Source organism: Camelina sativa, chromosome 2 (assembly GCF_030686135.1).
Source record: "Camelina sativa cultivar CO46 ecotype springtype chromosome 2, ASM3068613v1".
NCBI classification, from domain to species: Eukaryota; Viridiplantae; Streptophyta; class Magnoliopsida; order Brassicales; family Brassicaceae; genus Camelina; species Camelina sativa.
Genome location: NC_141881.1, coordinates 10,265,714 through 10,326,661, shown reverse-complemented (window position 1 = coordinate 10,326,661; position 60,948 = coordinate 10,265,714). Strand labels below are relative to the sequence as shown.

The following is a 60,948-nucleotide window of genomic DNA, read 5'->3' as shown; positions in this document are numbered from 1 at the left end:
GGATTGCCATCGGGGTAGAGTGGAGTTTGAGCGTGCAGGAGGGAAGTTGGTTTTTCAGGGTATTGACCGACTTCAGGGAGTCTCGTGATCTCAGCCATTCAGGCTGGGAAGATGATCGAGAAGGGCCGTGAGGCTTATTTGGTTACTATATCTATGCCAGAGTCAGTGGGGAAGTCTACGGTGAGCGGTATCCCGGTAGTGGAGGAGTTTGAGGATGTGTTTCAGTCTTTGCAGGGATTACCACCATCTCGGTCGGATCCTTTCACCATTGAACTGGAACCAGGGACGATGCTGTTATCTAAGGCTCCTTACAGGATGGCTCCAGCAGAGATGGCAGAGCTGAAGAAGCAGCTAGAGGATTTATTGAGTAAGGGATTCATCCGTCCTAGCGTATCACCATGGGGAGCGCCGGTGTTGTTTGTTAAGAAGAAGGATGGGAGTTTCCGGTTGTGTATTGATTATCGAGGTTTGAACCGGGTTACTGTGAAGAACAAGTACCCCCTCCCGAGGATTGATGAGTTGTTGGATCAGTGGAGGGGTGCTACTTGGTTCTCTAAGGTAGCTCTGGTGTCGGGTTATCATCAAATACCGATTGATGAGGCAGATGTGAGGAAGACTGCTTTCAGGACGAGGTATGGGCATTATGAGTTTGTGGTTATGCCTTTCGGGTTGACTAACGCACCAGCAGCGTTTATGAGATTGATGAACAGTGTGTTTCAGGAGTTTCTGGATGTATCTATCATCATTTTCATAGTCGATATTCTGGTTTATTCTAAGAGTCCTGAAGAGCATGCAGTGCATTTGAGGGCAGTTATGGAGAAGCTGCGGGAGCAGAAGTTGTTTGCTAAGTTGAGCAAGTGCAGTTTTTGGCAGCGTGAGATGGGCTTTCTGGGTCATATTGTTTCTGCTGAGGGGGTTTCAGTAGATCCAGAGAAGATTCAGGCTATCAGGGATTGGCCTAGACCGCAGAATGCCACAGAGATCAGTAGTTTTCTTGGATTGGCAGGCTATTACAGGAGATTTGTGCAGGGGTTTGCAAGCAGAGCACGTCCTATGACTAAGTTGACAGGGAAGGATGTTCCTTTTGTCTGGTCAGAAGAGTGTGAGGAAGGCTTTGCAAGCCTGAAGGAGATGTTGACTACTGCGCCAGTGTTGGCTTTGCCTGAGCAAGGAGAACCCTATGTGGTTTATACAGATGCATCTAGAGTTGGTTTGGGGTGTGTTCTGATGCAGCATGGGAAGGTGATTGCCTATGCATCGCGGCAGTTGCGGGTGCATGAAGGCAACTATCCTACTCATGACTTGGAGATGGGTGCTGTGGTTTTTGCCCTGAAGATTTGGAGATCTTATCTTTATGGTGCAAAGGTACAGGTGTTTACAGATCATAAGAGCCTGAAGTATATATTCACTCAGCCTGAGCTGAATTTGAGACAGAGGCGGTGGATGGAGCTGGTGGCGGATTATGATTTGGAGATAGCCTATCATCCTGGTAAGGCTAACACGGTTGCAGATGCTCTGAGTCGGAAGAGGGTAGCTTCGGCTCAGGAGCATGAGATGGAGTCTCTGGTAGGGGAGATCAGTGCTTTGAGCCTATGTGCTGTTTCATAGGAACCGTTGGGTTTGGAAGCAGTAGATAGAGCAGATCTTCTGAGTAGGGTGCGGTTGGCTCAGGAGAAGGATTTGGGGCTGGTGAATGCCTCTAAGGATGTGGATTCAGAGTATCAGGTCTCAGATAATGGTACTATCTTGGTGCACGGTCGGGTTTGTGTGCCCAAGGATGAGGAGTTGAGACAGGAGATTCTGAGAGAAGCTCATGCAAGCAAGTTATCCATTCATCCAGGAGCGACTAAGATGTACTGTGACCTCAAGAGGTACTATCATTGGGTCGGGATGAAGAAGGATGTGGCTAGTTGGGTTTCGGGGTGTGATGTGTGTCAGCTAGTGAAGGCTGAGCATCAGGTTCCTGGCGGGTTACTGAAGAGTTTACCCATTCCTGAGTGGAAGTGGGATATGATCACCATGGATTTCATGGTAGGATTGCCCGTGTCACGGACCTTTGATGCTATTTGGGTCATTGTGGACCGGTTGACTAAGTCTGCACATTTTCTGGCCATTAAGAAGACTGATGGAGCAGCGGTTTTGGCTAAGAAGTATGTGAGAGAGATAGTCAGATTGCATGGGGTGCCAACGAGCATTGTGTCTGATAGAGATTCTAAGTTCACTTCGGTGTTCTGGAAGGCATTTCAGGCGGAGATGGGCACTAAGGTGCATATGAGTACAGCTTATCATCCCCAGACAGATGGACAGTCTGAGAGGACGATCCAGACGCTGGAGGATTTGCTGAGGATGTGTGTGTTGGATTGGGGTGGCCATTGGGCAGATCACCTGAACCTGGTAGAGTTTGCTTACAACAACAGTTATCAGGCGAGTATTAAGATGGCTCCTTATGAGGCTTTGTATGGGAGGCCATGTCGTACACCATTATGCTGGACTCAGGTGGGGGAGAGGAGCATGTTTGGTGCTAGTTTTGTTCAGGAGACCTCAGAGAAGATTCGGGTTCTCAAGCTGAACATGAAGGAGGCTCAGGATAGACAGAGGAGTTATGCTGATAGGAGGAGGAGAGATCTTGAGTTTTAGGTAGGAGACAGACTGTACCTCAAGATGGCCATGTTGCGGGGTCCGAACAGGTCATTGTCAGAGACTAAGTTGAGTTCGAGGTATATGGGTCCATTCAGAGTGATTGAGCAGGCTGGACCAGTGGCGTATAGACTGGAGTTACCTGAGGTGATGCGTGCATTCCATAAGGTTTTCCATGTGTCTATGTTGCGGAAGTGTCTCCGTGAGGGTGAGCAGGTGTTGGCTAAGATTCCTGAGGATCTTCAGCCTAACATGACAGTGGAGGCGAGACTAGTGAGGGTTCTCGAGAGGAGGATCAAGGAACTTCAGAAGAAGAAGATTCCTTTGATGAGAGTCCTGTGGGACTGTGATGGTGTTGAGGAGCAGACTTGGGAGCCTGAGGCAAAGATGAAGACAAGGTTCAAGAAGTGGTATGAGAAGCAAGCCGCGACTTGAGCTTGTTTAGCCTGGTCCCATCTGTAATCCGTGGCTTGAGCGGGAATGGAGTATTCCAGCCCATCTCTCTTGTTACTCGGTCGCTTGGGGTGGTTGATTGTGCGACTCAGTAACAAGATGAGGTGGTGTTGGGGTACAAAGTTTCCGTGAGGCGGGGTTGTGAAGGAAAGTTTCCTGAAGGAGAAGTTTCCAAAAGTGGAAAGTTTCCAAAAATGGAAAGTGCTAAATATGGAAAGTTTTATGGGAGTTAGAATTTGTCCATTTTAGCGGTGGAGAGCCTTAAAGGGGGGCTTGTGTGTGGCCTTAGTGGCGGACTTTTGAGTCAGTGTGCCCGTGTGTGGCGGTCGTTTTGGACAATGTGTGGTCTTTGTGACGGGCTTTTTAGCCATAGTGTCTTTGTGACGGTCCTCTTTAGGACATTTGTGTGGCCTTGGTGGCGGTCCTTTTTAGGACATTTGTTTGGCTTTTGTGGCGGGCTGTTTAGCCAGAGTGTCTTTGTGACGGTCCTTCGGGACAGATGGCCTTTGTGGCGGGCTGTTTAGCCAGAGTGTCTTTGTGACGGTCCTTCGGGACATATGGTCTTTGTGACGGTACTTCGTGACAGATGGCCTTTGTGGCGGGCTGTTTAGCCAGAGTGCCTTGGTGGTGGTCCTCTTTAGGACATTTGTTTGGCCTTGGTGGCGGTCCTCTTTAGGACATTTGTTTGGCCTTGGTGGCGGTCCTCTTTAGGATATTTTGTTTGGCGTTTGTGGCGGCCCTTGTGGCGTGTATATGATCCTTGTGTGGTCATGAGGTATTCCAGTGAGGGAATATGTGGTTGGTAGGACATTGAGATGTTTTTTCGCGAGCCACGCGAAGGAAACCTGGATAGGGATAGGACTCGGACGTGTTCAGAATTGTTTGCTCGCGACTCTTGGGGGACTTAGGTTCTCCTAGTACTGCCATATTCAGAGACTTTGTGGCTCGGGAGTATGGTTGGTATATCGACTTCGGATGACGATCCGGGGGCGCGCTGTAGGGTGGCAACCCGAGAGACGAGCTTGGACTTTTCCTTATATATTATGGCATGCGGGCTTCGGCCTGATGAGGAGCCAACATTTGGCATGCAGACTTAGGTCTGATGAGGAGCCAATAAAAACTCAAGGTTTAGGCCTACGAGTAAAGGAAAGTCCAAAAAGTCAAGAGCAAATGACGCCTGGAGCGTGAGTCTATCGCCTAGAGGTGACCTTCTGTATCGGTCGGAGGAGTGCGGGCCGTGGAGACGGTTGCACGGGAGTCCTTGGCTGATGGTTGTTCGAGATTCGAGGACGAATCTAGATTGGTGGGGAAGAATTGTAACACCCGCAAACCAATTTTTGGTATTTTGGTAAGGGTGTCGATCGACACCTTCTCGTGAGGCATCGATCGACACCAGTTGTGGCTAGTTTGGTCGGTTCAGTTTTAATTGTCCGGTTTGTGTGGTTGGTTTAGGGAATCCCTAAAATCAAGTTTTTAGAGGAAGAAAACGACCTAGGGTCGTGTTGTTTTGTATTTTCTGCCGTTTTCAGAGAAAAAGAAAAGAGAGAGTAGTTCTTGAGCTTCTGAAAGAGATTGGTGAGATTCCTTGCTGTTCCTGAGAGATCTAAGGCTGGAGAGGTGCTAGAAGCTTGCTAGGAGTGAGGGATTCGTTCTATTTGGTCAGAAACTTTCTGCAGAGAGGTGAGTGCATGACCATGGCTAATCTAAGCCTTTGATTCCCTTGTTGTTGCTTGTTGTTGCTTGTTTGTGTGTTTTTCTTGCTGGGGATTGGTTGTTACAGGTTCCTACGGAGGTATAAGGCTTGGGTTTTGAGTATTGGACGATTTGGAGGATATTGGGAGCGAGATTCGACTCTCGACTTCGCGCGGATCGCAGTTGCAGAGGGAGTGTCGATCGACACCACTTGGTGTCGGTCGACACCAGCAAGTCAGGCATCGATCGACACTGTGGGGTAGTGTCGGTCGACACCATTTAGCCAGTGTTGGTCGACACTGGGCTGGTGTCGGTCGACACCTCCCTTCCAGCGAGATGATGTTTGATTTCCTGGTTTGTGTGTTTGTTTGTTGCTTGTTTTGGAACTTTGGAATCACTGTTGCTTGTGTGTATAGCCCAGTAGATGGGAGGATTGCCTCACTGAGTGTTTATCAAATACTCATGCATCTCAATTTGTGTTTGTGGTGCAGGTAAAGGCAAAGTGTGATCGTGGAATCAAGGCAATGAAGAGGAGGGTGTTCTAGGGACTCGATTGGATGTTGTCTGGCATTGCTAGGTTGCTAGGGTTGAGTCATTAGAAACATTGCTAGGTTGCTAGTTCCATGTTTCTTGTTGTTTGGTATTTGGATATTGCCTTTGCTATAATATTGGATTATTATTGGATATTGTTATTGGTATTGTTATTGCGCTGTTGATTGTGATTGTGGTTAGGTGGCTAGTGGGTATGGGACCACTAGTTGTAGTTCATTATTATTATTATTATTATTATTATTATTATTATTATTATTATTATTATTATTATTATTATTATTATTATTATTATTATTATTATTATTATTATTATTATTATTATTATTATTATTATTATTATTATTATTATTATTATTATTATTATTATTATTATTATTATTATTATTATTATTATTATTATTATTATTATTATTATTATTATTTATTAAAAAAAGAAAAAGGGGTCGGTCGTTTTAACTAAACACTTGGACACTATCTTATAAAGAACATTGCACATGGCTATAGGTCGATAATCAGAAAGTGTGGTGGGATTATCAATCTTTGGAATCATACAAATATTTGTATGGTTGATACTTGGTTTCATAATTGATGTTCTGAAAAAAGATTTGACTTCCTCAATTACGTGCTTTCCCACGGTGTCGCAACATTGTTTGTAAAAACGAGCTGTAAGTCCATCTGGTCCTGGTGACCTGTCATCCCCAATTAGGCATACTGCTTCATAAATTTCTTTATCGCTGAACTCCCTTGTTAAGCTGGTATTAATGTCCTTTGTTACTGTCGCTTTAAAGTCCGAGAATTCAGTTGGAGAGACAAAATGACCATTGTTGCGTAAACACTGGTGAAAAAATCCTGCGCATGCTCACCAATTTCCTTATCCCCTCTATAAAGTTTACCTTGACTATCTAGTATAGAAATGATTATGTTTTGTGCATATCTCGTCTTAGCAGAAGCATGGAAAAAAGTAGTGTTGCGGTCTCCCACTACCATCCACTGATTACGACTTTTTGTTGTCAATGTTTTTCCTCATCAGAATAAGCTTTCGCAAGTGCATCATGTAGCTGAGGGATTCATTGTCTTACAACTCTAAGAGGACTCTCCATGGCCATGTTTAACTGTTGTTGGATTGACTTTATTCTGTGTTCAGCATTTAGTTTTGATTGACGCTTGAGTTTTGCCATGGCCTGTCTGCAGCTTGATATTCTTTGGTTGATAGGGATATCAATGTTATCATTTCCTATAGACCAGCCTTGCTCAACTACGGTCTTGAAGGTGGGGATGTCGCACATTCTCTTATCAAACTGGAATGTTCGTTTTCGATAAAATTGTCTATCACGAAAATGGAGAAGCAAAAGCTTATGATCTGAACCAGCATACTCCAAGAACTCCAGTTCTGCATTGGGAAAGTTTGCTCGACTTGACGAATTGACCATTGCACGGTCTACGCAACAATGAACTGTATGTGAATAACGCTCTCCCACCCAAGAAAATCTATTTCCCCTGGAACAAACATCTAATTGATCACATGTGGAAATCATATCTCTAAACTCTCTGAAATTTCATTCATCCCGTATCGGTCCTCCTATTTTTTCTTGGTTTGAACTTATCTCGTTGAAATCACCAATAAGGATCCAAGAATTTAGTCTAGATGGTGATAGAGCTTTGAGTCTTTCCCAGAGATAATGTCTTTCACTTTGAACCGAATGGCCATACACACAAGACAAGTAGAAAGAGATATTATTAAGGGTTACAGTGGTGTCAATTATTCTCTCATCCTTTGAAATTAAGGAGAGAGACACATGATCTTTCCACAACAAGGCTAAACCACCACTCCTCCCTTGAGGGGGTACGATAATTAAGTTTGAGAATCCTACATCACACTTAAGTTTACATAATACATCATACTGGTTTAAAGTTTCAGAAAGAAATAGTACATCACACTTGGTAGTTATACATAGGCTACCCAGTCGAGATTTAGTCAGCGGTGGTCCAATACCCTGACAGTTCCAGGAGAGGATTCTCATATTGGATCTGGGAGTATCGAGCCCCCCGCGCCTATGTCGAATCCATTTGTAGCTGAACAGGATCCCACTGAAACTGATGATTTGCCTTTTTTATGGATTTGGCTCAGGACCGCCATCTCCTCAGCAGCTTCAGCTTTGTTAAACTCACCCTCAAACGTCACTCTCTTGCGCTTCATGAAAACAAATTCTGGTTGTGCATTGTCACTGTATACTTGTTCCCTGAACTGCTTTCCCCTTGTACTTAGCATAGAGATAACATATTCGTTCAGCAGTTAAGTCAGGATCTTCAAACAGACTTGGTAAAGTGAAAGATGAAACATAGTGGACTCCCGTGGATGGTGGAGATATCGTGGAAGGGGGAGGCATTTTGAATTCCAGGGATGAGAGTCGCCGGATCAACCGTTTGCAAAGTTGGAGTTGCAGACATATCATTTCCTCCATCAAAATGATCATTTCCTCCATGATCATCATCCGAGTCCTCAGGATCAGAGTCTTCAGCTGCATCAAAGAACAAAGGACACTCCTTTGCATCATGTTTCAAGGATCCACATTTCTTACAGAATTTTCTTAATTTTTCATAACGAAACTTAACAATCGTGTTTTCTCCCACAATAAATTGGATATTCTTTTGAAACCTAAGAGGATTATCCAAATTCCAATCTACCCTAACACGGACTGCCCCTATTTGATTGACATTTTCATCATAGTCTACTTCTGTCACAAATGCTAACCGGTTACCTATCCACCTAGCCATAGCATTTGTCAGATAGAGGATAGGAATACCTTGGATTTGAACCCAAAATGGGATGATCCGCATTGTCTCTTCACTGATATTAGGGTACCATCTCTGGGTGGATAACATCCCATCGTTGAATGACCAGGGGCCTCGACAAACTACCAAGTTCATTGATTCTTCTGATTGAAATCAAAATTGGACACACCCTCCATCAATTAAACGACCCACACATTCGTCCGTGAAACCCCACACTCGAGGCATTTGACGAATGAGAGCGCGGAGGTTCTGTTTTCATAGATTCACTGGCGTGACGACGATGGAAAATTGGTTGATAACAGCCGCTCGGGAAGTGAATTCCGGAGGAAGAACCACATGGATGTCGTCAGTATCCAGATCAAGGTCTTGGATTGATTTTCTCAAGTAATCACTCATTGTCGGTAATATCGGAGAGAAAAGGAGGGAAATTGGATGAGAATGTGGAGAATAGCGAGGGAAGAAGAAGGATTTATAGTGGTTCCATGACGGTTTCGGTTGACAAAATCTACAAAAAACTTTTTTATTACTAGGGTTTCGGTTTCGGTGAATTACTCAACTGTTACTCATTTTAAGTCATATTACCAGAATCTACAAAAAAACTTTTTTATTACTAGAATATTTCGGGTATTTTCAAAATACCCAGCGTGCCCCTGTTTTATGTTACCAGAAAAAACGTTATTACAAAAATGCCATTACCACGTCAGACGCCACGTCAGAAACCGCTAACATGTAACCATAACTCAGCCGTAACACGTTACAGAGTATGTTGCGGCTGAGTTATAGGTATGTTGTGGCTGAGTTATTGGAAAAATATTTGAGTAAGAGCGGACGGCTGACTTATGAAAATCTGGCTGAGTTATGCTCATAAGTCAGCCAAGCGTTACGGCTGACTTATTAAAATCTGAGTTTTCACCCGATGGTTGAGTTGTCAAAATTTTGGCTGAGTTATCACAAAGACACGGCTGAGTTGTCAAAATTTTGGCTGAGATATCACTACGACACGGCTGAGTTACCATTTTCTGCCTGGCTGAGTTATGAAAAACGGCTGACTTATGAGATGTTGTTACAGCTGAGTTATGGTAAGAAAGCTATAACTCAGCCGTCACAGGCTGACTTAGCATACAACTCAGCCATTTGACGGCTGACTTATTAACAAAAGATTAATTACTAGAACAAACTTTTTTTCTTTTTAATTACTGTAATGTTTTTCATGTTGTGACTGAGTTATAATTTGTTTGATGGCTGAGTTTTATTTAGGCTGAGTTATTAATTGTTTGATGGCTGACTTGCCACGTCGGACGCAGCATCCATGTCAGCATTCTATGTCATCATCTTTTTTCTCCGGAAATACGAAACGTCGTTTGACTCTTGTTCTTCAACTGGTTAATAAGTGAACTATTTATCTTCTTATTCTACTTGTTCTTCCACTTCTTCTTCACTTTCTTCTTCACCTTGTTCTTCTACTTCTTCTTCACCTTGTTCTTCACCTTGTTCTTCACCTTGTTCTTCTACTTCTTCTTCACCTTGTTCTTCACCTTGTTCTTCTACTTCTTCTTCACCTTGTTCTTCTACTTCTTCTTCAACTTGTTCTTCACCTTGTTCTTCTACTTCTTCTTCAACTTGTTCTTCATTTTCTTTCATGGATCCAGTTCCAGTACTAGTTGTTTCCGGTAATTGGGTAAAGACACAGAGATATGTATTTAACACCGACGATAGAGGGTGTATAGTTGTGCATATAGATGGAGGCACAACACACGACAAGTTTGTGGAGCTTGTTCTTGGAGACTACGGATTGGACGCGTTTAGCCATGAGCTAAAGCTGAGCTACATGTTCTCGAAAAAGGCATTGAAACATATGGCGCACACTCCACCAGTTTTTGTCTCCAATGATCGACAATTGCAATGTTTTTGGGGGCTATGGAAAACCGATCAGCTACGTCTCTGTGTAGAGTTTTTGGCGTCATATGACCTTTCGTTTTCCCATAAATATTATAACTCAGCCGTAAAGTCATATATATCATCTATCTACTTTCAGATTTTTCTTGTGATAACTCATCCATAACTCACTATAACTCAGCCGTCACATGACTTTTCGTTTTCCCGTAAATATTATAACTCAGCCGTAAAGTCATATATATCATCTATTTACTTTCAGATTTTTCTTGTGATAACTCAGCCATAACTCACTATAACTCAGCCGTCACATGACCTTTCGTTTTCCCGTAAATATTATAACTCAGCCGTAAAGTCATATATATCATCCATTTACTTTCAGATTGTTTCTTGTGATAACTCAGCCATAACTCACTATAACTCAGCCGTCACATGACCTTTTGTTTTTCCGTTTTCCATAACTCAGCCGTAAAACGATATTTTGGCGGGAAACCATCAGTTAACCTAATAATAGACATATTTCCATTCTAAATTTAAATTTTGAGTTATAATAATTTTAATATTCAATTGTTGGAGAAATACTTTTAGAAAAATAAAATTCTAAATTCGAATAATAATTATTTAATTATTTGCAATAATATCTTGTGATAAAAAGCTCACTTTATGAATTTATTATGCGTGTGGATTTGAGCAGGCACAGAATTAGTGATTTTTCGCGTTTCCCTAACAACACTTTTTTGTAATATCGAGAGACGTTTTAATACTTTTAGAAAAATAAAATTCTAAATTCGAATAATAATTATTTAATTATTTGCAATAATATCTTGTGATAAAAAGCTCACTTTATGAATTGATTATGCGTGGATTTGAGCAGACACAGAATTAGTGATTTTTTGCGCTTCCCTAACAACACTTTTTATAATATCGAGAGACGTTTTAATACTTATTAGGAATCTGACAGAACAAAAGACCCATGAAAGAAGAATACGTTTTCATATTATTGAGAAGATCCTAAACGATAACTCAGCCATAACTTTACCATAACTCAGCCAACCCTCAAATTAGAATGACTAAATAACCGACCAAACCGAACCAAACCAGAAACTATTTTTTCCATTATTTTCGGTTAATTACGGTTATATTCGGCTTGCTATCGGTTATATTAAGTTAATCGACCTAATTTGGGTAACATTTGGATTATTTATGGTTATATATTCATCTAACCGACCCATAACCGGAAATAACCGAAAAATAATTTCAAAATTTTTTAAATTTTCAAATGGTTATCATATTAGTATATCCAAATTACCACCTTAAACCAAACACAATATAACCAAAACCAAATTGTTATATTAAAACTCATAATGTTGGAAATATGAACCCTACACCTCAAACCCTAACCCTAACCTAACCCTAACCCCTAAATGTCATGTTTTGAATGTTTTACACATTTTGATCAGACAGTGTAAAAATCAATTTTTGTCTATAATTATTACTTTTTATTGCTTATAATGATTGTAATATTCATTTTTTCATTCTATATTTTAGTTTTGAGTTATAATAATTCTAATTTACAAATATTTCATAAGTCAGTCGTTTATGTCGATAACTCAGCCATATCAGTCAATTGTTTGAGAAATACTTTTATTAAAAAAAATTAAAAAATTCAAATTCAAATTTTGAATTCCTTTTAAATAAAAATTCGCTAAAATCTCATTTATTACGTGTGTGGTTCTTAACAATAAACATAATTATTGTTTGTGTCTCCCCAACAACACTTTTTGTATTTTCGAGAAGGTATATAATAAATTAATATATATGTTGCATAACTCAGCCATAACTTTACCATCACTCAGCCAACCCTCAAATTAGAATGACTAAATAACCGACCAAACCAAACCGAACCAAAAAAAATAATTTTTCCAATTTGGTATTTTTGAATTGGTATGTTTGGTTAATTTCGGTTATATTCGGCTTACTTTTGGTTATATTAAGCTAATCTACTTAATTACAATATATTTTGAGTTATTTATGGTTATATTTTAATCTAACCGACCCATTACCGGAAATAACCAAAATTTTTTTTGATTTTTTAAAAATATATTCAAATGGTAATAATATTAGTATATCCATTTACCACCTTAAACCAAACACATTAAAACACATTAGAACCAAAACCAAAAAAAAAATAATGTTACTCATCTAAACCCTACATCTAAAACCCTAAACCCCAACCCTAACCCTAACCCCTAAACGTCATGTGTTGTATGTTTAACAGATTCTGGTGAGAATGTGTAAAAATTAATCTTTTTCTATGATTATTACTTTTTATTGATTATAATAATTGTAATATTCATATTTCAAGTGTACATTTAAATATTGAGTTATAATAATATAAATTTACAAATATTTCATAAGTCAATAACTCAGCTATCACTTAGTCACTTCGTCGGAATTTTTTATTATTTTTTATTTGAATTTTGAGTTCAATATTTTAATTATTTTGTATAATATATTGTGAAAAAACTAACTTTATAAATTTATTGTTTCTCCAACAACACTTTTTGTAATATCGAGGCACGACACGAAAGACCAAACAAAACCATACCAAGTACATAACTCAGTCGTACAAAGTATATAACTCAGCCGTACGAAGTACATAACTCAGCCATAACATGTATGTTTATTTAATATTTATCAATATTAAATACACAGAGATATGTATCATATGGCCTCAATTCAATGTGTATCATATGGCCTGAATTCACATAAATATGTATCATATGGCCTCAATTCAATGTTATATAGAAAGATGGCAATTTGTATAAGGGAAAAATGTCATTAAAATCCCCAAGTCTACATTTTCGTTGATTTAAAGCCCGAACTCTGCTTTTGGTGGAAAAAACATCAATTATTTGTCGACTTCCAAATAAATCGCAAACTCTCGTTGACCTAGTCTTTTAGGGCACAACATTAAGTGATCAAACGGAGAAATTAAATGGGGTTAATTAATTGATAATATTATCCGTTAACGAGATCCATTAATAGCAAAACGACGATGTTTATAACACTCTGAAACCCCCCAAATTAAGAAATCGATTCTCAGTTTCCCCATTCACAAACCCTAATCGATCTCAATTTATCTTTTTTTCTTCAATTTCTCTTTTCTTCTTTGATTTCTCTCTTCTTCTTCGAGTTGACAAGATGAGTTCTAGCTCAGAGACATCGGTGGTAGCTTCGTTCGACCGTGGAGTACCATTGAAGTGTGTTTGTGGAACCGGTATAACGATCTTTACATCGAGAACTGAAGAAAATCCTGGTCGACCGTTCTTCTTGTATATAACAAAAAGAGATATGGAATCTTCTCGTCATCGAAGATATCATGTTTGATTAAGGTTAGATCAATTAGGATTTGTGAATTGGGGAAATTGAGAATCGATTTCAATATGTGCTCTAGCACGGGTTGTCAATTAGGTTAGATATATTTGTTGTCAATTAGGTTAAATATATCAATTAGGTTAGATATATTTGTTGTAAAAATATATATATATATATATATATATATATATATATATAAATATATATAGTTTTTAGGAGTAGGGTTTAGTGTTTTTTTTTTTTGATATATAGTTCAAAAAAATATATATCATTAATTTATATCAAAAAAATATATATATAGAAAGATATATAGTTTTATGATTTAGTATTTAGTTTTGAAAGTTTAAAAAGTAAGTTTTAATTTTATGGTATTTTTGGAAAAAATTATATTTTAATAGTATTTTTGGAAATTAAAACTAATAATGATATTTCAGAGTAAAAACCCCAAATTAGTGGTATTTATGGGAATTTCACCCAAAAACACTACCAAACATAATATCCCCTATATAATAAAACAGAAGTACATAACCTTTTTTTTGTAGACTATACAATATGGGTTATAAGATTAATTATTTGATAGGTTATAGGTTATATGGGTTATAACCATTAGTTAAATCTCGATTTCAGATCTTCTGAAAAAGGATATTCCAAAAAAATAAAATAAAATATTCACAGAATATTTAATTAACCATATATAGGCAACAAAATCTCAAAAATTAATCACTCTTCCGCGGATTAAGAGTGATTTTCTATTATACTAGCTACAAAATCTCAAAAGAATTTCAAGTTCTCATATGTAGCATATGATTTTATTGCATAATATTATATTCACAACAACTTTTAAAAGAACAATACTTGGGTTCACCCCTAGGGGTGAACCTCTCCATTCACCCCCTTATAAAATAAGGAAATAAAATCTGTATATATTATTATAAAATTAAAAAAATTTAAACCCTTCTTTAATAAACCCAAACCGACATATATAAAATCTAAATCCTAACCATCTCATTTGTGAACCCAAACCGATATATAATTTCGTTCTACTTGTAAAATCTAAACCCTAACCATCTCATTTGTGAACCCAAACCGACATATAATTTTGTTCTAATCGTGAAATCTAAACCCTAACATCTCATTTGTGAACCCAAACCGACGTATAATTTTGTTCTACTTGTAAAATCTAAACTCTAACCATCTCATTTGTACCCAAACCGACATATAATTTCATTCTAATTGTAAAATCTAAACCCTAACCACCTCATTTGTAAACCCAAACCGACATATAATTTCGTTTTAGTTGTAAAATCTAAACCCTAACCACTTCATTTGTAAACCCAAACCGACATATAATTTTATTCTAATTTTAAAAATCTAAACCAAGCCAATATTTAAATTTCCTTAATTAAAAGTATACAGAATTTGTTTCCTTAATTTGAATTGCTTTTTAATTTAATTTTAATTTATTTTTTAAATGAAATATTAGATGGAAGATTCTGATTGGCTGAGAGAAAAGGGGGTGAATGGAGAGGTTCACCCCTAGGGAAGTGAACCTAAGTATTTTTCCTTTTAAAAACAATCACATAAATTATATTTTATATAAAAATTATAATATAAATAAAAGGAATTTCAATATGTGCTCTAGCACGGCTTAGTTGCACTTTATTACTTGAGTGAACAAACAATTCATAAACTCATTTTTGTGTTGGGCTTTTTAATTTACAATTTTTTTCTTAAATTCATTTAAAATTATCAAAATCATAGATAAAATTTAAAATTATTTGGTTAACAAACCAAGTAAATGTATGAAACCCGAGTATTAGGCCTTGAAGTAATTAATGGGCCTGTAACATTATTTCTAAACGACACCGAACTAAGGATTGGGATCTTATAAACAAACATTAAGCTCTCGCCGTCAGGTCACATTTATCGCCACCGCTGAGACCGCCGCTTAGGGCCGTCTCCTCCGTTATCTCCATAACCACAGCAACCCTCATCGCCTGGTAAGCTCCATTTTCTAACCTATTCGATCTCTTACGATGTCGGATCTGTTTCTATTGAAGTTAAATCTCTTGCGATTCCGATCTTTGCTCTGAGATTTATCTGAATTAGGGTTCCCGATTTGAGTTATTGGGTTTTCTCGCTTTATCATTTCTACTGTTCTTTGGCCTTAATGGTTCTGCTTTTGTCTCTTCTCTGATTGCAAATTTATATATTAAAAAAAAAATCAAATCTTGGTAACAGTTTACTCTCTTTCGTGCTTGTGTTTATGTTTGAAAAATGCTTCGACTTTGTTGTTTTCACCACTCTTGATTAAGAATACATAAGATCGAAAGTTGAAAATGTTATCAATCTTGACTATAATTTTGGTTTTGGTCCAAGGAGAGAAGTTAGGTTCGTATGTGGTGGGCTCTATGTTGTGTGGTCTAATTGATGTGTTGGGTTTTGTTTTTCCTTGAAAAGTTGGAATTTGATTCTTGATTCGTGGAACATTGGATCGATTTTACTTCAAAATATATAAATGAATGAGCATTTAGATGTATCAAAGGAAATTTTAGCACAAATTGGAGTTTGGATTTAGCACTTTGTTGTGTTGGAGTGTGATTTATATTCGTGATGTTTGGATTTGGATAGCACCTTGGTGCATTGGAACTATGTATCATTTTGATGCTTTGAATTTTGTACATGGCAATTGCTCATACTTATTCTTCTTTGTGATTTGTTCTAGACATCTTAATTCTGGTCTATGAGTGACTTGGACTATTTTTATTAGCATATCGTGGGTCAATTTTTTGTCTTGGTTATGGCTATAGTTCTTCCTCTGTGTAGTGTTTATGTTGATTTCATGTTGAGGTCATAGTCTAGAGACCTCACTGAGCACTTCCCCTTGTAGTTGCAAAGGAGGAGTAACGAGTCTAGTTTTGGGTATTCTTATAGAGAGAGACATACGAGGCCTTCCTTAGTTGAGTTGGTTCTATTTCGGTTTTGGTTTCCAGACTTCAAATGTTTGTTCTTCTTTCGCTGAGATTACCTTGTTAATTATTCTCATACTTAATTGAAATTTGTTTATAATATTGGTTTTAATTTATGCTTCCTTTAATTGGAAACACATATCGAATTAGGGCGTTTCGTAGCTAGTGGATATCTTTCCTTCACTTGCCTATAGTTATGTTCAGTATTATTGAAAACTTATTTTGTTTGAAGTTCCTCGGCAGGAAAATCCTGTAGAGTCTGAGCCAATGTTGTCGGCGAGAACCTCAAAAGTTGTGGGTGTTTTTCCCGCCGATAAAGCTGCTGGCAAGATGTGTTGGGGTTGGGGTTGGGTAGGATGGTGTGTAGGGCAAGGTAAGGATGCTTTATTTACAAAAAAAAAAATCATTTAGAACTGTGTTCCTTCTTTGGCTTCCAAATTTGTTTTTTGGGGCTTTTCCCATGGAAAAAAGTTCTCTATTTCGTTTTTTTTGGACTAAGGAGGATTCAGGATTCTTGCGTTTCTTTAAACATGGGACACTTTAAGATATGATCTTGGATTAGTTTCTGCTTCTTGTGGTATTATCATTACAGTGTGAGGTTTTATCATTTCCGAAAGTTAGTTCTTGGATCACAATAAAAAATGTGAAACACCTTAGACTATGTTCTTCCCTGTTAGTACCGTCTTTGTGAGAATATGCTGGTTCTGCTCGATACCCTTTCAGTTCACCAGTTTACCGGAATCTATTAGAAACAAAAAAACTCTTAGGTTACAACAATATTGTCATGGATCAGTTGATGCGCGTCCTCTGTTTGTCAGTTGTTAATTTGCATAAAATTGTTGATTGCTGAGAAGCGTCTTGTGAAGTGAATTCAATTTTTTTTTTAATATATCTGATAATCATTTTTGCTGTGGATTCAATTAGCAGATGGGGAGAACTAAGGAACAGGCATCATTAACTCGGTTTCCACCCGCCCCTCTGAAAGATATTAAATTTAAAAAAGATTTAAACAAAGGAAACCAGGAAAAGGGATATGTGAAGGCTCTGAAAAGAAAACCTTGGAAAGGTGTGACATGCCCTGTCTGTCTTGAGGTTCCTCACAACTCGGTCGTCCTCCTTTGCTCATCTTACCACAAAGGATGCCGTCCTTGCATGTGTGCCACGGGAAGTCGTTTCTCAAATTGTTTAGAGCAGTACAAAAAGGCCTATGCGAAGGATGAGAAAAGTGACAAACCGCCGGAGCTATTGTGCCCGCTCTGTAGGGGTCAGGTGAAAGGTTGGACTGTTGTGGAAAAGGATCGGAAGTATCTGAATTCTAAGAAAAGGTCATGCATGAAAGATAACTGCTCGTTTTATGGAAGCTATAGACAGCTCAAAAAGCATGTCAAGGCAGTACATCCGAGATCCAACCCAAGAGCCATAGACCCTGTGCTTGAGGAGAAATGGAAGAAGCTTGAAGTTGAGAGGGAGAGGAGTGATGTAATCAGCACAGTCATGTCGTCGACACCTGGGGCTGTGGTATTTGGAGACTATGTGCTGGAGCCGTACAATGATGAGTATGATGATGACGACGAAGACAGTGAGTCAGATGATGGTATTGAAGGTGGATTCTTCGAGCTGGGATCACTTGCAGGATTTGACATGAGTCGTATACAACCACGTTTTGCTCCAGCCATCTCAAGCCGGGGACTTCGCACTATTCTCACAAGGAACCGGTGGGTTCGAAGCAGAGGTGTGAGCAGAAGGCGGCAAACACAAGATTGATGATTGATGATTGATGATTGGAAAGCGGATGATTCTACTCCGTCTGACCAAGTTAAGCTCCGAGCTCTATAAAAGCCACGGAGGGAAAGGCGAGTGGGAACAAAACAAATGGTTGTTGATTGAAGTTTTCTAGTTAGCGGTTTAGAGTTTCTTCAGGTTTGGAAGTTTCAGTTGGGTTGGGTGTTACCTCGACCTTTGATTTAAAAGAGTTCAAACGTTTTATATGCTTTTGGTACTTTTTACTTGATTTGAAAATATCTTCGGTGGTTTCTTTTTGTCTCTTTTGATTTTTAGATTTTTATTATATATATATAGTGGGAAAAACAAAGTATTAACGAGTTTTCAAGATCGAGATCAACACTCTGCTACTGAGGAGTGTAAGATATCGATCATTAATATTAAATCATCGAGTTCATACATACATTTATAAAAGGGAACAAATACAAAGTTATATGTTTCCTCACAAAAACAGTTTTTATCATCTGGTTTATATAACTCAACGAGAACTCAATTCCGTAAAGACTTGGCTCACTGATGACGTTGTACCATTTTCAGATTGGGGTTGATTTCTAGTGAAAGCAGCAGCAGCAGCCCTTAGGTAAAGGAATGGTGACTGTCTCGCTGCCAAGCCAAACTATGACAGAGCTCATGGTTGGTCTCTTTGCTGCATTCTCTTGAACGCACAACAAACCAATCTGGATCAATTTGGTGATCTCGTTTCTTGGACTCTCTGTCAAGAAATGATCGATTATAATCCCCGGCTTTCCTTCAACCCATCTCTTCCATGTCTGACCAACACAAAAAGACATCTCTTTAGAGCTTTGGAAGATAAAAGAATTGGAGCAAAAAGATTGATTTATATATGAAGAAGCTTACAAAAGCTGCAATCACCTTCTCCTTGGAAGCTATTGTTTCTTTCACCACTTATCATCTCTAGAAGCATAACACCAAAGCTATAGACGTCAGATTTAACTGATCATTTGCCCGTGATTTAGGTATTCGGGAGCCATGTATCCGCTGCGTATATTTCAACAAATAACATTAGTTGATGATATATAATTTGTTCAATAACGTAATGAAAAAAAGTTAAAAGAATAGAGCATCTAAATATGTTATCTTTTTGAGTGTCGTCCAAGTCACAATCTATTGGCAACGAGTGAACTGAACCATACACTTTTTCCTGCTCTCATCTCATTGTAGATATGAGATTCTAAAGACTGCCTCGTCCAAGTTATTATTCTTTTTTTTGGTCATTTATACATGTGTTAGGCTTACGTACTAAGTTTCATAAGTTCTTTTACCGGGTTCCAGCTATCCGTCTTGTTTCAGCTTGGGTCTCATCAGTGTTGAACAACCTTTGCGGTCCCAAAGTCTGCAACTTTAGGGTTCATCTCAGCATCTAAAAGGATGTTGCTGGCCTTCAAGTCTCTGAGAATTACCTTTAGTTGAGAATCTTCATGGAAATAAAGAAGTCCTCGAGCAATTCCTTCTATAATCTTGCACCTCATCTCCCATCTAAGAATTGAACGCTTGTTTTTCATCTGGGGATTTCAAGAACAAAATAATTATTCTCTACAAGTGTTTTAGAAATATAGAAAATGCACCTTTCTTTTAAAGGCTCACCAAAGATATAGTGATCAAGACTTGCTTTAGTTGGGGACAAACTCGTAAACACGGAGTAAAATTGTCTAATCTATGAACTATTGACTCGTCATGTGGTTTGTTAGGAATAAAAGACACAAGATTTATAGTGGTTCACCTTTAATGTGAGAACTACCTCAACTTTCTGCCACTGCAAATTTCACTTATAGATCAAAGAAATTTGGATATTACAAGTTCTCTCAATACTTCGCTCTATCACTCTCCATTTTCGATAATCATAAAAATCAATTATAAAGAATACGTATAAAGGAAATCTCCAAGGGAAAAGAAGCATGGACCGGAAATACCCTAAATCTAAATAAAACGTCCTTCATATTTTGTGTGTTATTATGGCCAATTGACCTCTCCCTCTATCCACATCAATTTTTTCCTTTCATTTTCTGACTTTAAACCGAGTGACCACTCCTAACAGATTCAGAATTTTCTTCTTATGATTTTTTTTTTTTTTGACTCCAAAGCCGACCCATGACCACTTTTATGGTACTTAGGAAAGACACTACTGAGATTTGTCTCCACGACTCAAACATGGTTGAGCTAATTGACAATCCTTGAAGCTTTCCTCTGTTTCGCCACATAATCTTGGAGTTGTAATCATGCGACATTTGAAATTGCTAAGTGCATCCATAACAACCATACATCTCTCAAGGCAGCTCAGCTTGGACATATGAACGCTCCTTCTCCGACCTCCTTTGCAGTGTCCTGGCCTCTCAGCCTCTGTTTTGTCTCCTTTCTTACCATTGACTCTTCTCTCTATTTTCTGTTGTTGCTCTAGTCTATATACATTCTAGTCCGATTACAGAGGAACCAAAAATTGTCAAAATTTGTTCACAAGTCCGATTACTTTTGGCGCACCATTACAAGGTTTAACGAGATTAATGGAACGCATACAACAACAATAACAAAAAGACTATTTCGCTACTCAATTAATATAATGTCGTGTATGGGAGGTTGAGATGTTGTGCACGATAACAAATCCCAAATCCCTTGAATCGAGATTTTTTTTTTTTTTTTTTTTTTGAGTTCTGTTGTCGAGAGACTGAGTGGTGGAACACAAGAAATCCAATTAGTTGCAGATTAGGATTTTGAGGATTACCCACTAGAAGAATTGTTCTGTATAGTTACGATTTAATTTGTAGGTATTACATATTATTCGTAGCAAAAAAATATTTGTTACTATTTTGTTACAAATTTAATTAGTAATCATTTCGTCATAGCAAATTTCATCTTCGTCACTAATTGTGGTAATTTGCTACAAATTAGATACTAGTTAATTTGTAGCAAATAGCTACTATTTATGACTTATGTCTGTCGCAATTTACTACAAAAAATAACGAACAAAAATGTAACAAATAGATACAACCTGCTATTAGCTCTCTATGTAACAAATTTATGATTATGGTTGAATTGTATTTATACAAATTATTTCTATTTTTGTAATTATATTTAAAGTATGAATAATGTTTTACTTTTGGAATGAAATAATTTTAAAACAAAATTACTATATTTATTATTATGAAACCATCATTTAAAAAAAAACTGTATTACAAAATAAAATAAAAAACATAATTAAAAATAAGTAGATGAACACACTATCCTTCCTCTTTGATAATTGATACTCACTATCACACCAACCCCCAAAGCTGCCTGTCCATGAAGCTCAATTAGCAAAACTAACTCGCAACTAGATAAGGACACAGCTACTGCAAAGAATATAAGAAGATCTTCTAAGATAAAAAATAAAATTATCGTTAGGCTAAGCCACCGTATATGAGACCTTCTCCCAGCACAACCTCTTCCTCTGAAAACCAATCCAGTATTTGACACCTAGTTCCTTCTTTGCTTACTATGAAATCTGCAAACACAAACCAGTTAATACAACATGAAACTTGACATAAACATGGCACAAAGTTAAATCACCTGGAAAAAAAATTACAGAAGAGAAACTTATAAGAAAACAAACTTAAGCAATCTGAGTTTCTCATCTAATACCTCACCAATGCATCGTCTTTGGCTTGTCCTTTGCTCCTTACACACCACAACAAGAAAGAACAATACACAATGTTGTTTAGAAGCAAGATTGATATCCTAGCAAAAGGACAGTCACAGTTTCAACGTGGTTCCAACAAACTATCAACAAGGATGTTGGACCCAACAGCATCAGATCTTTTCATCTCATTGAAATGACCTCTGTCTGATACAAAAGCCATAGACTGATCCTAAAGACCTCCCATAACCCGAATAATCATACCTTAACCATATAACAAAGTTAAATAAAACAAATCAATATTCATATAGTGGATATCACTTATGTCTAATCTCACAACTAAACAAAGCCTCAAGATGCTATCATATCATGTCTAAAATTACAAACTTAAGTAAACCGAGCTCTCTTCATGTGCTATTAATGTAGATTTTTTTTGTAGTGTGTTATTGGCCCGTACGGAACTGAGAATCAGAAAACAAAAAGGTGAAAATTAGAAGTTATGAATTAAAAAAAATTAGACTGTCACACACAAGCAAAAGTTGTTCCCTTTCAATGATAATACAACCAAAAAAAATGATTCATGTGATCGAGAACTGAATCAAAGAAGAAGCTTTTTTTTTCCAATTGCTTATTTCATATCTTTTACAAAGGATTTAGAAGACGATGCAAGCTCTTTTCTTAAATCAACATCCATGCTATTTTCATAGATAAATTTTTAACAAACCAACCATTTTTAATCAAACTTCAGGAAAATAAAGTTCAGGTTTTTAAGAGTTTAAAGGAGAGAACCTGTCAACAATCAGAACTCTGCTAAAGCTCAGAAACCCAGAAGACTCTTCCTGTTGCATATCACAAAATTAAGTCTCTGATTCACACTGTAAGTAATCACAAAACCCTAAATTGGGGATTAAAAAAAAGATTGAACCTTTGAGGGAGATGGGTCGAGAGAAGAATCATCAAGGTTATTGAACAGTTTCTTCATCTGATCCATAAAACCCAGTCGGAAAAAATAACAAAATCGATAACTACGATGGCGAATTGAAGCTGAACGCCTTTGTACTTAAGTGAACCCTTCCCAATGTTCCTAGATCTGGTCGGTGAAGCCCACAAATCTTAGGAGAGAGAGCAAGAGGCAATGCAACGAGATCGAAGAGGTGAGGAGATGAAAGGTTTACAAAGAGAGAAGAGGAGAATAAAGAAAGCTATGAATGAGAAGGGGACACCGAGAGACCAAATATTTTGGCTAAAGTGTGGCAGTCTTTGTTATTTACATTATTTTATAAATTATTTACTACAATTTGTGACGATTTCTCCTGTGTGTACTAGAGTTACAACATATTTTGTCCCTAATTTTATAGCAAATTTGCTACAAATTTATCCTGGTATGTATTTGTCATTATTTAGCTACGAAAAGTAACTAATTTGCAACAAAATCTATTATCAAATAATTTCTAGCTAATTCGTAACTTTTTGTAATTAATATTTGTAATTAATTTTTTCGTAGCAAAAAACAATAACTATATAATTGTTATGAATATAGAGTTTAGAGATAAAACTCTTGTTATTCTTATTGATTATTCCCAAGGTTACATGCATATATATAGTAGAGTACAAGTCTTAGTTTAAACCGACATAAGGAAGTAATGGCCGAGTAAGGCTTCGGCCAATGGGCCGAAGGTGTGCGGACTGAGTATAGCCGATGGACCGAGACTCCATGGATAATAGGTGGGCCGGTCTAGTGAGTCCACTAAGTGTTTCACAACACTCCCCCTTGGACGAAACGACCGTGCCTATGTTGGATGGGATCGCTGCAATGTGCTTAGGGGATGCTGCCTCATTAAAACCTTACCAGGAAAACCCATTGGGACAAAACCTTGGTGAAGGAAAAAGAGTACAGCACACATTGCTCCCCCTGTTCCAAACATCACTCTAAGTCCCTAAGGGGGGTGTATTCAACTTGATATTTTAAGTGATTTGTGTAAAAGTTACAAATCCTATGTTATTCAATCATGGATTTTAAAAACTCTCCTGAAATCCACTGTTATTGAACTGATGATTTAAAAATCTACTTTAAAATCCACTGTTATTCAAAACAGTTTGTGGATTAGGATTTTAATAAGTTTTAAGGATTCTAGAGGATTTGAGAGGATTTGTTTAGTTAAAAATACAGAAATCCAAATCTCATGGTTTTAGGTGGGATTTGAAAGAATTTTCCTATAAATCGTATCAACTTCCCTAAAATCTACAGAAATTCCAAATTTACTAAATCCCATCAAATCCTCCAAAATCATTGTAATACACCCCCCTAAGTCTCCGCATCCCAATCTGGTGCGCAAGCTTCTTGAACGTTGTTGTCGGTAGCGATTTGGTGAAGAGATCGGCTGAGTTGTCACTTGACTGAACTTGCACTATAAGAACTTCTCCGGCCTTTTGTAGTTCATGTGTATGGAAGAACTTTGGTAATATGTGCTTCGTCCGATCTCCCTTGATGTAACCTTCCTTGAGCTGTGCGATGCATGCTGTGTTATCTTCATAAATTACGATTGCTTCTTTGATGTCTTCCAATCCACTGTCTGTCCGAATATGCTGAGTCATGGACCGCAACCAAACACATTCACGGCTGGCTTCATGCATTGCTAGTATCTCTGCGTGATTTGATGATGTGGCTCATAGAACGCCAAGAGATTGTTGTACCACCATGTGTAAACACATAGCCTGTTTGTGATTTCCCATTGTGTGGATCAGATAGATAACCTGCACCAACTAAACCATCTTTGTTATAGTTAGTGTAATATAGACCAAAGTCTGTCGTACCCTGTAGGTATCGCAGAACATGTTTTATACCATTCCAGTGCCTTATGGTCGGACAAGAACTATATCTTGCTAGGAGGTTCACGGCAAAACTTATGTCTGGTCTAGTGTGGCTAGCCAAGAACAATAACGCTCCTATAGCACTGAGGTAAGGCACTTCAGGTCCGAGAACTTCTTCATCGGCCTTCTTAGGAGCAAATGGATCTTTATCAACATCTGTGCTTCTCACAACCATGGGGCTAGTCAATGGGTGAGCTTGCTCCATATTAAACCTCTTGAGTACCTTTTCTATATATGCCTTTTGATGCACAAGGATACCATTGTTTCTGTACTCAAGCTGCAATCCCAAACAGAATTTTGTCTTGCCTAGGTCTTTCATCTCAAATTCTTTCTTGAGGTATTCTACAGTTTGGGCGATTTCCCCAGAGGTTCCAAGGATGTTTAAATCATCCACATAGACTGCTATTATCACAAATCCTTTGTTTGCAAACTTCTTAATAAATATACATGGACTGATGGGGTCATTCCTATAGCCTTTCTTTGCCAAAAATTCTCTAAGTCTATTATACCACATTCGACCACTCGGTTTCAGTCCATAAAGCGATTTGTCTAGCCTTATGCAGTACTGTTCTCGAGAACCACTCTTATCTTTGAGTTCTATTCCCTCTGGTAATCTCATATAGATTTCATTATCCAGTGGACCATATAAGTAAGCAGTTACAACATCCATTAACCGCAAATCCAGTTTTTCTCTTACAGCCAGACTTATTAGATATCTAAAAGTCGTTGCATCCATCACAGGGGAGTATGTCTCCTCATAATCTATTCCTGGTCTTTGAGAGAATCCTTGTGCTACAAGCCGTGCTTTGTATCTCACGATTTCATTCTTCTCATTTCTCTTTCTTACAAAGACCCACTTATGTCCAACTGGTTTAATTTCAGGTGTTATCCTTAAGATCGGACCAAACACACTTTTCTTCTTCAAAGAGTTTAACTCCACATCAATAGCTTCTTTCCATCTAAGCCAATATTTGCTTTGAGTGCACTCTAATATGGATGTGGGTTCTAGATCCTCATTTATCTCAAGTGCTACCTTGTATGCGAATATATCATCAATGTCGACATCTTTTCTGTTCCATTTAATTCCAGACATGATATAATTTATTGAAATCTCATTATTATCAATATTCTCAGGACCTAGAGGTTCAGCTCCTTATCATTTGCTGCGGCCATGTCTGTACTCTTGGTAATTCCCTGAACCTCGGTCTGTTTTGCACCCTTAGACTTTCGAGGATTTTTATCTTTGGAACCTAATGGTCTACCTCGTTTCAACTTGAATATTGTAGCAACTTGAATATTGTGTTCCTTCTGAACATCAATTCGTACTGGTGCATTGCAAGCTGGTATGTACGATTTTGTTACTCTCTTTGGGTCAGCAAAGGAATCTGGCAATTGATTAGCTAGCTGCTGTAAATGTATAATCTTTTGAACCTCTACATCACATGCTAGAGTTCGAGGATCTTGCCAATTTAAGGATGTTTGATTCTATGTTAATTCCTTGACCAGCTTGCTAGTCTCACCACCCAATACAGGGAATTCGGACTCAATAAATTGACAGTCCGCGTATCTGGCCTTAAATAAATCTCCTGTGAGTGGCTCGAGATACTTTATGATGGTGGGAGACTCATATCCAACATATATTCCCATCTTCCTCTGAGGTCCCATCTTAGTTCTCTGTGGTGGAGCAATCTGTACATAAACAGCACAACCGAATGTTTTGAGATGGGATATGTCTAGCTCATGACTCGTTAATAGTTGGGATGGTGAATATTTGTGTTCACTAGATGGCCTGATGCGTATGAGCTCTGCTGCATGCAATACTGCGTGTCCCCAAGCCGACACAGGGAGCTTCGATCTCATTAACAATGGTCGAGCTGTCATTTGTATTCGTTTAATGAAGGACTCAGCCAGTCCGTTTTGTGTATGGACATGTGCCACAGGATGTTCCACACTCACCCCCATGGACATACAATAATCATTAAACGCTTGGGATGTGAATTCACCAGCATTATCTAGACGTATAGTCTTAAGTGGAAAGTCTGGAAAGTGTGCTCTTAGCCTTATAATTTGAGCCAATATCTTTGCAAAGGCGAGATTTCTTGTAGATAACAAGCAAACATGCGACCATCTGGTTGATGCATCTATCATCACCATAAAATATCTAAACGTCCCACTAAATGGGTGTATTGGTCCGCATATATCACCTTGTATCCTTTCCAGAAAGTTTAAAGTCTCTCTTGTGACTTTTACTGGTGAAGGCCTTATAACAAGTTTCCCTTGTGCGCATGCTACACACGTGAGATGTTTAGGGATAACTTTCCTTTCACTTAGGTTGTGCCCATTCGAACTCTTAATCAGTTTACGCATCATGTTCGAACCCGGGTGGCCTAGCCGGTCATGCCATAAAGTGAACTGTTCATTGAACATTTTATGCTTAGCCAAGTTAGCCTCTATCATATTAATCTTAGCATGGTATAAACCAGTGGCTAGTGCAGGTATAGTCTCTAGGACCTTCTTTTGTCCTTTTACAATTTCTGTAATATATAGGAACTCTCTAGTTCCTTCACCCTTGGTTTCCACATGATAACCATTTAATCTTATATCTTTAAAGCTCAACAAGTTTCTCTTGGAGCTGGGTGAATATAAGGCATCACTTAACTCAATGTGTGTGCCATTAGGCAACAAAATGTGAGCCTGGCCGTAGCCCTCTATAAGGTTTGCTATACCCGCTATTGTACTAACATTGGCATTTTTCATGGTGAGGTTTATAAAATATCTTTTATCTCTTAAAATAGTGTGGCTGGATCCACTGTCCACCACTAGTTCACTCATATCCTCAGCCATTTTCTATAAAACAACATTTGTGTTTTAATTCAATAAGGCAAATAATTTATAAAATAAATCCTTGAATTTAAACCAAATCAATTATCCAATACATAGAAATAAATCAAAGCATAAAAGCATAGTTTTAATTCAAAATAAAACCAAAAATTCATTCATCCTCTTTAAGGAGATTGGAAGTGTCTAGGGAGTCATCATTCTCATGATCGAAGTCACCTTCATCATCGAGATGCACCAAGTTGGCTTCTGGGGTTTTCTTCAAACTTTCTTGATATGCATCAATGTGATGTTTGGGAGTTCTGCAGTTTCTCATCCAGTGGTTTGACATACCACATCGGTGACAAACCGATTTTGCCTTAGCTTGTGGCTTGGAGATACCACGGCCTCTACCACCGCGTCCGCGGCTGGCTTGGCCTCCTCGACCACCACGTCCTCTGCCACCACGGCCACGGCCGTAGTGTCTCTCTCTGTGGACGTAGTTGGTCTCTTTGGGCTCTTTAGGCTCCTTAGGCTCTGCAGCACTTTTCTTTCCCAAATCCATTTTGTGTGCTTTTGGTAATGGAGTTGTACCAGGAGGTCTCATTGCACTATTCATCAGCAACAGTTCATTGTTCTGCTCAGCTAGCAGTAACACCTGATTGAGTGCCCCATACTCGGCATACTTTGTTTGCCGGTATTGTTTCTGAAGAACCATGTTGTTAGGACTAAAGGTAGACAAAGTCTTATCGATTAGCTCCTTTTCTGTTACCACAGTACCACACAGCCTAAGGACTGAGACAATCCTAAAAAGCTCAGAATTATATTCGTCCAGGGTTTTGAAATCCTGGATCCTTAGGTGTTTCCAATCATACTCGGCCTTTGGAAGGAGCACCGTCTTTTGGTGCCTGTATCTGCGTTTAAGCGTTGTCCAAAGGTCGAGAGGATCCTCAATGAATAGGTACTGGTTCTTGAGGCTCTCAGCAATGTGGTGATGCATGTGCTGGATACACTTATTCTTTTGCTTGTCCGAGGTCTTATTACCCTCTTCAACGCACTCGAACAAGTCTTTTGACTTCAGGTTGATCTTGGTGTTCATTGCCCATAGCAAGTAGTTGTCACCAGAAGCATTCAAGACTGGATAGTCTAAGCTCTTTAAGGTTTGCCATCTGCATACAACAGAAATAGACATCCAAATATTAGCATGCGATATTTGAGATCGAACCATGCACTCAATCAATAGGACATGCGATATTTGAGATCGAACCATGCCTTAGGCCATGCGATATTTAAGATCAAACCATGCCTTGCCATATTTGGTTTATGGTTTAAATTCATGCATGCAACAAAAGCAAATAGTCTAGGCATGCAACAATTTTAGATAGGATTTCCTTTTTCTTAAGTTTCCTATTTAGTCTAGGATTTAATATCTTAATACTTTGGATAATTGCTAAATTAATTTAGGAACTTATCCTAATATTTTTAATTCCGAAAATATTTGCTTTCAATGATTATGGAATTTTAACAAAATTTTGTTCTTGATCGGATTCAATCCTAAATCACAAAACTAGTTCATGCAGCCGATTAAACATTCTTATGCGAATTCGATTTCTATATGCATGAACAATCCAAGTTTTAAATCTCCTAGAACAGTTAGATTAATATCTTCATGATTCTAACAATTTAATTCTAGGTTCTTATGCAACACAAACAATCAAGCAATCATAAACAATTTAATCAACCAATTCGGATTTTAAGCTTGATGTAAGTTTGGTGCAATTATCAATCAATCTAACAACCTAACAACCTAACAATCCGATTTTAAGTCTTAGGATTTAAGGAATTTAAACTTTGTTAGATTGTGTACTTGGATGTTTTAGGGTCCGATAGTTTTAAGGTTCAATTCGGTCATAGGGTTTTGAGAGGGTTAGATATTGTTTACCTTAACACCACAAGGATTCTGACCGGATATGATCTGGGAGCTAAAGACCTCAGATATCTCACGAACCTCGAACCTCGAACATCTTCCACGAACCACGAACTGCTTCCCGCGAACTCGAACTGCTTCCCGCGAACAACTCCTTGCGCGCGAACTCACCCCCGAACCAAGTAACCACAAACCTCGATAAGGTTTTGAGAAGATCTCGATCACGAGCTAAGGATGCTCGTGTATCAACAGAAAGAACTTTGAGACCAAGAGAAGATCTCGAAGGAGATGAAGAACAAGAGGCGGTTTAGGGTTTTAGGGAAGAAGAAGAGATCGGCGGCTGCCTTAGGGTTTTTAGGGTTTGAGGCTATCGTGCTGATAACGTGTTATGAATATAGAGTTTAGGGATAAAGCTCTTGTTATTTTTATTGATTATTCCCAAGGTTACATGCATATATATAGTAGAGTACAAGTCTTAGCTTAAACCGACATAAGGAAGTAATGGCCGAGTAAGGTTTCGGCCAATGGGCCGAAGGTGTGCGGACTGAGTATAGCCGATGGACCGAGACTCCATGGATAATAGGTGGGCCGGTCTAGTGAGTCCACTAAGTGTTTCACAACAATAATCAGATTTTTGTAGTGACCTCTATATTTTACTTTGGAATATTTGCACTCTAACACACTTTTTTCAAAAGTATTTGCCATGTGACACACTTTCTACTATTTGGACACTTTCTCCATATCTATTAACTATTATATCCTTTCACTATAACTCTATTTACAACAATGCCATCAAACTATAAATTTCTCTCTAGTTACCCAATTCACATGTTTCTTTTTCATTCTTTTCTCTCTTTTTCATTGTTTAAATAAAGGGAAATTTACATTGAGACACACTTTCTGTCCATGGGACACTTTTTGCCAACTTCACATAATTTTTAGACTATTTTAACCCTCATCATATATATTTTTTTTTTTTTTTGTCAAACAACCCTCGTCATATAAGTTGAGGTATAACTAGAGAGAGAAAAACAGTTGTATTACAGTCCGTCCGATTTTAACTAAAAATTTGATCCAACAGCTAGAGATGAGTGTGGACCACAACATGAGTCTAACTAATAAATTTGAAAAGTAGATTTGAATGGATTTGTCACAAATAATAAGAACCATTCGATTGAAACTATTAGTTAAAATTCAATGGACAAGATTTTCTGTCTCATTTTCTTTTTCTATTCTACACTTTTTTTTCTCTTACTCTCTTTGTAATCACTTTATTTAATTATTATGACATGTTTTTTTTATTTTGTTTTTATCATTCATTATAATTTTATTTTTTCTACATTTTGAGATCTATTTTACTATATTTAAAATGAATAATCATAATACATATTATCCAATTATAGTTGAATATTTGTTGATTGTTATGTGGATGCTAAAAATTTCTTATTATGTGGATAATTATTTGTGGATACTATACTTATTCTAAAATCAAGTCCACATGGACGATGAGTTATACACGTCCACTAAAAACTACTTATGTTTTGGTGAAGTAGTCATTGTTAACTATCATAATATGTTAACCTCATCATATCCCCAAAAAACCTAAGCATGAAACCGTTCATCATATCATATACTAAACTCTAAACCAAAAACATTTATCTCTAATGGTGTCCATTATGTATTATTTATGTGGACAACATTTTTTACAAAATTGGTGACCATTAATTTGTATGGAGCGGATTGTATTTGTATCTTAAAAACTAGGTTTGTTTAATGAAAAGTTGATGTCATCATGTGGATGAGGTGCTATGGATACTGATTAGTTATACATTATCTATTTATATTTGAATAATTGTTTGCTATTATGTGGATGGCTAACATATCTAGATGGCTAACATATCGCTATTATATTTAAATATTCATATGTTTTTTCTCTGATCATCCAAAAATAAGTATTCATCTATTCATGTTAACAATCCATATAATAGCGAACAACATCAATGAATTTGGAAATTTATAAATGTAATACAAGAAGTCAAAAATTTGGCCTAATTTTTAGGTTGAGGGTTTACATATTAGGGTAGGTCAATTTCATGTTTTATAGGAAAAAATCTTCATATGTGGCAACATTTGTTAAAATTGCTATTAAATTAAATTTAGGGTTTATGGTTTAGGTTTCTAGGTTTAGGGTTTAGAAGTTTAGTGTTTAGGGATTAGTATAGGATATAATGAGAAGTTTCATGCTTAGTTTTTAGGGGATATGATGAGGTTAAAATTGTTTGATAGTTAACAATGACTACTTGACAAGAAAACAAGTAGTTTTAGTGGATGTGTATACGTCCATGTGGACTTGATTTTATGGACATGAAAGATTAAAATTGTTTGATAGTTAACCATGACTAATTTACCAAACCACAAGTTGTTTAATTAATTAGATAATTCATAAATTTTTTTCTCTGATCATCCAAAAATAAGTACTCATCTGTGCATGTTAACAATCCACATAATAGCGAACAAGATCAATAAATTTAGAAATTTATAAAGAATGTAATGCAAGAAGTCAAAAATCTGGCCTAATTTTGAGGTTCAGAGTTTACAGATTGGGGTAGGTCAATTTCATGTTTTATAGGAAAAGATCTTCATATTTGGCTACATTTGTTAAAATTGCTATGATATTAAAATTAGGGTTTATGGTTTAGAAGTTTAGTGTTTATGGTTTAGTATAGGATATAATGAACAGTTTTATGCTTAGTTTTTAGGGGATATGATGAGATTAAAATTGTTTGATAGTTAACAATGACTACTTCACCAGAAAACAAATAGTTTTAGTGGATGTGTATAACTTATCGTCCATGTGGACTTGATTTTATGGACATGAAAGATTAAAATTGTTTGATAGTTAACCATGACTAATTTACCAAACCACAAGTTGTTTAATTAATTAGTATTCATATGTTTTTTTCTCTGATCATCCAAAAATAAGTATCCATCAATGCATGTTAACAATCCACATATATAGTAGCGAACAACATCAATGAATTTGGAAATTTATAAAGAATGTAATACAATAAGTAAAAAAGTTGGCCTAATTTAAGGTTCAGGGTTTACAGGTTAGGGTAGGTCAATTTCATTTTTTATAGTAATGATCTTCATATTTGGCTACATTTGTTAAAATTGCTTTGAAATTAAATTTGTGATTATGGTATATGATCTAAAGTTAAGGTCTAAAGTTTAGGATTTAGGCTTTAGGGTTTAGGGTTTAAGGTTAAGGGTTAAGGGTTTAGGCTTCAAGGATTAGGGTTTAGAGGTTTAGTGTTTAGGGTTTAGAGTTTAGGTTAAGGTCTAAAGTTTTGGATTTAGGCTTTAGGGTTTAGGTTTTAGGGTTTAGGGTTTAGGCTTCAAGGTTTAGGGTATAGAGGTTTAGGGTTTAGGGTTTAGGATATGATATAATGAACGGTTTCATGCTTAGGTTTTTAGGGGATATGATGAGGTTAAAATTGTTTGATAGTTAACAATGACTACTTCACCAAAACACAAGTAGTTTTTAGTAGACGTGTATAACTCATCATCCATGTGGACTTGATTTTGTGGACATGAACGACTAAAATCGATTGATAGTTAACCATAACTACTTTACCAAACCATAAGTTGTTTGATTAATTAGGTATTCATATTGTTTTTTATCTGGTCATCAAAAAATAAGTATCCATATATGCATGTTAACCATCCACATAATCGAACAACATAAATGAATTTGGAAATTTATAAAGAATGTAATGCAAATAGTTAAAAGTTTGGCTTAATTTAAGATTCAGGGTTTACAGGTTGGGGTAGGTCAATTTCATGTTTTCTAGTAAAAGATCTTCATATTTGGCTATATTTGTTAAAATTGCTATTAAATTATATTTATAATTATATTTATGATCTAAGGTTGAGGTTTATAGTTTAGGATTTAGGTTTTAAGATTTAGGATTTAGGGTTTAAAGGTTTAGGGTTTAGGTCTTAGAGGTTTCTGGTTTAGGATTTAGGATATGATATGATGAACGGTTTCATGTTTAGGTTTTTTGGAGATATAATGAGGTCAACATTGTTTGATAGTTAACAATGATTATTTCACAAAAACATAAGTAATTTTTAGTGGATGTGTATAAATCATCGTCCATGTGGACTTGATTTTAGAATAAGTATAGTATCCACAAATAAATATCCATATAATAAAACATTTTTAGCATCCACATAATAATAAACAAATATTCAACTATAATTGGATAATATCTATTATAGTTATTTATTTTAAATATAGTAAAATAGATCTCAAAATGTAAAAAAAAAAAAAAATTATAATGAATCATAAAAAAAAAATCAAAAATATATGTGATAATAATTAAATAAAATGATTATATAAAGAGAATAGGAGAAAAAAAAAAGTAAAGAAAAAAAAAAGAAAAAAAAAGAAAGACACGACAAATTGTTCATTCTCTCTCTTTACAACCAACTAGATTCGGACCCGCACGTACGTGCGGGGTTAATTTCAAAAACTAAATTTGCTTTATAATATAGTACGTATATATGAAGTTATGTTTTTAAATGTATTTTTTTTATAGAAATGTTATCAACATTCAATATCCATATTCTACCAATTTTGTATTTGATTTTTTTTAATTCAGTTTAGACAAAAGAATGATCGGATTTGTTTCTGTTATAAACAAAAATAATCACATTAAAAAAAGTAAGAGAAATATGGTATGTTATTTTGGGACAGTAAATTCCTTATATGTTAAGTTTTTATTTAACTATTTGATCTTGTATATTTTAGTCTAACGAATAAAAAATATGTAAGAGATTCAAACATGCATGTATGTACAAAGTTTTATTAGTAGATATAGCATTTATAACATAAACTTATATTGGTTTGTTTTCATCAAGTTGTTATCATTTAGATCGACATGATAGCTAACCCGGATCGAATATGATCAGGGTTAGTGATCAGCAACTATTATGTTAAACTTGATAATCCACAAAAACATATGCATAGTATTTACATATAAGAGATATATTATGGGAAGTGTTTTTAGCCAAGTGGTTACCACACCATCTCTGCAACCGATCTCACCAAATTTCGACTTTGATAAATCGCGTTATCCCGTGTAGTAGGGATTGACTATAAATCGGACCTTTGTCAATGACAAATATATATATTGTATACTAAATTAGATTTATGTCGATTCAATTTTAACCAAAAACTGTAAATTTTACCTGCACCTTAAAAATTTATGAGCATTAATTAATAACAATATAAAAAAATTATTAGAATCTTAATAGTTACTATTATTTATCCATTAAAACTATCCTTAACAATAAAATTTGAATTTTTAACTTATGAAACGAAGATCCCTAAAATTTTCAATTAGTATATTTTTGAATTAATAATTTCGGAAATTTATGATATTCAAATTTTTGAGATACTAATGAATCTAAACTCCAAATTTATAGGAGGAATATGCTACTTTAAAAAATATTAAATTATGGTTAGATTATATATGACAATTATAATAAATGTTTTTATAATTGAAAAAATAATAGGAATTCATATTCGTTTTTAGTTTTTTTTTTCATTTGTTTTAGTATGAATTAATTAGTATATCTTCGTTTATTTAAAAAAAAATCTAGTATATTAATTGACGATTTGTATTTACTGAATAATATTAAATTAGATGGTCGTGTTTAAATATATCAAATAATATACTTCCAAAATTAAATAAGTTGGAATATATACAATATCAATCTTAATAACCTCAAATGTTATGGAAACTTTAAAAACAACATTCCTAAATTTTGGCTAGTTATCAAGTTATTGATTTAAATTCAATTAGTTTGTAAACAAAGATCCACTTGTTTATTTGACCAGGATCCAGCGGGTCATAAATATATTTTATTGCATTTTTCCTTCATTCAAAAATATTCTACGCTTTAGTCAAATATTAAACAGAAATTGTGAATTTACAATTTCAAAACAGTTTTATAAAATATATTAATAAACAATTTATCTTTTATACCACACATATATATCTTACACTATGTGTGGATAGATGCATACATCTACTATAAGATTACATGTTCTTTTCATATATAAAAGTCTAGAAACAGTAAAACCAATCACAAGTAAAGTAAAGATTAAAGTCCATTGATTTAGTTGATTATACTACTCCCTTTATGACCTTGCATGCTCGTCTTTCACACTTTCTATTCTGCTGTGTCAGTTGTAAATCCTTTTTAAAGGTCTGTCAATCATGCAGGTTCAAAAATCTACTTAGACTACATATATATTATTTACTTGAGGGTTATGTGTCAACAATAATATTATATTTTATTATACCATGTAATTTAGAGACTATATAATATATCAACTTAATTTATTATTGGTGTAGTGACTTACCTCTTCAATTGCTAATAATAACTTAATTATTGCATCTTCTGCTTTCATTTTGCTTCTAGATACTCACGATGTCATTGGGTTAATTTGTCTGGACGAATATCTGAAACAAATCAATAAGTTATGTGAGAAAAACACCAAAAAATATATTTTAATTTTAATGGAACTACAGAAACATCATAAGATATATTTTAATAGAGCTACAAAAATGAATCTAAGTAATCGGTTTGTCAAGCAATATTTATACAAAAACAAATATGGTGTCACAATTTAGGTTTAAAGGAAAATATTTCATTATTAAAAAATTTTTTTTTTAATAATTATGGTTCCTAAAATTACTCCAAAAAATTTGGTTAGTAGTTTATGTATATAAGATAAATTACTAATTTTATAAAATACATTTAGAGCTATTATCAATACAATTCGATAAAGGTAAATTTTTGTTATACTTGGTAGACTGTCAATACGACTGTTTACACATAAAGGAAACATATTGTTATTGTTTTGATTTTTTATATTTAATTATATTAAATTGATTTGTTGTTTACGTAATTATTTCACAGTATAAATAAGTTTACATATATATATATAATTTTGAATTTAAGTTTTGATTGTTAATGGAAACAACTTTAAACAACTTCCTAAAATATTGAGTAATTAAAATGTCGATTACCTTAATTATTGAAACTGATACGATTTATTTATGATACATTATTAGGAAACTTCTTATTTTGTAATTTTCAGGATACATTTCCGATTTTCTTGGCTAATAATCTGTTTGGCTCCATAATTCCTTATTAATTGATATTTGTTTGGCTTCAAGGATTATACATATCCTTATTCATATTTGAGTGGCATTTCATTGTAATAATCTATAACTCTATGTCTACTTATTAAAAATGCTTCTCTTTTAATAGTATAGATCCAATTATTAATTATAACCATCAGATCTAAACTACAAAATAAAATCGGACGGTCCAGCTCATAACTAGGTTTCTTTACTTAGTTATAAATTCAGAGATAAAATTGGCTAGAAATAAAATGAACAGTAAAATGGACCATAACTAGGTTTCTTTACTTAGTTATAAATTCAGAGATAAAATTGGCTAGAAATAAAATGAACAGTAAAAAAATAGTCTAACAAGTGTGCTGTGGACAGAATGTGTGTTACAATGCAAAGAGTTTTACAAAGTGTGGCTAAGTGCAATACTCCCTTTTACTTTCCATCGTTAGAATTATCCAAGTATGGATACCTCTATATCTACGCCAAACCCCCGTTTCATTTGAACAAAAACTAAACTAATGACACAGTTCTCCATTACTATAAGTCTTCGTAAACTGACAATATCAAGTATGAACCGCCAAACCCTAGTCGTGAGTATAACCACCACCTTTCCATTTAAGCAAAGATGCAAAAATAAAAAGACATGGACACTGCCCCAACAATATCAGGGAAAAGATATGAAATATACTTCCTACTAGTTTGCAATAATTTCAAGTATTTAATACGGCAAATTTCTAGTGCTTTACAAACCCATGTTCTGCTGAGCCTAACCATACTATACCTAAAAGAGATATGACGGGGAAATCACTACCTCTTGTTTAGGTCGACAAATAAACATCTTTTTTTCAACCAGATTTGCTTGTGCTAGTTCCTCCAGCCGCTGTGTTGACCTGTTTTGAGAGATAGGCTTCATAGATTTCAACAATAAGTCGAGGATCCTTTTCCACGAGCTCCATGTATTCCTCTCTTTTAGTAAGCTTTTCCATATTTTCTGTGATCTGCGACAATGCAGCGTCAAGAACATGTTTTGCGTTGTGTTGGTGGGCAAAGGCGTAGGTCATGAGAGAGTTGTCCCAACTGAGTTTGGTTACCAAAAACCTCTCACAGTAACTCTTGAGATGCTTCACTTGGTATTTCTCCGACATCACCAAAAGATCACATGCCATTTGCTCATCAAGACATGCTTCAGCTGTGTAGAGATAATATACGAAAGTCCGAAGAGCGTCATAAGATACATCGCTGATCTTGATAGTGCCACTACGGCTCTCTTCCATCTCATTCTCAAGCATTGCTTTGAAAACTGGGGAACGACTTACCTAGCAGCAATAGTCACATTGTTGTTAATAAGAAAACTTCATCTGGAAAAGAATCATAGAGTATTGGTGCTGTATAGAATGGAAGAAAGTTTCACTCCACTAAAGAGTATTTTGTAACTCACCACCATATAAAGACCATTAGACAATCAAAGCCAAAAGGAACACACAGCCTAAGATTCCAATGTGTCCATCATGGAAATGGAGTTCTAGCGAAAAGGGCATGATATGTGGAAAACATTAACCCGATCAAGAAGACAGGAATGAGATGTGGAAGACACATTACCAAACAAGAAGTTATTTACATATATCTCCAGTTATCAATTTATCAACACATATCATCACTAAAAGCACAAAAAAAAAGAAAAAAAAAAGGACTTTAACTGATCACAACGATGATGTTTCAAAACATAGCTCCTGCATTAGAAGTAGAACTGAGCACAACGATGTCACGAACACAATACGATGGCAACTTCTATGTCATCCTAAAATCCATAGATTAAGAACAGTTCTTATTCTTACTCAACTGATCATGAATTGTTGGCTACAATCAAAAACACATAAGAACAAACCCTAACTCTCAAACCTACCCAAATGGCTCTAAAGTAACAACTGATCAAACACTTAAAGGGTTTCATAATCTATCAAATAGATTCATATCTGAACAAGTCAATTCTCGAAACTTCAAATCAAATCATTAATTAAGTTTTTGTGAGGTGAGAGCGAACCAAAACGGATTTATGAGCAGGAATAGGAGGAGCTCCGGCGTTGTCCTCAGAGGCGATGAGAACAACATCAGTGAAGGACCTGGAGCTTGAGCTATTGCAATGATCGAGTGAAGAAGATAAACGGAGGAAAGCAACTTTAGCCTTGAGGTCATCGATCTCGCGTTTGAGTTCTTCCTCAGTCTCGCCGGCTTCAACGTAGCACTCCTTGCAGGTTCCAGCGTCGCGAGGGAGGTACTCTTCTCGACAGGAGATGCATCGCATCGCCGTATCGGTATCGGTATCGGAATCGATATCGGATCCGGTTTCGCTGTCGGAGCCGATTTGGCATCGGTGGTGGTGCCTCCTCATCTTAAACGATACCGTTTTCACAAGTCTGTGTCTCTCTCTCTCTCTCAAACGATTTATTAAGTTTTCTGAGTTATAAACTTTACAAATTAGAATTTATAACGGCTTCCCATTTCTAGATATGGAAAATTTGCTAAATCGATAGGAAAATTCTCAAAAAAAAATGTTTTATTTAATATTTGACTGAAAATTCTTGGTGGAAAAATATTCAGATTTCTATAATTGATTAAAAAAAAATACGAATTATCCGATTTTCTAATTTCCAATCTATTATAGTTATAGTTTTCAAGGATGTTAATATAATCGTAATCAGTGTTTGTAATTTTTTTTTCTCCTAAATCTCTAATCATAATTAAGATCATAGTCTTTGGACACTTGGGTTGGTAAGTTTTCCCATGAGAGTTAGGGAATTTGTAACAGAAGATAATAGAAGGTAATATGTTGTATCCTCTCGTGTGAAGTGTGGACGGATTGTGGGGCTGCTACGCAAGCTCTGGAGAATCCTCAGGATTGGCCTAAGTATCGGTCTAGTCTTTACAAGATTAATCAGGTCCTCAAACAAATGCAGACTGTCTCGATTCATTTAGCATCCCCGAAGTGGAATGGTGTAGCACGTGCAATTGCGAAGAGTGTTACGCGTGATGGCAGGCTGAACACTTACTTAGCCTTGGGAGGACCTGCTTGGCTACACGACCAGATTGTACGAGAGAGCCATAGTTAGCTCTTTCCTTTTTGCCTAAAAGTGATAAGCCCGTATCATAGTAAATCTAGAAATATAGAACATTAACATATATCCTAATCTAATACCCTCCTCACGTTGATGGTACGTAATCCGTAACACCTAACGTGGACAGCAATCTGTGAAATGTCAGGCCTGGAAGAGCTTTGGTCAGAAGATCAGCAATCCCATCAGTAGTAGAAATATGTTCGGCTGTAATGAGCTTGTCAAGAACGGCGTCCGGACCTGATGACAGTCGGACTCAATATGCTTTGTCCGCTCATAAAAAACAGAATTGGCTGCAATATGAATGGCAGCTTGACTATCACAATTCAGTGAAATCAGAGAAGAATGATCAACACCCAAATCCTTGAGAAGACGCTTCAACCATTTGATTTCTTTGAGGGTGTAGGCCATGGCACGGTACTCGGCCTCAGCAGAGGAGCGAGAAACCATCTTCTGCTTCTTTGTCTTCTAAGAATTAGGTGAGTTCCCTAAATAGACAACATATGCCGAAAGTGAACGGCGAGTAATAGGACATGAGTTATAATCAAAGTCGCAGTAGGCGGAAACTTGGAGATCACAATTTGATCGAAGAAGAATGCCTTGCACAGGAGAACCTTTGAGATAACGAACTAGACGGAGAGCTGCTTCCCAATGTACTACCAAAGGTGCCTTCATGAATTGAGAGAGAATGTGAACCGCGTAGCTTAAATCCGGCCTGGTAATTGTCAAGTAGATAAAACGACCGACCAAACGACGATATTGTTGAGGAGTGTCAAACAAAGGGCCAGTTGCAGAAGCAAGTTTATGATTAACCTTGATAGGCACTGGCGACGGCTTACAACCAAGAAGACCAGCTTCATTGATTATGTCCAGAGCATATTTTCGTTGAGAGACACAAAAACACGAGAGACCTCAATGCCTAGAAAATATTTCAGTCGGCCAAGATCCTTCATGTGAAAACACTTGTGGAGCTGAACTTTAAACTTATATATGGCAGCTAAATATTTCCTGCAACCACAAAGTCATCAACATAAACAAGAACGTGAAGGATCATCTCGCCTTGCCTTAAGGTAAACAAGGAGTAATCTTGATAGCTTTGAGTGAACCCCATTTCCCAAAGAGCATTGGAGAGCTTAGAGAACCAACATTGAGGTGCTTGTTTGAGGCCATATAAGGATTTTTAAAGTCGACAAACCTTGTTAGGATCCATTGCTTTAAAACTAGGAGGAAGACACATGTAAACCTCTTCGTCAAGATCTCCATGTAAAAAACCATTGTGAACATCCATTTGATGGACTTCCCAGTTCTTAGCAGCAGCAACATCGAGAAGAGAACGAACGGTTATCATTTTTGCGACGGGAGCAAAAGTTTCTTTAAAATCAGTCCCCTCTTTTTGTAGATTTCCCATAGCTACTAGACGAGCCTTATAACGTTCCAAAGTACCATCGGAGTTAAATTTAAATTTGTAGACCCATTTACTATTAATAGCTTTCTTCCCGGGAGGTAAATCAGTAATATCCCAAGTATGATTGGTCTCAAGGGCATCAATCTCTTTTCACATAGCCTCGCACCACTCTTTGATTAAGACAGCAAAAATGCTTTGGATCCGTGCTATCAAGAATGGCGGCCATGTAGGCAAAATGATTGGCCAAAAAACCCGCGTCAGATAAATACATGGAAATAGGATAAAGAATCTTACCTGAGACCGTAGACGAGGAAGTTGAGTCGGAGAAACCGGGGGCAAGGACGTGAGAGGAAGAGTGTACAGGCAGAAGAACATAGTCTTTTAGGAGAACCGAGGGGATCTTTTTGCGACGTCCCTTTCCCAATAACTCAGGTAAACTAGGTGAGGAAACCTCATCAGTATTAGATAAAGGAGACCTCGGAACCGGTGAAGAAGTAGAAGGAGATGCAGGCGTGTCAGGCAATGACAATGGTGTAGAAGTAGTAGAAATAGACACCAAAGACGGCTCAGGAGAAAGAACCGGAGCAAGCAGCAGCAAAACCTCAATAAACTGAGTAGGAGTAGAAGAAACAACCTCCACAGAGGCGGTAGGGACTGGCAAAAACTAATCATCGTCAAGAGCAGGCAAGACAGAAGGAGATAGAACCTTCGGTTTGTCAACAAATGGAAACACGTCTTCAAGGAACCGAACATCTTGGCTGGTGAATTTTTTTTTGTTTCAAGATCGAACAAGCGCCAAGCTTTCTTGCCATAGGGGTAACCCACAAAAACACATTTACGACTTTGAGGCCCGAATTTTTCTTTGTCACGAGATCGAGTATGAGCATAACAAAGACTTCCAAAAGTACAAAGCATGGTGTATGACGGACGTTGCCCAAATAGAACTTCATATGGTGATTTTCCCTTCAATACTGAAGACGGTGTCCGGTTGATCAAATGTGTAGCGGTGAGAATACTCTCACCCCAAAATTTTACGGGCATATGACTTGGGAAATGACAAGCATGCGCAACATTGAGAATATGGCGGTGTTTGCGTTTTACACGACCATTCTGTTGAGGAGTATCCACATATGATGTTTGATGAATAATTCCATGAGCTTGAAAATATGATGTGAGGCACATAAACTCGGTGCCATTGTTTGTGCGAAAAGACTTTACTTGTTTGCCAAACTGTCTCTCGGCCATAACACAAAAATTATGAATCAGAGTTGAGACCTCCGATTTTGCGGACATTAAATATGTCCATACGGCTCGAGAGTGATCATCAAAGAGCGTTAGAAAATAGATCGCACCACTTGTAGAAGAAGTCCGATAAGACCGCCAGACATCACAATGAACAAGAGAAAAATAATCCAATGCTTTATTAATGCTATCATGAAAAACTTTTCAAGTTTGTTTAGCTCGAAAATGAATGTCACAATTTTTCATATCTCCAAGGCCACTGGGAGATGAATCACATTCGGGTAAAGAAAGTAAAACAGTAGGAAACAAATGACCGAGTCTATGATGCCATAACGCTCCAGAAGAAATTGTAGTAGCGGCCGAGACCTAAGTAACATAGTTGAAGATTATAAATATCTTTATTCGATTTATTTATTTGGTGCTAAAATATTTTCTTTTAGTTTTAACGTTAAAAAACTGTTTATCGTATACAATATATGATTATCATATGTTATATTTTTCGTATTTTCCATCTTTATAATTTTTCGTATTTTCCATCTTTATATTTTTCGCATACAATATATGATTATCATATGTTCTTGTTTTTTTTTCTGGTCGAAATGCTTTTTAATTAATTTGGTCAATGTTATCAGATTATACTTGAGAAACCAGCCATGGATGCGGATATAATACATCAGAATAAAATATCATATTTGAACAACGAAAGCGAGCTAATTTATGAGCAGCTTCATTACAATAACGTCTCACTAAGACAAAACAAACTTTTTGAACTTCTTAGACCAGAGTTTCAAAGAAGTTAGTCCACTTATACTATATTTGATAATTTGAATATGTATATATCCAATTTACTATACATATATATCTATATATTGAAGAATATTTACTTAAGGTATTTAAAATTTAATTAAAAAGTTAGATTGTCACCTATGATTTAACTACAGCAATTTTAGTTAATAATTATTTTCATAGTAACAAAGTTAATTTATGTATCATAATTAAAATTTTGATTTTATACCCGATATCATAATTAAAAAATCGTATTGTATCAGTAAGATCAGCGGGTTGGTGAAACTTAACCAACCCGCTGATCTTACTGATACAATGCGATTTTTTAAAACATTTTTAAGTACTTATTTATCATTTATTTATTTATTTTTTCACTTTTTGTTGAAAAAGAACAAGTTCTTTCAAACATTCAGCTTCAATATATATATATATATATGGGAAAAATGCCATAAAAATCCCCAACTTTCAAATTTGGGACGAAAAAAGCATGAACTTTCGAGATGTCATTTTAATCCCGAAGTTTAGTTTGACTTTTTGATAAAATAGTAAAGTTTTATTGACCTGGCCATTTCACGCACGTCGTTAAGTTTCCGTTAACGGAGTTAATTTTCCGTTAACAATCTCCGTTTAGTCAAAGACAAGATATATAATTTTGTTTTCTAAAATTTATTGAAAGCGTGACGTGGTCTATTGGTTAATGGGGGAGTTTGGTTTTCACGTGGATTGGAACTCGAGACATCAAAGCCGCAAACAATAAAGTGTAACCACCTACGGTAGGTAGATTTATTAACCATTAATGAAATACAGACTCTTATATCGTGTATTATATGAGTTTTTTTATCTTCTTCATAGACGAAATCATCGGAACCTGGGAATTTCTCGCGCTTTCGGTTGATAACTTCTTCATTGATGACGTTTGTTTATAAAGCAACATTTCAATACAACTCCTCGTGCTGCTTGGCAAATCGACCCCTTTGGTCATTCCTCTGTCCAAGCTTACCACCTCGGAGCAGAGTTAGGGTTGGACTCTTCATTTCCTGAGAATCGACTACCACATATAATACCCTATATAAAATTTTTTGTTTCATTAATGGTTAATAAATCTACTTAGCCTAGTTGGTTATGCTTTGATGTTTGCTGCTTAGAGGTCTTGAGTTTAAATCTATGTATAATCTTTTATTTTAAAAAACAAAAATACTTTCGTCCAAGCCGACTCTAACCCGCGGCAGGTGAAAATCAAACTCTCACGTACCAATAGACCACGTCACGCTTTCAACAAATTCTAGAAAACAAAATTATATATCTTGTCTTTGACTAAACGAAGATTTTTAACGGAAAATTAACTCCGTTAATGGAAACTTAACGACGTGCTTGAAATGGCCAAGTCAACGAAACTTTTCTATTTTATCAAAAAGTTAAACTAAACTTCGGGATTAAAACGACATCTCGAAAGTTCATGCTTTCTTCGTCCCAAATTTGAAAGTTGAGGATTTTTATGGCATTTTTCCCATATATATATATATATGGTTTAGACCAAAAATGTTAATAAAATCAGAAATTTGGTATATTTTTTTTATATGAATATTTATTATCACTTTATGAATATTTATTATATTTTATGGAGTATATGATTCAATCATTTGACAAAATTACCAAATTAAATAAAATTATTGTAATTTGGATGCATGTTAATTTTTATTTGATATTATTTGGATTAAAAATTGTTTTAGTTTCTTTTATAATATGTCGTTGAACCATCACTTAAAATGTGTAACGTTCATTTCAATTTTTTTCTCCACTTATTGAATAAATTATATTCTTTTTCAAAATTCTGAATTACATCATAAGCAAAAAAAATTAGATATTTTATTGTATGAACTATATATTGATTTACATGTTTTTAAAATATGATCAATAAAATTATTGTAATTTGGACACATGTTAATTTTTATTTGATATTATTTGGATTAAAAATTGTTTTAGTTTCTTTTATAATATGTTGTTGAACCATCACTTAAAATGTGTAGCATTCATTTCAAATTTTTTCTCCACTTATTGAATAAATTATATTCTTTTTCAAAATTCTGAATTACATCAAAAGCAAAAAAATTAGATATTTTATTGTATGAACTATATATTGATTTACATGCTTTTAAAATATGATCAATTGTAAAATGAGAGGAAATTTTTTTAATCAAATCATTAAAATATCTCAAATTAATTAAAAAGGAAAATGAAGGGAGAGTTAAAATTTTAATACTTCCTTAAATCAAATTGAAAGTGAAATTAATTTTGATGGTTTTCGAATTCCAAAATTATCCTTTTTAAATGTACTTAAACAATTTTTACACATGAATTCAGTGGCGATTGAAGTAAATAAGTGACTGATTTAACATTCTTTTTATTGTACTTCTCTTTTAGTATATAAGATTCTTTATGGTGCATGAGAAAGAAGTCTTTTGATCGTCTCTAGGCGTTGCCTAAATTGCACTTCTAGTTTTATCATTAAACTACTTTAAAGAATAATAATACTTTCGTTCAACAAAGCCATTGTTCGTTGTCAATAATTACACTATATACTTTATAACGGCACACATAGGCTTATTACACATTACACGAATACAGAATTTAAGCAGTTATACAACAACACCATTGTTGGCAGAAGAGGATACAAAAGTGTCAAAGGTGCTGTTTCTAAGACCTTTTGTCCAATTCTCAAAAAACCTTTTTGTATATAAAAAGAACAAACACTCGTGTTACCATGATTGTTGGAATTAAGATAATCTTATTAGGCTCTCTTACAGCTTCCAAAAGACACTAGTATTAGTGTCGAATTTAAACATACACTATACATGAAGAAACTATTTAATGCAAAAGTGGTCTCTCTTGTCGGCCAATTGACATCATCTTTCCTAAACCAAACACCTAGGCAGCCTCATTGATCTTCTCTTATATACAATCATCTCTGTCTCTCTCCCTCCGTATCCCTCTCATTAGTACTTGATCATATTTGTATCAAACTTCACTTGGATCAATCTTCACTCGACGATTAAGATGACGCCGTTTGTTTGGTGCAGACGAATGTGTATGTTCTTGGCTCTTTTGTCATTTCTTTTACTTTCGTCAGAGGCTTCAAGATTTCCTCATGTCCATTGGGAACAAATGCTCCCAAAGAAGCTTCCAATCCCTTCTTCTTCTCCCTCGAAAGGCACCAATTCTATCACCAAATCCTCTTCTACTTCTTCCCTGAATACCAATTCCTTCAGCTCCTTTACATCTGATGGGAAAGTTTAAATTAAATCTTTGGGTGATCATTCAATTTTCTGACTTATAACGTGGATCAGAAGCGGGAAGGGAAAGGACGACATATGGTCTTTTTGCTTACAGCCCTTACAACGCTGTCATGATTGTTGTCAAGGAGAGAAAGAGAAGTCTGATCGTCTACATATTCTTCTCACAGATTTTATTAATCTCACAGCGAAACCGTAGAAGCATAGAGTAGATATGTCAATCTATGTATGTATATTACCTTCATTGTCCTGAAAATATTATCGCTTGTAATTGGTTTATAGAATTATGGTAAGACTAATAGTCAAATTTCTTTTGTTGTAATGCAAAACTTTATTCCAACAAAATAATAATAATAACTTTTACAACTAATTGTGGCTTAGTGAAAGAGAGAGATATATAAAACAGAACTTAAGATTTTGGTTTACAACCAGAAATGTAGCATGTCGTCCTAGCTATAAAACTGTCCTACTGCGACTAGTGACAACTTTATCCTCGATAGATCATCTAAGCGTGAATAGAGAACCTTGCCTTCAAAAAATAGTTTTATTTGATCGTGGAATTCTTGGTGAATCAGCCATATTCCGTAAACAAATCGTGGCAATGGGTTTTTAGTCATATATATGAAAAAACGTGAGTTAGGCTTTTATTATTTAAAAGAAAATCTTTTTATATGTGCAAACTATATATAGAAAGAATCAGTTTATTATTTTTTAAAACTCTATGTATGTATTAAACTCATATTCAGTAATTTGGCTTAGAAGTTGAAAGGATTTTGTTTTTTTAAATAATTTCTCATATTAAAAGATATTGATGTGTGTAGAATTTCACTTCAAAATCTTTTACTTAAAAAGACCACACGATGACTGAAAGTGTACAGTTAATCAATGTAGTATTTTAGGATTGATCCCATAGAGAGTAATAGCTAACATGAATGAATTAAAAGAAAAAGAATTATGGCTAAGACATAGATAATAGTTGGGGGTTTTGGTTTTCCTAACATCTAATGCAAAGAACGAAAGCGTAAATGAAAGTGGTTTAAACCAGTGTTCAAGAAAGCGGTCTAGGCGGCCGCCTAGGCGCCGTCTAGGCGCTAGGCGCTCAGTAGACGTCTAGATGACCGCCTAATCCGCTTAAAATTACATTAATTTAATTTTAATATTTATTTTTGATTTTTAACTATATAGATTTAAATTATTAAGTTTTATATTTGTATACGTAATTATAAATGTTTATATGTTGTTAACATAACTTAAATAAATGTATTTTTGTTAATTTTGTTTATAATTTATAATTTTTTTTATTTTTCTAACATATATTTGTACATAATTTTATATATATAATGTTTTATGTTGTAAACGCTTAAACCGCCTAAAAACCGTCTAGGCCCCGATTAAGCGTTTTAGGCGCTAGGCGTTGGGTCACCGCCCAGATACCGCCTAGCGCTTTCTTGAACACTGGTTTAAACTAATAAGGCTAAAGTGTTAGGTGTTTGGGAGTTATCTCAGGATTTTTATGGTTCTAAGCAATATTAAGTGTCAAGATTGAACAGTAACTAATGCCACTCGGTTTAGGTTCTCAACTACGAAACAAGAATGAACTAACAACATATTATCATAGAATGAAAGTCTAAAGTCTTCATATTTTGTTACTTAACCTTTGCATGCAACAACACATGTCAACCAGCAAGTAAAATGAGTTTGATATATTCACCAAACTCTGTAACTCAACTTATGCAGATCATGACGCGAGGTTTCGGTATAACACTAGTTCAGAGAAGTAGGATAACACGAGTAGCACTCCCGTTCTCTAGATCAGCATTTGGTTATCAATTCAAGCACATGCGTTAAGATGAAGATTTCCCAAAAAACTCTAATATGAAACCGAAAATAAAGATCAAACAACCTAATAGAAACGAACCATGAATTCCCATTGAATCACTCCATGAAACCCAACAAAGAAAACTACTCGCTCATGATACAAAGAAACGACATTGATATTATAAAGTATAGCATCAAAAACGATTCAATAAAAAAAGGAATTCAAAGGAAACTTTTCTAGTTGTCACAAAATTAAATTGTCTCCCAAAAAGCGATGAAAGTATGAAAGATATTAGAAAGAGTAGAGATTGGTGGTGTCGAAGGTGAACGGCGATAGCTTCCAAGAGGAGCTGAAAGAGGACGAGCTTCGACAGCTGTGAAGGAGTCTCTGGTCGTCTCTAGAGCTGCTGCTGGAGGCGGTTTCAATCACAAGAAGAGCCAATGAAATCTCAATAAAGGCACACTTCAAACCCTAGGGCTTAGAAGAGTATTTATAGGGTTTTGCTTGGCTTAGGGTTTTGAAAGGCAAAAGCGTCTTTTCTTCTTATTTGCATGACAAAGGGCCGCGAAGGAAGTTGCTGGACCGTCGTGAAGGCTTGGACCGGACCGCTGTGATGGTTGCTAGTCGGGCCTTTAGCTAAAGCCTATCAGCTACATGTTTGTCTTCTCGTCGGTCTGTGACACGTCTCGGTAAATCTGGCATATCTTCCAAATGGCTGAACATAATAACTTGCTTCCACTTCGAGGAGAAAAATGACTCTTCCAGCTTTCCGTAAACACCAGGGACGCTAATATGAGTTGGGGAAATTATTCAAAATAGTTCGTACTGTAAAACTCTGAATCTTTCCTGAAATATGTTTTCTTTGTATTTTGGTCCTTTTTGCTATAGAAGGAAGGCTCCCAAATTTTTATTCCGAAATAAAAGTATTTTTTTTAAAAATGATTGTCAAAGTTTTTTCTCTTGTCTTTAGTATGTAACCTTAATAAATTGTTTTACATCTATTTTTATAGAATATATTTACCCAAATATGAAAAAGAATTTACCTAAACCTATAACAATATTCCAATATGAAAAATAATTTACACACTTTTATAAAAATAAACGCTATGGTTGTGGCATTAAATATTAAGAGATTTAAAGGAAACGATGTATAAATACTTTTAAATTCAGTTGATTATTTCAAATACTTTTAAATAAATGGATTTTGATTGATTATTGATCGATTTGTAAATCTGTACAGAATTTGAAATCCTTATTGATTATGAAAATCAAAATAAATAGATTTAGAAATACCATGTTTTATCCTTAGATTTTAAATCCTTCTATTTTAATCAATAACACATGATTTTGATCATTATTTTAAAATCAATGATTGAATTACACATGATTTTTGTTTAGATTTCTAAATCTATTCAACTCCATGAACCAATAACCCTATCTATAGTCACCAGAATTCATAGTTAATTAGTTTTTATTTAGTTTAATTTTGATTAAGTACTTTATTTAAAGTTCAGTTAGGCTACTTGAATATTTTGTATAGAAAAAGACACGATTGGAATTGGTGAATGTGATATAGGCCCTTTTCCCCTTCGATTAGTGTTTAGTTTAAATACTTAAATAGTTAAATCTATACCATGAGTGATTGAACCAAAAAAAAAAACCTATAACATGAGTATTTTATTCAGTGCCAGAACAAAACTTGCAAGGATTTTGGATAATCGCTACCGCAATTTCTTACAAGGAAAACATCAGAAAGCCCGAAACCATTATGACAATTGAACCCTGAAATGAAAACGATCAAAATACTTTTGGCTAAACAAAATCAACCAAAAGATATCTGCAAAACTAAAAGTTCTCCGACAAATTTCTCACATGTTGCTTCTCAACATCACTTCCTCGGTTCGTTCCTATTCTTCTTTGACATTATTGAACTACGTTTCTCTAAAATCACAAGTCCAGCTTGAAAGAGGTAAAACCAGAGAGAGACAGAAAAAAACCTTGTGAACACTTGGAATTTTTGATCGATGACCACCGCAAAATAAATATTAAGAAGAAGATAGCTTACTGGACGAGCAAATTGGGTGCCCCATTAGATAACGATACCCTACACAAAAGATTCATACTGATCAGTTCTTATGCCCCTGCACTACTGTCTTTTAAGATTAATGTCTTTTAAGATCATCTTCATAATGATGGTGGTCTAATGATAGAAATATAAGGACTACAAACCTCAGGAGGGTTAAATTGTGCTCCAAGATTGCTGAGCTTCGCATGGGCTACAGCGTAATCCTTGAAGAATGCATCCTGATCTGCAGCATACTTCTCAGCATATACCTGCAATTGCAGTGCAAGTTCAGTTTTAAAGGCCAAGATTCGACAAGTTTCTTAGTATGGATATGTATGTTTTAACCTCAGTGTTTTATTCTACCTTGAAAGAAGAATCTTCAAAGATGGCAGCATCAGTGGGTAGGACAAGGAGATCCTCATCTCTCTTTTCCTTGATTTCCTGTTACAATAACTATATTAATAGACATTTAAAACGGGAAAAATCAAGACTTTCATAACAAAAGTGTGAAGAAAGAGTTAAATTCTGAAACGCAACCTTGAAGTAAGAATTGTCAAACTTCAGCCACTCGGGTGTCCATGACTGTCCTCCTGGTGCCCCAGGTCCCTCTTTCTATAATGCAAAGAATTACACATGTAAGAACTAAACATTCGAAATGTTCCGACTCCATTTACGTTTTGCAGTACCGTATCTGACAATACATTTAAGAACTGGATTATACCGTGTACTTCGTCTCTGGCTTCCCCCACCCACTACGTTCTGGCCTAGATCTTCCCAAGGTGTGAGCACCAGATAATGCAACAATGTCCTGCAGTCACAAAAGCCTTTTGATATAGATATTTTCTTTATTAATCTTTCATAAACTCACAAAAAAAATTCAACCGCAATCACCTTGTCATCTAGTCCCATTCTGTAAAAAACCTCTCTGAGATGATTAGCAGGTGAAGGAGGACCAGCATCTACAGAACAAACATATAGCATCTATAATTAGTAAATCTTAGATATACTGATGTAACTAACGAACATCCAGCAACGCCGTTAAATAAAGACACTATATATACCTGGGAGCCTTCCTTCTTCAGGACAATCCTCAGGACCAGAAGCATCAACTCTTCCATATTTCATAGGTATTTTAGGTCCTCCAGCTTCCTGAATATTCCGAAAACTTTATAGTAAATGTTTTCATAACCACTAGAACTAGGTTTCAGAATTATCAAAGTCACCTCAATAGCAGTAGCACTAGCCAATTGGAATAAGTCAGCATAAGTGATCCCAGAGTATTTTTCTTTGATATCCTTAATCAAGTTTAAAGCATTCACAAGACCTAATAATAAAAGCAACAAACAACGCTTATAAGCAAACAAACAAGTGTAAAAAGATGTTAACTAACGCATAGGGTATAAAGTGATATTTACCGGCATTAGCAGCATGCTTAAGCTCAATATCGAATCTGAGACTTCCATTAGCTCCACCTCTCTGTGGCCATTCCTTGATGTTCTTGTTGTATGTACCAGCATCATGCCACCCTAATCGAACCTTTGATTCAAACACAGCAAAAACATAAAAGATCAAAATCAATAAAACGTAGCAATTACTTAGGAATCAGAGAAGTTTTTTTTTTTTTTTTTTTTTTTTTTTTTTAAACGCACCAAAATTGGATGGCAGAATTTGGTGTTGAGAAGCTCTTTGATGTCTTCTCTAGCATTCTTCAACTGATCAGGATCCGAAGAAGCTGAGCATTTCGTAGCGGCAGTGGAGTTGAAGCTCCGATTCACCGACGCAACTCGACTTCTCTTCTGAAATCCAACAGATATGAATCGAAATTAGGTCGTAAGATTATAGAATATGACAAAATCAGGCTACGATTTAGAAGAGAGAGAGTGAAGCATACCTGAGAGAAGGATGAAGAAGAGAGAAGTGGAGAAGAGACGAGAGATCTGGCGAATGAGAGAGAAGTAGAAGCGGAGAGAGTGAGTGTAGATCTGGAGGAGGAGGAGCGGAGGAGACGAGAAGCAGCTGTGGTAGTGCGGAGAGAAGAAGACATGGTTGTGGTGGATTTGGGAGGAGGAGAAAGGAGGAAGCTGCCGTTGTTGTTGTTGAGTGTGATAGACACACGCTCTGCCATTTTTTGGGGTATAATGGTAATTTTTGGTTTTTGGAAGAGTCGGCTGAGATTAGCGGCAATGGATACGGCCACGCCGTATAAGGGTTTTTGTGTTAATTAGGTTCACCAACCCACTAATGCACATTGTTTTATTTCTTCTTTATGAGTTAATTAGGTAGATGATTAGGAGAGCTATGAGACTTCAGTTTCCTCGGTTCTTTTGAGTTTTGAAAATATTGTCGAAACTAACTGCCACAAATTTCGGTTTGATTCCTCGCGTAATTTCACTTTTGAATTTGAAAACCGGAATTATGATTTTTTTTTGGGATATTAGGCATTTTAGTACGTTTTCAAAACATAATTTGAAAACTAGTACATGTACTATTTATAATTGAAAAAATAGTCAGGGTCCCACTTGTGAGATAGAATTGTGAGAGAGAAAGAGAAATGATGGAAAAATATATTTATTCAAATATTTTGGTAATATGTTTTAAAAAAAAAAATTCAAATATATAAAAATCTATATTTTTTTTTTTATAATTAATATGTATTTTGTTTGATGATTTTATTTGATAATGTTAAATATTTTTTTACAAATTTTGTATCCCTACACATAATTTAGTGTACGGATGTCGGTACACCTTATTAAATGTACAGATATCTACACACCTTATTAAGTGTACACATGTTTCTACACATTACTAAGTGTAAACATTACATCTATACACTTAATAATGTATAGAGACATCTGTACACTGAATAAGATATACAGATATCCGTATATTTAATAAAGTGTACAGACATCCGTACACTTAATAATGTATACAGTCCGTACACTTAATAATGTGTACAGACATCCGTACACTTAATAAAGTGTACGGGTAAAAAAGATGATAGAATATAATTAAAAATTATTAAACAAAATGCATATCAAATTATAAAGAAAAAAATATAGATTTTTTTTGTATCTGAAAAGTTTTCCAAAAAAAAATTATATTAACAATTATTTAAATAATTATCCTAATTTTTCAATCTCACAAATGGGTCTTATATAACTCTCCTATCTCACACACACTCACACACAAACACTCTCTCACCTATTTTGCCAATTATAAATAGTGTTTGTACTAAAACACTAATTAAGTTTCCAAAATGTACTAAAATGCCAACATACTTTTTTTTTTTTTTAATCCGATTTTGAGATAATTTTGGTTGATTTGGTTTCGTTTGTAAAACCGGTTTAATTGTGGTATTATATGGTTAAAAATAATATATATGTTTTGATGAACCGAAAAGTGAATCGAACTAACCGAAATTTTTGATTAATTTTTGAACTAACCGAAGTGTCAAATATTGTCGATCAGTTGATGATCCATAACCAAAACCTAACTGAACAACCACGGTTCGGTTCGGTTACTTATCCCAGCTCTAAGATAACATATAGAAGCTAAGACAATTAGACATTCAAAACTAAGATGATATCTTCCGCCCGAATGCAATTTTGACTATGCTTAATATGGAAACATAAACTGATTCACGAACCCGGTTAGAAGTATCACAATGTTCTATAAATATTATTTTTACCATTAAGGTCGAAGGAGAGCTAAAAGAAACGAAAAGAGTAGACGATCAAACTGAAGATAATCTTACGATCCAATGATCACCTCAATGGCATAAAAATCATCTCCCACTAATATCCCAAGAAAGAGAGATGGCCTATAGCGATTGCCCGATCGTTGGCTCTTCATATTAATATTGATGTTGTTGCTTTTCAACTCCACCTTAGAAGCTAATCCATTTTGTTGATATCAGAAACAACAACTAGAAGTTTGATTTAAAGAAATAAGATCTGGGCAGACTTTCGGTACAAACCAATAAGAACTAAAAAGAACAAGCGAATTGGATTTTGTCTATTGATTTTTTGTGTTTGTTGGTGTTCGGTTTCGATGGTCATGGGCCCAAAGAAAGGCTCGTGAGAAACCAGAAGCCATATTAGTAAGTGGGCCGGGCACGGGCCCATGAAGGTATTTCGGCTGGTTGGTGAGGTCAATCCGACGATGAGGTCCGGAGGTCGCGGTCAAGATCATAGGCGGGAATATAGGAGGATATCGAGGAGGAGTTGTGCTGGGTTCTAGTTTAAAAATTCGGCACTTGTAAACGAAAAGGGCATACAATTATTCACGATTGAACACAGAAAATCAATAGACAAAATCCAGTTCGCTTGTTCTTCTTAGTTCTTATTGATTTGTACTGAAAGTCTGCCCAGATCTTATTTCTTTAAATCAAACTTCTAGTTGTTGTTTCTAATATCAACAATTTGGCGCCGCCTGTGGGGACTTAGGTCTTTTTATCCTTAAAAATCGACTACTTTGAAGAAATCAAGGTGAAATGGATCCATCCACAGCTAGTACGATCATGCCGGAAACCGCTTCACCAGCGACAAACCACAGGTCAATCCCCAACAGTGCTCCTTCTCAGGGTGTGCATGTTCCAGCCCAGTCCGATCACGAGGTCTCAAATCCAGTCAGACCCGGGACAGGCTAGTCGCTCGACGATGATCACACACCAAACAAGAACATCTCGGGCGGCTCGGATCTCACACATCACAGATCCGTTTCAGCTCAGGATCTCGGTAGCACAAACCCAGGGGTCGCCGCCGGGATTACTCCCACGATCCCCGTGATCCCAACGGGAAACAGAAATCAGTCCCGGGTGTGGACTCGTTCAGAGAATAACGGAACGAATCGACCCGGACAGCGCCAAGTGATATATCATGGTTTTTAGGTGTTTTTAGCCATGATATAAGTCTTATCTATAGAGTCTTTTTGGTGTTTTTAGAGTCTTTTTGAGTCTTTATAGGATTTAGCATGGATGGGAGCTTAATGGAGCTAAATAGGAGGATTTGGAGCATAATCAAGCATTGAGGCAGTTGGGAGACGAATTTAGATGATGCATCGATCGATGCATTGATAGTGTCGATCGATGCAGAGCCAAAAGAAGAAATTGGAAGTTTTCCCACAAGTTTTTGAAGATTTACAAAGTTGCCCCAAAGTCTTCCATATTTGCATCATTGGTCCCTGGACGTGTTTAGGAATATAAATAGGATTTTTATGGTCATTGTTTAGACCTAAGCTCTATTTTTCCCTGCAACTTTTGAGAACAAAACCCTGAGAGATTTTTAGAGAGTTTTTGGAGAGAAGAATCAAGACTCCTTCAGAGAAGATTCAGAACTCCTTTTCTTCTCCCTTTAATCTCTTAATGCTATCTATTTTATTCATGATTTGTGTTCTTACAATTATGTCTGAGTAGATCTGCTTATTAGGTTTAGGGTTTCTCATTAGGAATTTCATGGATTATTAGATCTGTTAATCTAGGATTCATTATCTTTCTTGTTCTTCACCATAGGTTGTTCTTAATGCTAGATCTTTGATTAGTCATCTGCATTTAGATCTTAGGATTATTGATTGATATGAGAATATAATTGATTTTCCTGATAAAACATTTGGTGAGCAAAATTACTTCTTGCAAAGAGATTTGATTTAGTAATTTTGTGAACTTATCTAAACTTGATTTTATTGCTGATTTTTAACTTGAATTTTGCAAAGAGATTTGGATTTTTTGGTTTTAAATTTAGATAATATTTGCAGTGAGAACTGATTTATTTTATAATTGTGTTTAGAGTTCAAGAACGGTGTTTAATTGTTGAATCCTGCTTACTTAATTAATTGATATGATTTTCCATGATTTCCTGAGAATTTCCCTAGGCCTAGCGTTTATTCCTATTGATTAACAACACTTTTATTTTCTGTTTTGCATTGCTATTTAAATTACAATTTTGGTTTAGCATAATTAAAAGAATAATAAGTCTATTGTGTGAATCTAGAGTTCTTGTGGATTCGATCCCTAAGTACTACAATTGATCTCTTAATTTGAGAGAGTAGTTCATGGTTAAATTTGAGCATATCACCAAGCGCCGATGTCCTCCTCCGGGATTCCCAGCGGGAACGATCTTTCTGAGATTCAAGGAATGCTCGCCGTCTTGATCGACAAGACTCAAAGCCAAGATGCGACAAATCGGGCCCTCATGAACAGGATCGAACGACACGAGCAAGAACTCGTGTCTCACGCAAATCTCGACCTCAATCGGGGCACCACTTACCCTTCGGGGATAGTTTTAATCAATCCCATGGAGAGAGCGCTTCCTCGGAAACGTCTCGATTTCGAGACAGTCCACGTCACCCCACCCGGGATCAGAACGTTTCCCGTGTTTGCGCCCTCGGAGAATAACGGAGCTCCAAGCTCGTCAGCCCTAAATGGTAACGCGAGCTCACGGCCTGATGAGCATCCCTCAACCGGATACGTCGGATCAGCCGAGCACGCCATCGGCACCCTAGGAGCTCCCGAGAATTCCTCAGCAAGTTTGAATCCGGCTCAGACCGAAGAATTCAGGGGCGGGGCACCACTGGCAATGTCGATCGGCAGTCTCGGTCTCCCCGGATCTCCAAGGAGCGACACAATCAGTGCTCAGTTCCTCACCGAATACATAAATAAAGCAAGCGCCGAGATGGCTCAAATCCGCTCCAAAGTGCATTTAGCCACAAGCGCAGCCCCGGACATTGATCATGTCATCGCCGAAACAAGACGCACCCCATTCACTGACCGAATAGCGAAAGGTTGCCTTCGTGACGTGGGTAAGCTTCGTCTGCCCGAATATGCAGGTGCGTCGGATCCTGGAGCACACCTCCAATCTTTCAGACTTGCAATAACCAAAGCTTACCTCACCGATGATGAGTGTGAGGCCGGTTACTGCCGCTATTTTGCCGAGAATCTAGTAGGACCGGCATTAGAGGGGTTCGCTTTTTTGGAATCTAATTCCATTGACAGTTTCGACCAGCTCGCCTCAGCATTCTTGAAACAATATTCGGTCTTCTTCCAAGCTAAGGTGACCGAATCAGACCTTTGGCTTCTAGTCCAAGGAAAAGATGAGTCGCTCCGCGAGTACATCACTCGCTTGAAGTCAACCAAGACCAGGATAGCCAAATTGAACGACGAGGTCGCCCTAGCGGCCCTTCGGCATGGCCTATGGTATACTTCGAAATTCCGAGAAGAGCTCACCGTCCGACAACCACTGTCACTTTATGATGCGCTCCACAGGTCAATTAATTTTGCCCGAGCCGAAGAAGAGCAAGCCGCTATGGCCGAGATCCATAAGTCGGCAAAGGCACCGTTCAACCCTTCCAAAAAGACTCTCTGTAAGGAACCATTCGAGTCTGGTGTACATGCTTTTGCGGTTGATTCTGCGCCGAGGACCAAGAACCTGAACTTTGACCCCGAGAAGTTCTGTAAGTACTACAAAATACGTGGTCACTCAACTGAAGAGTGCAGAACGGTGGGGTGCCTCCTCGCACGAAACCATGAAGCATGAGAGCTCAGTGAAATTGACCTCGAAAAAAAGGGAGAAAAAGTGAGAGAAGCCAATGCAAACACCAAGGAAGCCACCGCGAAGCGTGAAAGAACCGATGAGGCCGAGATAAACCGCACAACAACGCTCTAATAGTGAGATTAGATGTCAGAGGATGCGAGCTCTCTCGAATAATGATTGATACTGGGAGCTCAGTCGATCTCTTATTTTACAACGCTTTTAAACGGATGGGCTACCCCGACTCCAAGCTGAAAGGAGCCAAAACTCCACTCACCAGGTTCGCCGGCGATACAACCTTAGGCAAGGGCACCATTACACTTATAGTAGAAGCCCGGGGGGTACGGCGCCTCGTTGACTTTGTGGTCGTCGACCGTCCCGTGCCCTTCAACACCATTCTCGGCAGACCTTGGTTGTACGGAATGAAGGCGGTCCCATCGACGTACCACCAATGCGTTAAGTTCCCATCTCGGGGCGGGATCACAACCATCTATGGTAGTCAACACACCTCAAGACAATGTTATAGAGGCGGCTACGACTTAATTAAGCAGTCCGCTCAATAGCAATTAATGAACGCTGACGAATTTGAAACTCGTCAACTTGTCAGCTCGTTAGTCGCAAAGACCCCACCTCGCCTGACCCATAATGACCAAGGTCGACCAAGTCTCGATTATGGAAGGACATCCGGAACGATGTGTTGGGATCGGGGCCGATCTTAAAACCAATACAAGAAAGGACTTGATCCAATTCTTGGGTCAGAACCACGACACCTTTGCTTGGTCGTCTTCGGACATGAAGGGAATCGACATTAGTGTTACGTCTCATCAGCTTAACGTCGATCTCACCTACAAACTGATAAAACAAAAGTGTCGCAAGCTCAGTCCCAAAAGGGCGAAAGCAGTAAACGATGAGGTGGACCGACTGCTGAAGATGGGGTCTATCCGCGAGGTCCAGTACGCCGAATGGTTAGCCAACCCCGTAGTAGTCTAAACTTCAAAGACCTTAACAAAGCTTCTCCGAAGGACAACTACCCTCTTCCTTATATCAACCGACTGGTCGAAGCAACCGCCGGTCACGAGGTTCTGTCCTTTATGGACGCCTTCTCAGGGTATAATCAGATTCTGATGGATCCCGCCGACCAAGAAAAAACCACTTTTATTACAGATCGAGGCACTTACTGCTACAAAGTAATGCCTTTCGGACTTAAAAACGCCGGAGCAACCTACCTAATGTTAGTCAACAAGATGTTCGCCGAACACCTTGGGAAGACCATGGAGGTGTATATTGATGATATGCTCGTCAAGTCAATGCGTGAACAGGATCACGTCTCCCAGCTCAAAGAATGTTTCAAAATACTGAACCAATACAGGATGAAGCTCAACCCGACCAAATGCACGTTCGGCGTCGCATCCGGCGAATTCCTGAGGTATCTGGTCACGAAACCCGGGATCAAAGCGAATCCAAAACAAATCGCGACCTTCCTCGAGATGCCTTCGCCAAAGACAACTCGGGAGGTACAAAGACTCACAGGGCGGATAGCCGCCCTACACCAATTTATCGCGCGATCTACGAACCGTTGCCTCCCATTTTACCAGTTGCTGAAAGGTAACTGAAAATTTGAATGGGATGACAAGTGTGAGGAAGCATTCCAAGAACTGAAAAAGTACCTCACCGAACCCCCCGTCCTGTCGAAACCAGCGGATGGGGAGCACTTTTTCCTCTACATTGCCGTCTCCGACTCCGCAGTAAGCGGGGTACTGGTGCGGAAACACGAGGGAGAGCATAAACCAATTTACTACGTTAGCAAAACCCGTGTTCTTGCTGAAACGCGGTACCCCGCCATGGAAAAACTAGCCCTAGCGGTCGTGATGTCGGCCCGCAAGCTACGCCCCTATTTCCAATCACACACGATCGTGGTGATGACGTCTCAGCCCATTCGAACGATCCTCCACAGTCCCAGCCAATCCGGCAGACTAGCCAAATGGGCTATCGAACTCAGCGAATACGATATCGAGTACCGACCTCGGACCTACTATAGCACAGGTCCTTGCTGACTTCGTAATCAAACTTGCCGCAACTAACGATTGCACCGAAAACCGCTCCAAGAGGTGGTCGCTGTATGCGGATGGAGCATCATCCAGGCAGGGTTACGGGATCGGAATCCGACTCGTATCCCCGACCAACGAAATCATGGAACAATCCTTCCGTCTCGGGTTTGTGGCCTCAAACAATTAGGCCGAGTATGAAGCCCTAATAGCCAGACTCCGGTTGGCATTAGGTGTAGGAGTGAAAGAGCTTGCTGCATTCAGTGACTCGCAGCTCGTCACCAGTCAGTATCACGGAAACTACGACACAAATTGTGAACGAATGGACGCTTACTTCTGAATCGTTTGGTTGATGGCAGAGCAATTATCATCATTCAAACTCACCAAAATTCCTCGGGGAGAGAGCTCAGCCGCGGACACCCTTGCCGCGCTGGCCTCCACCTCTGACCCCTTGGTCAAACGAGTCATACCCGTCGAAGGCATAGATGAACCTAGCATCACTATCCCCGTTAAAGCTCAAAGCATCCACCAAGTCAAGGTCGGAACCGGCCCTCACAGGGAAGGACCCGAACAGGCACCTGACTAGGATGACGAGTTCTTAGATGAGCTTATCTCCGGAGACGAGCAGGAAACAGAACCGGAAACGGATTAGCGGATCCTGATTCACGATTATATCGTGAACGGAACCACCCCCAAGGACCAATGGTAACTGCGTAAGCTCAAGGCTCAAAGCGCAAGGTTTTGCATCATCGGCAAAGAGCTGTATAAGCGGTGCATCTCCGGACCTTACCTCAGGTGCGTACACGGGAATGAAACCTTCAACATCATGAAAGAGGCTCATGAGGGCCCTTGTGGGAATCATTTCGGAGGGCGATCACTTGCCCTTAGAATAAAACGGCAGGGATATTCTGGCCAACCATGCTCGCGGACTGCGATGAACACGCCAAAAAATGTGACCCGTGCCAACGTCATGCACCCTTGATCAACCAGCCCGCTGAGCTGATGAGCTCGGTCTCCGCTCCTTACCCCTTCATGCGATGGTCAATGGACGCTA

At 36.9% G+C, this 60,948-nt stretch overlaps 5 protein-coding genes and 1 pseudogene across 24 annotated transcripts; 1 reads left to right on the top strand and 5 right to left on the bottom strand.

Moving 5' to 3' along the window:
• The first annotated feature begins 15,223 nt into the window (after nt 1-15,223).
• LOC109124784 (uncharacterized) lies at nt 15,224-18,459 on the top strand. Of its 6 annotated transcripts, none has more exons than XM_010438243.3 (3): nt 15,242-15,398; nt 16,600-16,740; nt 17,295-18,459. In XM_010438243.3, exon 3 carries the CDS (start codon nt 17,295-17,297, stop codon nt 18,129-18,131), a length of 837 nt encoding a protein of 278 aa, XP_010436545.1. In that variant the 5' UTR covers nt 15,242-15,398; nt 16,600-16,740; the 3' UTR covers nt 18,132-18,459. The 6 variants fall into 6 exon arrangements, with proteins under 6 accessions (XP_010436557.1, XP_010436545.1, XP_010436549.1 ...); XM_010438247.3 differs by having other exon boundaries at nt 15,252-15,398; nt 16,611-16,740; XM_087481252.1 differs by having other exon boundaries at nt 15,286-15,398; nt 17,292-18,459.
• A 241-nt stretch (nt 18,460-18,700) lies between these two features.
• On the bottom strand, nt 18,701-19,639 carry LOC147948411 (cysteine-rich receptor-like protein kinase 40 pseudogene; annotated as a pseudogene).
• A 1,636-nt stretch (nt 19,640-21,275) lies between these two features.
• On the bottom strand, nt 21,276-23,032 carry LOC147948410 (protein CONSERVED ONLY IN THE GREEN LINEAGE 160, chloroplastic-like). Of its 15 annotated transcripts, none has more exons than XR_015577949.1 (5): nt 22,703-23,032; nt 22,567-22,616; nt 21,783-21,818; nt 21,556-21,645; nt 21,276-21,437 (listed from the first exon to the last, which is right to left on the bottom strand). XR_015577949.1 is itself a non-coding variant. In XM_087481222.1 (4 exons), exons 1-4 carry the CDS (start codon nt 22,766-22,768, stop codon nt 21,618-21,620), a joined length of 240 nt encoding a protein of 79 aa, XP_087337348.1. In that variant the 5' UTR covers nt 22,769-22,983; the 3' UTR covers nt 21,276-21,617. The 15 variants fall into 15 exon arrangements, 1 of the variants encoding a protein (XP_087337348.1); XR_015577953.1 differs by having other exon boundaries at nt 21,788-21,878; nt 22,703-23,027; XR_015577939.1 differs by having other exon boundaries at nt 21,788-22,238; nt 22,703-23,025.
• A 4,608-nt stretch (nt 23,033-27,640) lies between these two features.
• On the bottom strand, nt 27,641-28,693 carry LOC147948409 (uncharacterized). Its single transcript, XM_087466676.1, has one exon. It carries the CDS (start codon nt 28,691-28,693, stop codon nt 27,641-27,643), a length of 1,053 nt encoding a protein of 350 aa, XP_087322802.1.
• Nucleotides 28,694-37,273: 8,580 nt separating this feature from the next.
• On the bottom strand, nt 37,274-39,264 carry LOC104749763 (BTB/POZ domain-containing protein At4g08455). Its single transcript, XM_087481220.1, has 2 exons — nt 38,651-39,264; nt 37,274-37,925 (listed from the first exon to the last, which is right to left on the bottom strand). Exons 1-2 carry the CDS (start codon nt 38,996-38,998, stop codon nt 37,455-37,457), a joined length of 819 nt encoding a protein of 272 aa, XP_087337346.1. The 5' UTR covers nt 38,999-39,264; the 3' UTR covers nt 37,274-37,454.
• A 10,654-nt stretch (nt 39,265-49,918) lies between these two features.
• Nucleotides 49,919-52,634, bottom strand: LOC104720283 (L-ascorbate peroxidase S, chloroplastic/mitochondrial). The gene is made up of 12 exons (XM_010438216.2): nt 52,218-52,634; nt 51,976-52,122; nt 51,742-51,862; nt 51,550-51,650; nt 51,388-51,475; nt 51,218-51,285; nt 51,048-51,134; nt 50,864-50,938; nt 50,690-50,767; nt 50,491-50,595; nt 50,327-50,365; nt 49,919-50,220 (listed from the first exon to the last, which is right to left on the bottom strand). The coding sequence occupies exons 1-11, from the start codon at nt 52,449-52,451 to the stop codon at nt 50,351-50,353; spliced, it is 1,119 nt and encodes a 372-aa protein (XP_010436518.1). The 5' UTR covers nt 52,452-52,634; the 3' UTR covers nt 49,919-50,220; nt 50,327-50,350.
• Nucleotides 52,635-60,948: the final 8,314 nt, after the last annotated feature.

Bases quoted from the DNA above. Each gene is read 5' to 3' on its own strand.
- LOC109124784 (XM_010438255.3), top strand. From the start codon at position 17,295: ATGGGGAGAACTAAGGAACAGGCATCATTAACTCGGTTTCCACCCGCC.
- LOC147948410 (XM_087481222.1), bottom strand. From the start codon at position 22,768: ATGGATCAGATGAAGAAACTGTTCAATAACCTTGATGATTCTTCTCTC. The intron at 22,617-22,702 runs GTTCAATCTTTT...GATATGCAACAG, and splicing joins TCGACCCATCTCCCTCAAAG to GAAGAGTCTTCTGGGTTTCT. The intron at 21,646-21,782 runs GTATTAGATGAG...TTGTGTTTGCAG, and splicing joins AAAGACGATGCATTGGTGAG to ATTTCATAGTAAGCAAAGAA.
- LOC147948409 (XM_087466676.1), bottom strand. From the start codon at position 28,693: ATGGTTCGATCTCAAATATCGCATGCTAATATTTGGATGTCTATTTCT.
- LOC104749763 (XM_087481220.1), bottom strand. From the start codon at position 38,998: ATGAGGAGGCACCACCACCGATGCCAAATCGGCTCCGACAGCGAAACC. The intron at 37,926-38,650 runs GTTCGCTCTCAC...TATTGCTGCTAG, and splicing joins CTGCTCATAAATCCGTTTTG to GTAAGTCGTTCCCCAGTTTT.
- LOC104720283 (XM_010438216.2), bottom strand. From the start codon at position 52,451: ATGGCAGAGCGTGTGTCTATCACACTCAACAACAACAACGGCAGCTTC. The intron at 51,863-51,975 runs GTGCGTTTAAAA...TTTGAATCAAAG, and splicing joins AATTCTGCCATCCAATTTTG to GTTCGATTAGGGTGGCATGA. The intron at 51,286-51,387 runs GTATATATAGTG...TTTGTTCTGTAG, and splicing joins TGAAGAAGGAAGGCTCCCAG to ATGCTGGTCCTCCTTCACCT.